Source organism: Amblyomma mixtum, chromosome 7 (assembly GCF_055824585.1).
Source record: "Amblyomma mixtum isolate Tamu chromosome 7, ASM5582458v1, whole genome shotgun sequence".
In the NCBI taxonomy this organism is placed as follows: Eukaryota; Metazoa; Arthropoda; class Arachnida; order Ixodida; family Ixodidae; genus Amblyomma; species Amblyomma mixtum.
In genome coordinates, this window is record NC_143018.1 from 748,660 (window position 1) to 820,748 (window position 72,089).

Here is a 72,089-nt window from a genome sequence, read left to right on the forward strand (position 1 = left end):
CTGCGTGAAATGCACTTCGAAAGACCACCCTTCTGAGAAATGTGACCCAGCACTACGCTGTGCAAACTGCGAAGGAGACCACGCTGCGTACTCTAGGGCGTGTCCGTCCTGGAAAAAGGAGAAACAAATTATTAAAGGGCAACTGACCACCCCAGCTCAGCAGACACTCTCTACCTCTCTTTCAGCGAGCCTCCTCTCCTTCCATTCCCTCCTCGAAATTCTTCTCTCCCGCTCCTCGTCGAGTAGGCTCGGCAAGGCAAAAACACCCCTTCCTTCTCCGACGTAAGCCGGAGGCGTGGTGTCTGTGGAGTGCGTCACGGGGTTACGTCATGGCCCCGCCTTCAATAGAATTCTTTTCTTGGTTTTTGCTGCTGGGGCTGAAACAGCGTCGTCGCATTTTCTCCGCACACTGAACGATCGAGAGGCGCGATCGGCTCGACCACCTAGACTTGTTAGCGAGCGCACCCTTTCATACATCTGTTTGTCATTCCCAGTTAGCGAGCCACCTTTTCATTTTTTTTTTTAGGCCTCCCCACCGTTTCACGAGCGGATGGGCGGAAGTCGTTTCTGTTCGAAACACACGGCGAAGTGCGGACCCGGCAACCGCCCGTTTGCTTTTCTTCATGTGTGTTTGTGTTCTGTGTGTTTGTGTCTTTTCTCCGCTCCGAAGCCCATGTCGTTCATTGGAGTCAGGGCGTACGCAAGATGCATGGAGGATAAGCGGTGTCTATGCGGAGCGCTCAAGTGGACGAGCGAGGGAAAGGCTCTGCTGCACTACTAATTAAAACCTTGTTTTGGGGGGCTCGCATAGAAGAAAAGAAACTGAGAAGGGAGCGCGCACGCAGAGCTTCTCGTGACGTGATCACGGCGGGGGGGGAGGGGGGGGGCGAACCAACTCCCTCAGTTTTACTATTTTTTACTTTTTATGGCAAGGGTTCAAGGCTGTCGCCGCACGCTCCCTCCGCTGTTTTTTTTTTTTTTCCTTCATGCGGGTTTGGAGGCATGAGCCAGAACAGAAGGCGCTGCGGAAAGCCTTGTGCAGACGACGCGACGCCAAGGCTACGCCCAACCTTCTCCCGTCAGTCAGAACGATGCACCAATGGAGTGCCTTTAGCCAAAGTAGCCACCCTTGACGTCAGCGGTGTGCAGAGTAGTGGGCGGGGCCCGTTTTTGAAGGAAGGAAAGAACGAACGGGCTTTGATTTGAATTTTCGCAGCTTTTCGGGGCGCGCATGGCTCTAGTATTTTGCAGAGGTTATCTTCGATGCCTCATCTATGCAGTGGGCTTGTTTTTCAAAAATGTCCGGACCCTGGTCAGTGGCCCTTTAAGGCGGAAGCCTTTAATGTCTCATCGTTGTAAGCAGGAGTTGTCGACAGAAATGTCACGATTTTCAATTAGTCGAAATGGTCGTGACGTCACAGCACGCGAATTTCAAACAGTGCTAATTGCACGTTGGCTAGTAACCGTGCAACCAATTAAAGGGATCGTTTAGTGATGCTCCAAGGAAGTGAGACTGACTTTAGTTAATTGCTTCATTAACCAATTAGCTTAATTAACTTTTCTAGTCAGGCCAGATAAATAAATAAATCCTAGTAGGAAATTGGTCGACTTGGGGAATCTAACCAGGGTCACCGGATTGCGAAACGAGCACGCAACCACTCCGCCATGCCAGCTCGACGCTTTGGAATGAAAAAAGGCGCGTCTACTGAACACGGTTTCTTCGTTCACTTCCATCTTCCTCCCTTCCCGTTACGGCGAGGTTCAGGTGTCCACCGAGATATGCTAGACACATTTCCTTTCCTCAAAAACCAGTTTACCGACGTGCAAGGCGTAGAGCCGAACGGGCGATGGCGTTCTGTAGACTCTGTGACAGCGTTGCAAGACGCTGTCGCGTTCCACTCTTAGAGGCGAAGCTTAACACCTTAACCACACATCATGGACACAGGCAGCAACACCAGCTTAAGGCTTTCGCCTGACCGCACTTTAGGCCAACAAAGTGGCCCCCTGAATTTTTACCACAGATACCAAAGAAAACATTTCATTCAGAGAAGCGTGGAGGCGTTTTGCGCTTACGAATACAATCTCCTTCACAGCCAAACCAAACTTAGCTGATGTGGTGCGCAGGGACGTAGCACCACACAGCACTCCGGCACCTGCTGAGGCCACTTGCATCAAGCCTGTGGCAGGGCCATCCACGCCCCAGGCAGGGACAGCGAAGGCTGCTCTGCCAACTCCAAAGCAGGGAGTGCCGGCCCATGGGTCGGCATCCCGCAGGACTTCCCCCCGTCGGGGGAGGCCTGACACCCGCACACCCGCGGGTTCTCCGCGGTCGTCCAGCATCTCTTGCGAGGTGATGGACGTAACCCGCAGCCCGCCTGCTTTACAGCGGCGGAACAGCTCTCTTGAGGGGAAAAAAGACAGGGCCGTCATAACAGCCCCAGAACATAAGTAAACCCCTTGTAGTTCCTACCCCAAAACATAAACATGGCTTTTCTAGTTCAGTGGAACTGTAAAGGAATATTGAGAAATTACAATGACATAAAAATATTTACGGTCAATGTCGCCCGTAGCCTTATGTCTTCAGGAGAACAATCTAGGTCCACAAGTCATGAATATCCTGAAACATTATAAAATTTTTGGACGCGGTCGTGAGCAGGCAAATAGACTCTCTGGAGGCGTCGCGATTGCCGTACAAAGCGGCGTCCCTGCTCAAGAATCAAACTTAGAACAACGCTTGAAGCCGTTGCGGTCAGTGTCGTCAGCTATAAAACAATTTCTATCTGTTCTGTATATATTCCTCCACATTTTACATTAAGAGTCCACGATCTACAAGAACTAATCAATGAACTTCCAGAACCATACCTAGTACTTGGGGATTTTAACGCTCACTCTCCTTTATGGGGAAGCGAGCGCTTTGACTCTAGGGGTCAAATAATCGAAGATTTTATCCTCACAAATACTGTATGCTTTTAAATACAGAAAAAGCCACATACTGTTCCCCTACCACAAGGAAAATGACCTGTTGAGATTTGTCCTTTAGTTCACATTCTGTTTTTAACGATTTTAAATGGGACGTCATTGACAACCCATATGACAGCGATCACCTCCCTGTACTAATCACTTTAACATCCCCACCGGAATTAATCCCCACAAGGCCACGGCGCTGGAAGCTCCACCTCGCTGACTGGTCACTTTTTAGAGCAAAGGCAACTTTAGAAAATATAGTTGTAGAAAATCTCAGCATCGACCAGATAAACGAAAAGTTCACTAATTGTATCATAACTGCCGCACTCTCAGCTATTCCTCAGTCGTCAGGAGTGGCGCGACAAAACCATAAATTATGGTGGACAAAAGACTGTAAAGAAGCTCAAAAACAACAAAATAGAGCTTGGGGTAAATTCCGCAGGTATCCGACACATGAAAATCTCTTGAATTTTAAAAAGGCAAAAGCTAAAGCTCGGTACGTCCGTTGGAGTGCCGAGAAATCATCATGGCAGAATTATGTTTCACCTACCAACAGTCAAATCCCATGTAAAAAAAATGTGGGAGCAAGTTCGGAAATTAAACGGCAACTATTCACGATTCACAATTCCTTTTTTCACAACACATGGCTCACAAACAAAGTTCATCACACTATACGCAGCCCTTTTTAAAATACAAAAACACGGCTGAAAAACAGAGGCTCCCAACAAATGGAGGTGCAAATGAAAAATACAATCGAGTAATTATCCTCCAAGGAATCAATAGAGTACTATCTGCCGGCAAGAAATCTGCTCCAGGATCGACGAAATACATTATGAAATGCTTGCCCATCTTTCCGAGCCTGCCTTAGAAGCACTTTAAAGATTCTTTAACCCAGTTTGGATATCTGGGAATATACCTGTAGCTTGGAAGAAAGCTATTATTGTACCGTTTTTTATACCTAGTAAACCCCCAACCTCTGCTAGCAGTTATAGACCCATAGCGTTAACCAGTTGTCTCATCAAATTCTTTGAAAGTGTCCTTAATATAAATTAAATTTTGTTCTTCAATCCTGTGAACTTCTTGATATCCATCAGTGTGGATTTAAAAAGGGATGGTCCACTACAGATCACCTAGTCCGCGTTTAGAATACTGTCAGAGAAGCTTTTATACACAAACAACACTGTCTTAGCGTCTTTTTTGATTTAGAAAAAGCATATGATACTACCTGGAGGTTCGGGATTCTTCAGCACTTAGCTGAGCTCGGCATCCGTGGCAGAATGCTGAACACCATTAAATACTTTTTGTCCAACCGTTCATTTAATGTATGCCTAGGCTCAATCCTTTGGATAGTACTATTGCTAGTACTATCGATTCACTGTCGAAAGTACTAACTATCGATAGTCTTTTTTTCCATCGATAGTTCGATAGTGACTCACCTATATCGATAGTACTATCGATAGTTTTGAATAGCTACTTCCATGATGACAAAATATATCCCCCACTTTGCGTTGTGCCCTGCGGAGAAGATTGAAAGGCGTCGCGATTTTAATCGGAGATTACATCACTATATCGAATGCTAGCCCAAAAAGACTCCGCATGTTTTACCTCCAAGTTTCACACATTCGTCTGGATTTCTGAAACCTACGCAGTTGCCTTTTGAAAAGGTTTATCTGTGTGTGGCATAGCGCACATACCGGATATGCGTGAGTGGGACTTAGTGCAATGAAATTTCTTGTTATTGCTCCTAGCTTCGAGGTGAGCTGATAACCGCATGATGCAACTTGATGGATGTAGCGGCATATCTTCACGTAAGTGACCTGAAGGAATTCAAACTCATAAATAAAAGGAAGAAAGCAAATTGTCGCCAGCAACTTGGAAATATGCTGGATGGTAACTGAAACATGGTGGTGGCCATTCAAATATGCACAGGAAGCTTCACAGAATGCGACGTAGTGCATGAAGTAGCTTTGGCGAATGCACTATCTTTTATGGACGGGCGTAATGGAAGCATTAGTGCGAATATAGTGAAAGATGGGAATTAAATGACTAGCAAGGGGTTAACCATGCAGCCTGGAAGGAGAACAAAAAAATTAGAACACATGGCCTGTTTTTCGCAATTTTTGCTGCGTCCGTCACTGTTGCAGCTATGAAAATGATCCAACCTAACTGTTTTTCGTTAACGTTTCCCTGTGGGTTTACGCCTAGAAGTGCCTAGTTCGAAGTGTATTATCGGCGTCGCCACTCCGCTCGGTGCATGCCAAAATAAATGAAATATTATGCCGCGAGCTGATGACTCTAATGAGTTTTTATGTAGCAAGAATTACAAGCCGCCTTAGAAGGCGATGAAACAGCCAGTTTTGAGAGGTTATGACAATGTGAGAACTGCAGGGCATCAGCGAATTTATACAATTGACGAAAATACGCAAACTACGTAAAGGCGCATTTACGCTTGACAAGCAAATATAATGCACCCAGTTTCTGTCCTCGCGGAGGCTTAGTGGATACAGTCTGTGTGTGCCTCGCTTAGAAGGAACAGTAACGGAGGGAACGAGCTTTTCTAAAGCGGCAGGCGCACAAGCACTTTAACTGTGTTCCTATCCGTCTGAAGGTGCTGTCGCTCGCTCAAAATATACGATATTGCTGCCTACGTTGCCTACAGTCAAGAAGATAGAAAATTCTTTATTTTTACACTGTGCCTCTTCGGCAAGTCCCTACGCGATTGATAGTGTCGCCGCTGCACTCTCCAAATGCGTCGATGGGTTCACAGTGACGATCCTGGTTAGTTCATAGTTAGAATCGGCGTGATCGGTTCGGTGGGTGCGTTGGCATGGGAACCACTAGGAATGTGGTCACAGTGTAAGGAGTTGTATATGACTTGAGCGGTGGAATGCATAACCGGTGGGTGGTTGCCCCGGAACGAGCCAGGGGGTGGTTACCCCAGAAGGAGGAGGGTATCGCCATAGCGGAAGAATCCCCAACTGGAGAATCGTTGCCATGAAAGGAGGAGGGTGTGGAGAGGGCGTAAAAAGGCACAATCGGTGGATGGTGGCCACGGGAACCAAACGGAGGACAGTTTACATGGATGTTGGAGGAGGCGGGTTAAGATGATTACCGTGGAGGGAGGAGGGTGTGGTGGGAATAGTGGAATCCCCAACCGGAAGACGGTTACCACCGAAGGAGCAGGCGTATGATGAGAGCATGTCACAAAGCTTAACCTTGTTATGGTCTCCATGGAAGGAGGAAGGTACGGCGAGAGCGTAAGGCGAAACGGGAGGGTGGTCGCCACTCATAATTACATGCTTCCCCATGAGTACGATGTAATATCTATGTATGGTGCGTTCGCTATGTAAAGCTTGTTTTGTTATTGTGCCTTTGACTCCGGCCCATTCTCTGTGTTGCGACCGGTGAAAGCTGGGCACCAGGCGACCGCCCTCTTGGTCACTAGGTTGCTTGACTCCGGCTAACATGTCACGACAAGCCGAGGGCAACTCTCAAGGACAGGGACAGCTAACCCCATGCATTCTAAGGGCGTATGAATGTGCACACTATTAGGATGCATGTGGCATATTGGGCTGGCCTATGTCCGCACATTCTCTTTGCCAATCCGCGCCAATACTCGGTGTGGAAACTTCGAGCGATTACATCTCGCAATTTCTGCAGCATGTGCAGCCTTTTGATCTGATCACCTGGTGCTTAGAATAAAAAAAATGTTAAGGTGCGTGTTATCACCTCTGTTTTGTCATTTGGCTCGAAGCCCATATGACGGATGCATGGTCTTTGCGAAAAGTAACCGTCGACAGGTGGTTTGTTTCTTAGCCGAGTAGCGGAGCACCCATGGCAGCCCTTAAGCTCTAATTTGGTGTAAAGTAAGGTGATTCCTTTTCTTCACGTTTTGACACCTTTCGGTCTTATAGGGGTGCCGCAACGTCTCTGTTATACGGCTGAGAAGCAAAAACCTGTTGCTCGTTTACTTTTTGCGATGGGGGTAGATACCGAAAAATTCTGGAAAAAAGAATTCTTGAGCGGGAATCCGTCTCTGGACGCAATTATTTCTTATAACCAACGATTTTACTATAACAATTAATATATCCACTGATCACTTGAAGCCAGTGTTATATTTTTTATGAACGTTTTGGCTATCGTCAAAAGCGTTTCCAATTGCTTTTGTATAGAAATCCTAACTGTTCGATGCGATCCGGCGCGTTGGCTAAGAGGTAATGGCGCTCGGCTTCTAACTCGGAATACGCAGGCTGGATCCCGGCCATGGCTGTCGAATTTCGATGGAGGCGAAACTCTAGGGGCCATGTGTACTATATGATGTCAGTGCACAGTAAAGAACCCCAGGAGGTCCGGATCCGTTCACTACGGCGTCCCTCGTAGCCTGAGTCGCTTTGGGACGTTAAACCCCCCCTAAACCACAACTGTTTGATGCAATCAATGGAAGCTGTATAAGAGATAGACTTTGCTGCATATAAAAAATAATGGACTACATTATTTACTTGAATATTTCCAGAAGTTTGTCTTACAATTTTCCAATTTGTAAAATTTTTGTTCGTGAATCTTGGACATGTAGAGGGAAGCCCCAGTGTTGTACCATACCATGGGCTGAAAAGGCAATATTCATACCTTGCGTGTTTTCCCGCGATCTTGGGTGGCAAGCCACGAAAGGAGGGCTGGTTCTTGCGACACTGAGGTTGCGGTTGTTGTATATTTGTCCACGCAGCGACGATGATGATGAGCGCCGTAAGGCTGGCCTTATCTTCGGGATCTGTTGCCTCCTTGTGGTGGCTGCTTTGGTCGCTGCGTCTGGCCTCCTTTCTAAAGAAGGTAAGGTACAAACAACTGATAAACCTACGCAGCTGATCCTTTTGTGCCAGGCGCTATCATTCTTGGCGGTGGCTTCAATACACCCAGCCAGATCTCGAATGCGTACTGCCAAGTTATCTCATTCATCCTTCTAAAGGCGCCCACCACTGCCCCAATTAAAGGGACACGAGGGGGAACGAAATCTGTTCTGTAACGATGGATTAAGACAATCTAACCAGAAAGTTATTTTCTCCGGAACCCGGCTATTTTAAACTAGAAGGGCCATATATTAAAATATATCTGTAGCCTTCACCGCGAGATAGCACGAATAAATTACGATTTGTACAGTAATTTTTCGGGCCGTTCGCATCACAATGGTGATCATGAAATATTTTTTGTCGTGGATCATAGAAGCATTAGCTGTCTAGATGTCAACAGTTAAATGAAGTTAAGGGGCGCTTTAGAATAAAATTTATTATGCAATAGTTGCTTTTATTTCTGTCATTTGTGGATGGACAATGTACGCATGTAGAGCCGTGAAGTTTCTACTCGGTTTAAATGCATTTTCTTATTACAAAGCACTTCTTCAGCTCCTATCGGTTGCCTTTTCAAGCACTGGAAGAGTAAATTGTGCCTAATGTCAACAGGCTTCTTACACTGCTTCCTTTTCTTCTATTCGTATTCTACTCGCGGAGGCTTATCAGTGCTAACTTTCTTGTACATTCCAAAGAGCGCACGGGTAACTGCGATCTATATGCGCATTCTGCTACGTATCTCCTCGAACGCTTCTGCTGTAGAAAATGTTGCCAATTTGTGAACACAAAAAAGTGTAAGATGTAACGCGGAGAAAATGAAGAAAAGCTAACCAGGAGCATAAAGGGAATGCTAATTACAGTGCCAGCTGATCGCTAATCCTAAGCGCAACTTTGATGCTACTAAAGAATGATGTGTTCAAATGCAAACCGGGCGTTAGTATCCGCCGCATCAGTGAGAGGCTATTGCAACTGATATATGCAAAACCGATTGGCTTGGCATTTAATTAATGGGCCAACACGCGTGTGGAACCATCTTATTCACCCCTTTCTTGAGACGTCTCCTGCTCAGAATTGCAGAGCCTGGCACCATTATCTCGTCTTATCGGCCTCGTCGACTCGGGCTGCAGAATCCTCTCTCTGTATTGGTGATATCGCTCCGCTTCCCGAGTGCAAAACTTTCGATGCAGGGGGGTTTGCGTTCGCACTGACTTAACGAAGTTTTCACGGCTATCCCTTGAAGCGAGTCATGTCCTCCGAATGGCCTCTATCGTTAGGTTACTGCAATACAACAAAAAATACTCTGTTTTCACTTTAAATGGAGCTTGAAATGTAGAAGGAGTCGGGAAAATAAAGAAGTGCTGGCTCCACCATCTGGTTTTTTGATGTAAAGTGTAATTCGTCGACACAGTTTTTTTACGCATATTCTGGAGGCTCGTCTAGACAGTTATCACGTCAAAAGGTTATTCATGCACTGATTTCTGGCGTAGATGTCCCGAATTTGAACCACGTGGCGGAAAGATATCTAAATCTATTTTTAAATAAATGCGTCGTTTACTGCTAGACAACAACAAGATACGTAGAAAGAGCGATAGAATAAATTCGCACTAGGAAAAAGTTACAGCTCATAGTCCAATTTAAAGGTACAAGGCTTGGGCACAATTCGCGTTTGCAAAAGGCTTCACAAACATGGCTGCATCGTTAGGAGGGCAAAACCAATTTCGAACACCGCCAGCCTGGAAAGGCGATTTGTGATTTTCCTGAGCAGTTCAACGGAGTTCCGAGACTTCGATGAATTTTAAACTGCTCGCAGTGCGTGAGTTTAGCAGATGATAATGAGTCGCAGTCCTTGAAGCGACTTTCGAGAGTTCGGAACTGCGTCCAAATGCGACAGAATTCGCGTTTTTCGTGTGACAAAAACGTTTTGCTGTCTTCCGATGACCGCAAGGGTCTGCAATACACACCAACGTACAGTCATAACTATGCCATATTGATCACTACGTTATGCTTTTTGCTTTCAAGAGTGAAAAAATTTTACCCTTTGGTGTTGGGAGAAAATATGTCGTCTCTATGTCATAGGGGTTGAAAAAAACTGTATTGTAATACTAATTAATCGTATTCTATTCGCAGAGGAAGCTAAAGAAACAGATGAAACTAGTCCACCTAACTACGCCAAAGGTAAGGCGCCAAGTGACGTCTCTTTATGATTTCAATTCAAAGGTTACGTGTACGTCCTCATAGTGTTATTGTGGGTGTGGCTGCAATGCTAGACAAGGCCTGCAAAGAAAGCTTAGTAGCACACAGTGTTCTTTAAAGACAGTCACGAGTTGCGTCGAAGAGTACATTCCACAGCAGTGAGAAATCGCGCACTCCATCCTGAGCCGTTGAAAGGAAATGATAATAAAGAATCAGACCTGAATTTTTATAATAATTCGGAAACAATAAAGCTGAACCACCTCTTCGCTCTAACTGGGCCTGCCAAACCCGTGCGCGCGGCCCGTGCGGCCGCCGAAACCGAGAGGGGTGGGTAAGGAGGGCTGCCCACGTGACGACGCGTAGTCGCGGGCGCCTCCCCTCCGCTCCCTCCGCTGCCGCGCCTAGTCGGGGCCCGGGGGCCGCCAGAGGAAGAGCCGCGGTAGGCCACGAGAGAGAGAACGGTGCATCCGGCGGGCGAGGGGCAACATGAATCCCCACACACGCTATCGATAGTACTATAGATAGTTAGTACTTTCGATAGTAGTATCGAAAGCACTATCAATAGGAGCTTCGATAGTTCTATTGATCAAACCCTCTTGCTCTTTATTTTTAACGCCATCTTGCTACGTTTCCCGCACTTGGTCAGAACTTTTGCGGAATTTCATATTTTAAGTTATATAAGTTACTGTGTATATCCTTCCTGCACCATCTCAGATGGTTGTATTCGGTTAACTACAGGTAATATTAGCTATTTTGATGAGCCTGTTACTTTATATTTTCGTCTTTTTCATTCGGTGCTGCTCTCAATGCACGCAGGGTTTATTACTTTGCCCTGTCAGCTTGCAATAGCCGAGTGTTTCCGACATTGCGATTGTCGGTGCCGCTGGAAGAAGCTTGGATCATGAACTTACCTGTCGAGCATGCGAGTTCCATCTGATGCTGCTAAAACCGGCGCCGTCGTAGACGTGATATTTATGATGCCGGTGCTTTAAAATAAGACATGACGTTTGGACGCTGTATGTTTATACAAGTTTTAGGAAGGCCAGAATCAGTGTAGTTAGGTCTGGTTGATGGGTGTTTAACGTCCCATAGCAACTCAGGCTATGATAAAGGCCGTTGTAAAGGACTCGGGAAATTTCGAAGACCTGGAGTTCTTTAACGTGCTCTGATTTCGCACAGTACATGGGTCACTAGAATTTCGTCTTCATCGAAATTCGACCGTTGCGGCCGGGATCGATTCCGCGCCTTTCGGGTCAGAAGCCGAATGCCATAACTGCTGAGCCACCGTGGCTGTGCCGCTATTTATAAAAGAGTATTATTTTCTGGCACTATTTGGTTTGTGAGCCTGCAGAAAAAATGGCCAAATTCTGTGCGTGTGTGTAGTCGAAGCATGGTTGACGAGTTTGCTGGACCGATTGTTCAGGGTCATTCAAATAACTATCTCGATATGACACACACAACGGAAGCGAACATACCGAAACCAAGGAGAATGCGGGATGTTTTTTTTTATTAATTTTGGTGTTTATTTACAAGTGATTATAAAGCAGCAGAAAATAATCACATGCCGCCGGTGAACCCACGACCTACGAATTTAGTGTCCGGTGCTTTACCAAGTGAGCTACTGCAAACGCTGTCCGATGTTCTGCCTCTCGGGGGCATTTACTTGTACTCTAACCGAACCTCGAGAGTGTTCTGCAGGGCCACCCTAGTTCGGTTCGGTTATACTACACGTACCGACGCGAAATTCGGAGATCATGGGTTCGGATCACACCGGCGGCATGTGGTTATTTTTTCCTCTGCTTCATAATCAGTTACCGTTAAAAAAAACCCCATGTGACTCCCATAAATGAACAGCACATATTAGAAAAAAAACAGCCCGGTTGCTCCTTGGTTTTGGTGACTGTTGGCTTCTGTCATGTACGTTACAAAGAGCCTCTCTTTTTCCTTCATTTTTCTGCCGAATAGATAACTTGCGCCTCCGTTCTCGCGTCTTGATCTGTGGGAATCATAAGAGGGTTCGCGCTCAGCTTCCGCTCTCACCGTTCGATGATGCCCGAACGTGGCACTCGCAGTAATAAAGGGCGTTCTACGTCCGCCGAGGGTAGCTCTGGTGAACACTCTCAAGGTTCGGTTCAACTATAGATGAATAACCTCAAAAAGCACCAGATTGCACAGCCGTCTACGTAGCTCGGATGGTAGAGAACCAGACGCGAGATTGGGAGAACATTGGTTGTTAAACTACGAATCACCATTTGAGAGATGGTGTACTTTGAAAACTTCGCAATACGTGTTCGTGGGAGTCAAAGGTAGGGAGTGGACCCTTACAAAAAGATGTAAGGAAAACTTTCCAACTTATTTTGATCATCTCGCAAAGTGCCTTTGGAGGCGCCTATTCATCGCAGTTGAATAATGTTTTCGAGAAGTGTGCGACAAGGTACGCGACCTCATTTAGAAGATATCGCTTTAAAATTCCACGATTACTGAGAATTGTGAAGCCTTACGTACCCTCAGGAGGTGCTCTTAAGGGGCACTCCGACAGGTGTCTCCCCGAATCTTGTATGCTTCTCGTGTAGTTAACCACGCTGTCGCGTGTGCTACGTTTCCTCACATATGCTTCGTTCAAATTAGACAGCCTAGGAAGCATTACATGGAAAGTCAGTTATAAAACGCCGCACTCTTAAAAAAACCCAAATGGGAGCAAATGCATCGCCCTCTAGTGCGCACCCAAAAAAGAGATTTTATTTACTCCGTATAAATGGAGTATATTATTTTTAACAAGGGGGGTATTTAGGTGTACAAGCAATTTTTACTACCCGCAGGAATGGAGCCGAAAATGGCGTCATGTTAATTTATCATCATTAAGGCTCATTCTTACAGCCGTGCCAGCTGCTAAAATGGGCAGTAGCTGCTGGGGCGGTGGGCAACCCAACTTACTAAACTGCGCTGCCCTATTGTGACTCCGCGTCACGCGTTGTTTTCTGCGTGTGTAAACCCAGCGGCGGCGTAGGCGAAGGCAACAGGAGTCGTCTGCTTTTGCTGTACGAGCTCGTTTGGTTGTCTATGTTCTTTGATAAAGGGATTTGACATTAGAATGAACGGCTAAAACTTGAAAAAGAGTCGCTTGTGGAGTAATTTTCACGGTCATGCATTACACAACACTTGACTTAAACCAGAGCAGACTACATAGGTTGAAAATGACAACACACTTGGAGGTATTTTGGAATGGCAATGTTTGCTTTCATATTCACTTTTTTAAGGCTTGGCTTTTCATTATGACTGAGGAAATACGTACCCTCATCAGCTCAACCAAAAGCTCAGCGTTGAAACTACGTTGTATAACAGTTTCATGTTCATGCAGCACATTATGATCCGCTGCAACACACCGCGAAAGCCACACTGAAAAAAGCTGTAAGAATTAGGCCTAAGCGTGGGCTCTAAAGGGTAGGCGACAGTCATTAAGGGAGTTCAGGTATGGTTAGAATACTGGAGGCTTCACAAGAGTGGTTCAGCTGTGTAGCTTACTGTAGTGGAGAACCGCGACAGCCCGATATCTTGTACCGTGGGAGGCGCCCGTGAAGGAGCAGAAGTGAGCAGATATCAAACGATGATGATAAGCAAGAGATCGTCACTCACCGCCATTATCAGGCGACTGACCAGAAGCAGAGGCGACGCTAGGTAGCGGGCGTATGGCGCAAAATGATGTTTTTACTCTACTGGGGACTTAGGGTGAATTGAAACCAAGAAACTCCTTTAAAGATGGGATTTATAAGGAGGAGAATCCTCCTTTATACGCCGTTTTTGAGTGAAGGGAGTAAAATATGTCATTTATCACATTTTTACTTTATATGGATGGAGTAAATATTTCGCCATATGGAGTTTAAAGGGTGACGCAAACCATTTATACTCCCAATTGGGTTTATACTTGTTTACAGTGTACTTTACACCCGAAATCGACTCGGCCGGCGACAGCAGCGCTTTCGCATCCTACGTCACGGCTCGGTGTTGGTCTATACTGAAAGCAGCCAGCAGAAATGAATAAAACGGCGCTTTATGGTCGAAGAGGGGAATTGACACACATGCCACAGAAATCAGCATCTTACTATACCGGACATAGCAAAAGGACAGAAAGAAGTCAGCGCCGCTGTCTGTGTCTTCTGCTATGCCCCATCTACTGCGCTGCTAATTTGGTGACCTATTGTGTTGTTGTGTGGATTCGCTTTATTATGTTGTAGCATTAGAGCATTGCAAGAGAAAATAGCAGAGCACTACTTTTCCGAACTTAACGAGGCTTCTTTCGCAGGTGGGCCAAGCCTTTCAGGCAAAAGTGATCCGAAGGTGACGACAGGTGAGTTGTCTCTCATATCAGATGTGTGCACTACAATGGTGGGCCAAGAAAAAGAGCTACCTGTTGATTAACTTACTTTTACTCTGCAGGAAATACTACTTTGACTACAAAATAAAAGATGCTAGCCTTGCGCAAGGGGCATTCAGTAAATGCTCACATTGCATCATCTTTGCACCTAACGGTTACATGTCGAGGAGCTTTCTCCCGGGGTTCGATATCGCTTCGCGCTGTGTAAAGAAAGTGGGTAGGTAGCATCGCTTGGTACAGAATACTACGTTGAGCATTTTGCCGTAATTATTCTTTTATAAGATCGGAATCAGCGTTGACAAGTGTTCATAAGGGGATCAAGAATATGCGCGGCGGACGTGCGCCATATATCCTCATCTCGGCACATCCCGTTCTTTGCGAGACAGACCGTGGGCAGGTCGCCGAGCTGGAGTGATTACTGTGGACGTGTGCAGCAAATTGGAAGACACGGGTGTCGTAAACAAGAGTGTGCTAGTTCTTCAGGTTGCGACAGGTTGCTACGTGCAAGTTCTTCAGGTTGCATCAGGTTGCTACGAGTGACACGCAAACATCCACTCTTGTTCTTGTTAGGTTTCATATTCCACCGTTGACACCATTCGGAGATGCTACTAATATCTGACTGTAAGATAGAGATGTCGCAGTAGTTGTTTATTTTACGACAAACGTAACAATCATCCTCAAAGACACAAACGGATGAACTAATGTTTTCCGCCGAGCCATTTATGCATGCGAGGAAAGGCAGGAGTCCAGAGAATAAACCCTGACGCAAACCGGAATCAACTGGGGAAAACTGAGAGCCAATATTAGCGCAAAGCTTTGTAATTGGTATATGTTTTTTCTTCGAAGCTGCTGGCACGCAGCTTCACCGCTTTACTTGTGATGCAAAACGCGACCAGATTTGTCTCGAATGATCACTCACGGGCAGAACTGATTCCACGTTGCTCCATTGTTATAAACTGTTGTAGTTATTTTGCACGCCGCATCTGTTGTCAGCTTTTTTTAACATGGCCACTATTAAAGATCAGGTAGCATGGTCGTGCCGGAGAGGGGATGAGGAAGGTCGGAGACGAGGTTTAAGGGAAAGACAAGAAGAAGAACTTTATACAAGGGAATTTACATATATACAAACAGCATCTGGGAGAACGTCTCAGTAAGAGAGTCTCAAAACAAGGAGCAAAGCTACAAGACGATGAGCTCAGATGGTCAGGAGCTACTCGGCCGTCCAAGGCGCCGAGTTTTATATCCTTCCTTGTCCCTGGGCTCCCTAGATGGGGGCGGGCTTGTCGGGAAAGGAGGGTCCTGAAAGTTCACTGTGGCACCCACACACACACACACTCAATAGGGAACACGTCCCCGTCACGTGTTGGGAGAGAAGGATGCACTCTGCGTCGCGCAGATTCTGGAATGCTCTCGAACAGCATTCCTGCGCCTTTCATGTGGTCGCACGTGCTCGGGGTAGGGGAAACGGTCGATGACCACTTCTCCCTGGAAGACGGTTGCTGCTGTCAACTTGATGTGCCCCTTGGAATGTCCAGTACTGCCGAACGTGGTAGCTAGCTTCTTTCTGTACTGCAGAGCTGGCTGGCCAGATGCGGGGTGGATGACCGACGCCGCCTCCGTGGCTAATTCAGGCGTTTACCCCGCATGCCTTTCGCGACTCATCGGCATTCCGCTGCTACCACGCCGATTTTTTTCTCACGAAGGAGGCGAAACGTAACAGACTGCCCCGCCGGGAGAAGGAGATCCCGATGGACAGGGGACTGCATCCGCTGTCTGGAGGGATGTCGCTCGAGGCTGCTTTTAACTGGAGTCGGTCATCTCTCGTTGCTTCTTGAGCCCAGCGCACGTTCAGGTTCACAAAGGGCACTGCAACGTGACTTCAAAATGACCGGTTCCCTGCTAGCGTTAGAACTACGCCGAAAACCCAACCGGTCAGTCAGCAAGCACGACACAATCCACACTAAGCAATGCCAGCCTCTTTCCCTCTTATTCAGTCATTTAATCCTTTAATCCCTGGGAGTAGTCCAGCAGCACTCAGTGTCCACAAATCCGAACATTACACTGCAAAACCCGTCTCACTTTGAAACAAAAAAGCAAAAACAATATGTTCAGAATCCTACGTCAGGAAAAAAAACACCAGTAAGCAGCAACTTTGATGCTTATTCTTGCGTTAGAGACCCCGAATTAAGCCATCGGCATTACCTTGGAGACTCCCCTTTTTGTAACGTAGGTCCGTTCGTAATGATCACGACAATTACGAACACGCTTGTTTCCCTTTCATTCTACATGGCAGCATAGTACCCTAACCTTGCATAACCCTGCAAAGATTAACTCAACGCCGCAGCCAAAGTCACATTAATTCCCCTAATGTCATAAAAACAAAGCGACTCCAGGCGCTTATGCTATTGACCCACAATGGCCCATCTTACTAGTACTTCCGCGTGTCAGCGGACGCTACCACAAGTGCATGGTGCAAAACCCATTGCATCAAAGAAACACTATACCGCTGCTGCGAAAACTAACAAAGAGCATTTCAAAACTATATGTGCTCGAAACTTTTTCCTTCTGCAGGAAAAAAAGAAAAAGCAAACAGCATCGACTCATTCTTAGACTATGCTGCTAACTACCCACTTCGCTACTCGAAGGGGTTGCCCATTCTTCAGCCGCGCCCTGCGCGGTCGCAGACGGACAGTGGCTTTAGCTGCCGACAACCGACAAAAATCGAGGGGCCTAACTGCGCGTTGACACCTGAGAGGTCCACACTCCCTGCAACAACGATTAGTTCCGCACCCCGCCCGCGCGTCTCCAACGTCCGAGCAGCGAGGGGGTGACGGTCGTGTATAAAAGAAATGCCTGCGTGTTCTGTCTCGATTTCGGAAACTCCCTCGTTTCTTTTTTTCACTGGAGCGCGTTCTGCTGCGTTCCCTCGTGAGGTAGCAATGCGTGCTTCTCTCTGGCCCGCTGCAAGTTTTACTCGTTCCGCAACAACTTCTGCAGTGTCTCCACAATCGGGCAGGTGGCTTTCGTTTTGTATTAACTCGCCTAGGCAACCTGGCCTTCGTACGGTGCCTATCGCATCTAGAGTGTCGCGGTGGCAGTTTCCGACGATTACGTTTTTGACCGGCCTTAACCCTTACAATGTTTTGGGCCCGTCCTTCGTCCTTTTTCTGCGGTCTACCCCTTGGCTTGGCTCTCCTTGAGCGCGGCCGCTTTCCAGAAACTGCCCTGACTGTTTTCTCCTGCGCGCCTCCCTTTCCTGCAGTGACCTCACCCTTCGCCTCTGCTCTTCGACGCAGCACCGAGCCGCATTTCTCTCTTGAATTCCAACTATCGGCTCGTGCTTTCGGTGAGGCACTGCGCATCGCAGCATCCAACTGTTCTGACGGCACCTTACTTTCGTCTGAGCATAACTTGCTCTCCTGAGGCTTACTAATCGACCCTGCGACCCTAACTCCCTGGCCTGCAACTTGATCTAAACCACACTCGATGGCTAACGTTGCGATCTGCCCTTGGGTTTCAGCGGTGCACTCGGGTGATTCGCAGTCGCTCTCCTTACAGCAAAGCGCTGTGTCCAATACTTGGCTACTACTGTTCGCCAGCCGCATCGAAGGAGGGTCTCCCTTGATTCCCTGACTGCTCTGGCCCGCAAGCTCACTAGTCTCTTCCTGAGCAGAAGCATCAACCTCACTTGTCAAAGCAGCTTTTGCCCCAGGGCTAGAGACGGTCGCTTCTCCCGTATTAGCGTTGTCTGTGCTCGCTAACGAAGCAGATTGCTCGGCTTTGTCGTTGACGGGATTGCTGCGACTCACAGCTTGCTCTTGAATCCTATTAGACACGGCCTTCACTAAATTCCCGTGAGGACCTTCCTCACGTGACCCAAGGACTACATTTCCCTGATCACTGAGACCTTCGGCGTTTTTCTCCATGCACTTTCCGGGATGGAGGCGGATTTCTGCGGTAAAGGGGTTAGTACCCTGGAGAAAAACGCCGAAGGTCTCAGTGATCAGGGAAATGTAGTCCTTGGGTCACGTGAGGAAGGTCCTCACGGGAATTTAGTGAAGGCCGTGTCTAATAGGATTCAAGAGCAAGCTGTGAGTCGCAGCAATCCCGTCAACGACAAAGCCGAGCAATCTGCTTCGTTAGCGAGCACAGACAACGCTAATACGGGAGAAGCGACCGTCTCTAGCCCTGGGGCAAAAGCTGCTTTGACAAGTGAGGTTGATGCTTCTGCTCAGGAAGAGACTAGTGAGCTTGCGGGCCAGAGCAGTCAGGGAATCAAGGGAGACCCTCCTTCGATGCGGCTGGCGAACAGTAGTAGCCAAGTATTGGACACAGCGCTTTGCTGTAAGGAGAGCGACTGCGAATCACCCGAGTGCACCGCTGAAACCCAAGGGCAGATCGCAACGTTAGCCATCGAGTGTGGTTTAGATCAAGTTGCAGGCCAGGGAGTTAGGGTCGCAGGGTCGATTAGTAAGCCTCAGGAGAGCAAGTTATGCTCAGACGAAAGTAAGGTGCCGTCAGAACAGTTGGATGCTGCGATGCGCAGTGCCTCACCGAAAGCACGAGCCGATAGTTGGAATTCAAGAGAGAAATGCGGCTCGGTGCTGCGTCGAAGAGCAGAGGCGAAGGGTGAGGTCACTGCAGGAAAGGGAGGCGCGCAGGAGAAAACAGTCAGGGCAGTTTCTGGAAAGCGGCCGCGCTCAAGGAGAGCCAAGCCAAGGGGTAGACCGCAGAAAAAGGACGAAGGACGGGCCCAAAACATTGTAAGGGTTAAGGCCGGTCAAAAACGTAATCGTCGGAAACTGCCACCGCGACACTCTAGATGCGATAGGCACCGTACGAAGGCCAGGTTGCCTAGGCGAGTTAATACAAAACGAAAGCCACCTGCCCGATTGTGGAGACACTGCAGAAGTTGTTGCGGAACGAGTAAAACTTGCAGCGGGCCAGAGAGAAGCACGCATTGCTACCTCACGAGGGAACGCAGCAGAACGCGCTCCAGTGAAAAAAAGAAACGAGGGAGTTTCCGAAATCGAGACAGAACACGCAGGCATTTCTTTTATACACGACCGTCACCCCCTCGCTGCTCGGACTTTGGAGACGCGCCGATTTTTTTCTCACGAAGGAGGCGAAACGTAACACCACCAATGGCAGCCGCTCTGTTCGGCAACCGCCGAGCACGCTTGTAGCTACGCCGCCGCCAAATCATCCAGATCTTTGTGGGTGCTAGTCAGCCCAATAAAGAGTTTCTAATACCCGAGATTAGAAGCATCTTTTCTGTAGACTACATCACGAAATAGTTTTACGTTGATTATCAGCATCGAAGGTAGAGTGGGGTTAAAAAATGAGTCTTCAGGATTTTGAAACGCTATGTCGTTCGCTGGCGATACACAAAATACGCCTGCCATCGAAATACGCCCCCCAGAGAATTTCGTCGATTAGGCGAACGAAGGATAGACCTTTTCTTGCTAGAAGTCTTTATGAACTGGCTAACCAGCGGTCATTGGCTTATTAGTCGTCACCGTTATTAGCGGCATGAATGTGTTAGTGAGCAAAGAAACCAATTCTTTAAAGAGATTCTAGCTCGCGTCGAGCCAGTGTTGAGACAACCCTAGCAAGTAGTTATTAAAGAAGGCAAAGCTCTTGATTAATAGTGATAAAATCTGTTATAATCCTTGAGGGGTATTAATTGTCTATCGCTAATAGGGGCAAAAATATTCAGTTCCAAATGAAACAATGAACGATCGCTTAACGCCGGAAGGTATGCAAGACAAATGATGAGGCCTTGGGACATGGTTAATACTAGACCTAACACACTTGATGACGATGACGCAGTTTTGTTTGGTTCAGTGAAAAGTTGTGATAGGCTAAAATTGGCACACATTTGAAGAAAGTTGTTGCATTCCGTCGAGAAAAGTCTAGGATAGCAGATGAATGTGACCGCATTATTAGTTGAACTATTGAACTAATAAGCTGAAGCTGTTCCTTATAAAACTTCTATGTTCGTAAGTTGACCCGTTGTAACAGAGATGAGCACCATAGAGTTTTTCAGACCGCTTGACGGCGGTTAACTTCGATATCCCCGCGGAGCAAAAGCATTTGACAGCGCGAAAATACTGAGCGGACAAAGAGAATAACACTCCTCTGGGACAGCAATAGGCAAACATTAATGAAACTTTTTGCATGGAAGGTTTGAAGGCTACTAACCGGAATGAACAAACGCACGCTGTAAGCAAGCCGCACAACGATGCTGTTCCCACGACGACTCATACCTTCGGCTTCTCGTAAGCCGCTTTTATCTAGGCACATTCCGGACATCATTGTCGATGCCGTGACCTTGAACGAAGGAGCGGTTGTCCCGGTCGGATGCCAGTTGAGCGCTAAGGTCAGGGTCGTGAACATTTTTCGCAGAAATCCCCTTCCTTCAGAACTATGGTAAAGGCTGGCACCAGTTATAGCGCAGATCGAGTGAGGTACAACAATAATTAGTAAAAATACGAAGTAAAGCAGTGATAAGACAGGACTAGTTCAAATGAAATACATTTCCGGAAAAGCCATTCCAGCAGTTAACTGCTGTCCATAATCTTCAGGCAGCGATAGTGAGGCGATGATGTGAAACAATGACCTTATTGTTCAACCATATTGATTTTTCGTCGATAAAGTTGCCACAGATCACAGATCGCCTTTTACCAGGTTGACAGGGTGGTCTCAGGCAGAAATGAAGGAAATGCTTAGGCACAAGGAACGGAAACTTAATAGGTAGCGCCGGTTGAATCGGACGCCTGCTCACAACTGAGATACTGACACCAGGACGACACCACAATGCAGGTATCACCATCTACGAGGTATCACCATCTCGAATATACCAATTTGTAAGGCGTTATGCCCTTCCAGAGATGCATTTCATGTTAATTCACGACTGACCGCAAAATTTAATATTTGTGCCATTACATGCACCATTCCCTGACGCCGCTGCCCCGACGGCACCACCCTTTCCATTGGAAGGATACTACGTCCCCGTACTTGCATCGGCAACTGCTGTATGATTGTGCGTCGATGGGCTCCACAAGCGCGGGGGTATCGTCTACTGATTATGGCAGAGGTACTAGAATGAATACGGCTACCTTCGAAGAGAGCTGGTATTTCCGCGAATGTTTGTAGTGCTTGTTTGTTCATTCTTCAAAGCTGTGTTTCTGCTTGTGGTGCAAGACGCGACGAGATTTATCTCGACTTATCGCATCCAGGCGGAATCGCATCCAGGCGGAGTCGATTCTACGTTGTTCCAGAACGTTCTAGTAACTTCAGCTATCAGCTTTAAAATGAGCATGGCCGAGAGCGGCGGGAATTCTTTTCGACGACCGCTTCACTAGCGTCGTGCAAAAAGAAAGAAAGAGGGGAGGCCCTGCTGCAGTCACGAATTCAACACCCAAACGAGGCTGTGGCTACGATTGTGGTAGAAGTGAAACGCCTTTTCAGGCGCGTCAAGCCTGACATGAATGAAGAAAAGAACCTCACCTTACTGATGCGTGCGTAAAGGAGCAACTGTTGGCTGGCCTGATTCGGTATCTTCCAAAAACCGTCGCAGAGTCCGTAGTCGAAGCTTCGACCATCGAAAGGAACCTTGACGCCCGGTAGGGGAAGCTGAAACAACCTGGGTCGCTGGAGGTAAGGATGAATATCCTTCAACGACCTTGTCCTATGAAGATGCCGCACCCACTGCGCCTATGCCACATACAAACAGGAGCTCAGCCATGACGCTATCTGACTTGACAGTGACGCCGCCGCCGAGTAAAGCATCCATGAGACGCCCTACCCATGGTTCTCATGCCCGACGAAGACGTGACCAGACGCCAAGGGCGACGTGCAACGCAACAGTTAGGACATCGGACTTGAAAGTGTGGCTATCGATGGCCGTACAGTTGCCGCTCTAGTTGACACGGGAGCCGATTATACAGCGATGAGCGCAACATTCGCTGCTCAGCTGAAAAAGGCCACTACCGCTTGGGACGGCCCAAAGTCCGCACCACTGGAGGCCACCTCATCACTCCATTGGGACGATGCACAGCGCGAGCGAACGTCAAAAGACATACTAATCCCGTGAAATTCGTTGTGCCACAGCAATGTTCCCGCGAATTGATCTTGGGTGTAAATTTTCGTAAGGAGCAGCAGGCGATCATCAACCTGCGATTCAAGTTAATCACGCTTTTGACGAATGAGGTCGTCCCTTCAAAGACAACCATGGAGAAGCATGTTGCCCTGAGTATCAGGGATGAACAAGTGGACGTCGCACCCCGATGAAGCGTTATAGTCACCTTAGGTGCCACTGATGCAAGAAACAGAAGATCTCACCGAGGGGAACATGGAGTTGTCCCTGAGCGAGGGATCGGCATCGCTAGAGGCATTGCTCATTTTCGGAATGGACAAGCTGAAGTACTGCTGACGAACTTCATTGATCAATACCGGCACGTTAACAAGGGAACGACGATTGCTTTCTTGGACGAACTATCCGATCTTCACGACGCTTTTGCCCTCTCCGAACGAGTTCCAGAAAATTCACCTAATGAGGTTCACAAGCACATGTGCGACATCAAACCAGCCCAGTCCCGGAACACACAAGACCAAATCCGCAATCTGCTTCGAAGCTACAGCGAGTGTTTCTCGTCATCGCCGAAAGTCCGACAAACTCTGATTGCCAAGCATCGCATTGTAACTGACCTGTACGCCGGACCTTTCCGCCAAAGCACTTTCCCTGTGTTGCCGCGAGAACGACAAAGCCATCCGGGACCAAGTGCATGAAATGCTTCGCGAGGACGTCATACAGCCACCAAACAGCCCCTGGGCAGCGCCGGTTGTTCTAGTGAACAAGAAAGACGGCGCGCTCCGATTCTTCGTCGATTACCGCCGCATGAAAGCATAACGAAGAAGGACGTCTACCCTCGCCCCCGCATCGTCTACTCAGCGCATAATATCAATGATTTGTAAAGAACTTTCCGGGCATTTCTGAGCCTTTGACCCAACTGACAAGGGCATACGTGTCATATAATTGAGAAGCGCCGCAAGCGGAATCCTTCAAGGAACTTCTGCGCCATTTACAGTTCCAACCCACCCTCGGGCACTTTGATGGAAACGCCGAGACTCAAATTTATACCGAAGCAAGCAGTGTGGTCCTCGGCGCCGTCCTCGTTCAAAAAACCGACGGACTGGAGAAATTAATTGCATACGCTAGCCGTTCACTGTCCAAGGCTGAGGCGAACTATTCAACAACTCAGAAAAAGTGCCTTGCCATCATCTGGGCTACGTCGAAATTCCGCCCCTACCTGTACGGACGACCGTGATAGGTGGTCACCGATCACCAGGCACTGTGATTGCTCGGAAGTATGAAGAACCCCTCCGGCCGCCTCGCTGGATGGAGCCTGCGACTCCAGGAGTTTGACGTCACCGTCCTTTACAAGTCCGGACGCAAGCACTCTGACGCCGACTGCCTGTTACGAGCCCCTGTAGATGCCCCACCGCCGGACGACGATGAGGACGCCTTCCTGGGACCCATCAGCTACAGCTCTTTTGCATAGCAGCAACGCTCAGACCCCTACCTAAAACGCCTCATCAAGTACTTGGAAGGCAAGGTTTCTTCACCTCCCGCTTCGTTCAAGCGAGGATTGCTTTCGTTCTGTGTGCAGAATGTTGTCCTCACGAAGAAGAACGTCGCCGTCACGGATTCAGTGAAAAGCTTTTGCGCTACTATTTCGGTCCATACAAAAGTTTTCGCCGGCTATGTGAACTGGACGATGAAGTTTTTCCTGAAGAAGTGACTGCATCCTAGCGACGCCGCTTTGGACCAGAAGTTGTCCCTGTCATCCATCTAAAGCCCTGTTATACGCGCTAAAGTACGCTGTGTTTCCTCACTCAGTGTTTATTTTTTCACAATCCGTTTTATTTGTTTGTAGTTGCCTTATGTTTTAAAGCATCGGGTCGATGCTTTTTTGAGAGGGGAGTACTGCCGGGAATTCTTGTAGTGCTTGTTCATTCTTCAAAGCTGCCGGCACGCCGCTTTATCGATTTGTTTGTGATGCAAGATGTGATCAGACTTATCTCTATTGGTCGCATCCGTGTGGAGCCGATTCAACTGTTGTCCCAGAGTGTTCTAGTAACTTTGCACGCTTTATATATAAAGTTCGCTATCAGCTTTGAACTGAGCGCAACCGAGAGCGGCGGGAATTCGTTTCGACGACCGCCAAGCACGCCTGTTCCTACACTGCCGCCGAGTCATTCAGTTGTTTGCGGGCGGAAGTCCACTCAAATTCAATAGTTTCGTTTGGAACCCATTCTCGCTATTTTCCTTCTCGCCGGACTGCAGTCACCACTACGTGACGGTATGGTATATGGGCTTTAACGTCTGAAACTGACATGTGGTATGATGTAACACCGCAGTGGACGGCTGCGGATTAATGTCTACCATCCATAGCGTTCCTTACCATGCACTGTACACGGGTGCCTAGCCTTTCGCCTCCAGGAAGACGAGGCTGCCGCAGCCGGGATACTGCGTGCTCGGCCTAAACAGCCGAGTACGCTAATCCCTGGGCCTTCGCTGCGGAATCGAAGACAGATAGTCCCGCGCATTAACTGAGGCGTCGCCATTGTTTACTCGGAAAGTTTTCTACAGTGAACTGTTGGCTATCTAGGATCGCGTAGAGTTATGCTTTTCGCTGTCAGGAGTCCACTTTAATCCCCGCTGGCCACTTGTTAGAGAGGCATTTGCGCCGATTTTGTGAAGCAACAGTTCTGTGGTATTTTTCACTCAGCTGCATTGTAAGAAGCGCAGTATAGTCAACCGTGCGTCTCCAACTGTTTCAGGCACGTGTTCGCCGCAATCCAGACACGGGAAATACGAAACGGACATGATTTCGAGAAGGTTAGAGGACACTCTGCCACAAACACTGTCGAAACAACGCTCCTCTGTGGCTCTTGATATCGATCGAGAAAAATGACAGCTTTGGAAATATATTTTGCAGCGGACTGAAACCATGCAGGAATCGCCGGACTGCGTAACAGGGATCCTAAATGATCATTCTTAGAGAACGACCGCATTGGTCATTTCAGTGATTACATTCAAAATGATCGTCCTGATCGTGTTGAGAGGAAGAAAAAAACTTGAAAAAAAAAGTGTGCGCAAAGACAGGTTACTCGTGTGACGTTTCTACAGGAGTTTTTGTTTTTATTTTGTTCTCTCTAGCACTGTACCTTTTCTCTAGCCCGAATTTTCGCCCTTTAGGGAACACCCCAAGCTGCCGGCTCCGTTGAGTTAACTTTTTCTTGTTCGTCGTTAGAAATGTTCTGGGCGATTTGTGATTAGTATCTCTTCCTGATAGGGTGAAGGGTGGGGCCGCTCGCGATGGCACTTGGCCAAGTTGCGTTATCAATGTGCGATCACTTGACGAAGAAGGAGCGCAAAGAATGCCTGCGCAATAACCAAGAATTTTGTGTCTTGATCGATTTGTGGCTACAGACTGCTGCTAGCGGACATTCAGAAAGCTGCTGCAATGAACGCGACAGTAACAAACCTTTTGCAGCCTCTGGCGCAGTCGCCGGAGGCTCGCTATGTTCATCAACTAGTCGTGAATTCCATGCGCCACATGTTGCATGGAGACGACGAAAGCGCTTTCAGTGCTGGTGTAATTGAAGTGCATTGAAACAAGCAAGAAACCTTATGCTCGCAGCTTTCTCCGCGGCGACCGAAGCACACCAGAAAAAAATGCAATGCGATAAACGCAAAACAAGCACCAACAAATCTCAGAAGCGGGTTCTTTTGTTATTAAGACGTTCAAAGAGCAGCTCTTCGTCTGAGTGAAACATGCAAGGTCTCTCTATTTGGGCGCGCTTAACCCTTTTACCTCTGATGTATGGTAGGCAGGCGGACTAAATGCGAGATTGTCAACTCTTCCCGTGTACAACTAATGTACGTGGGACTGTCGATAGGTGTTGCCCGGCAACTCGTTAATGGCGCATGATGTTTCTGCACTGTGATGCCCAGAGTAATCTGCGCAGGATTTACGAAGGCTGCTGGCGGATATATACTCGCCGTTTGAACGCACACACCGCATGTTTTGCTACTGCACAGCTCACGCTTAGGTCTTTTCTACCAGATATGTACGATACAGGTGGGGAAGATGTTGGAATCGCAATTCTGGCCATGCCTAGCCCATATATTTTCTATGCAGGACCCATGTAGGCTACAGGCGGGAATACTGAAGTTAGCCCACACACAGCCCAATTGGCACCGTCAGGGTGCTGCTCGTTTGGGTGTGCCCGCACTTCACCGTCATGTAGCCCCATCTTTTATGCACACGAACTGCACGCAGCCCACGCGGGACCTTCGCCGGTGTTGCTAAGACAGCCCAAACTGCATGCCAGAAACGCTTCGCCACTGTGAAGCCCATAGTTTAGCCCGTGTATTCCCTCTGTGGGACCCATGTTTGCTGAAGACGGGATTACTAGCTCTTTGCCCACACAAAAACACTGGGACTCCCTCACGGTGGGGTACGGGCAGCCGGTTTTGGGGTTGCCCGCGCTTCACCAAAATAGAGCCCGCATCCTGGCCCGCGTGTATCTGCGGTGGCACCAAGGTGGGCTGCCGAGTCTGTTTAAGACCATGCCTAGCCGACGAGGGTCCCATTCGTGCACGAAGTGGGCAGCCCCAGCGTTTTGTGCCATCACTGCACCCACGGGGGACCCATGTGGATTTATTGCGGGCAGCCACCAGCCCTCATTGCCGATGTCGGACCCGCATGGGCCCACCACCTTGTGCTACTGGGGGTCGGTTATCCAGGCGACGTGACAAGCGCCCGTCCTGGCCTACTGAAAATGTTTACCAGCGTGCGGCCGGGGTACTACTGGCAGGCATGTACAGTTTCGTCCGCCAGTTCGTACGGCCGCTGTTGTCTCGAAATTCAGCGCCCAACGAACCAACCACCGCACGCTCCTTCTGCTATGCAGCCATTACTTTTTCTAGCCCTGCCATTCAACAGCGTTGGAGTCGCTCTTTATGGTTCACTTCCCAGCACTTCTGGACAGAACAGCTGCACCATTGCCACCACCGATAATCTGACGCGCTTTGCGGGATATCTACGTTAACAGCCTCGACGTCGTCGCTGACGTCGCTGGTTTCATAGTCCAGAATATAATTCTACGTAATAGGAGCTCCCCAAGAATTGCTTAGCGGTTGGGGTCGCGTCTTCTTCTCCGATGCCTTGGAAGACTTTCTGCAGAGCGTCATATCGTTCGCTACACAACGCTTTCGTACTATCTACAGACGTACGGCATGAAAGAGCGCTTTAATGAGACCCTCGGCAACATAATGGAAAGTATTTTCAACCCGTCACTCAAACTGGGACTTTTACCATACGCAACATCAACTTAAAACTCTTTGACGTAAGCATATGCCGTTTTTCCACGGTATTTTCTGCTGTAGAGCCATGGGGCTTCGTACATAAGGAGCACCATGCTCTCTGATCGACCTGATGCATCCGGATTTCCAATCCTCTCCCAAGCCGCAACGTATGCCGAAGAATTCCGTCAAATCGCCCGTAAATTTGCAGCTCACGACCAGCTCACAGTCTGAAAAGAAGCCTGCCACTTCTGCCCGTCTACAGCCTTCTTATCGTCCCGACTGCTTAGTTTGGCATTGGGTGCCCTTCTCTACCTCAGGCGTGTGACCACATACCAGGTTCCCTATCGCGTCCTTGAGCAAACCTACGGAGTCACCTCGTCGAAGCCCCTCATGTCCTCATCAGATCCCCGTCGCCGTGGCCAAGAAATTGTCCAGTCTGGCCGCTTGAAACCCTACTACGGCACAGCTATAGTCTCATGTCTTTATGCCACCAAGATGACGCCTTTTAATCCCGGGCAATTTTAAGAATGATAGATGGAGCTTTAAGCACCCGAGGCCAACGCCAATGAAAGGCATATTCACGAAGGTGAAGCTGACAAAGCTCAATCTTGCTCTCAGAAACGCTGATCTACGGAGCAGAACATTCAAATAACGACTGTGGAAGTTCACATGAGTTGCCTCTCTTGTCTCTTTGCTTACGGATAGAAGACTGTGAAATGCTCAGGACGATGGCGACGCTGTACCGCGTGCTTTGAGCTGTACGGCTGTCCCAGTCGGCTTTTCGTTGCAAAGAATATTGAATCTTCGCTCTGGTTGCCGCTTCGGCATCGTCATCATGTCTCCCAAATTCACACTATCCACATCACCAACGCCACATAGGCCTGTTCCACTGTAGCGAATGGGGGTGACGTGTCCCTGACTGCTGAGTGGGAACGCTTTCACGTGCAGGTTCGACGAAGAAAACAAACGAATCAAACAGAACAAAACGAAACCCTGTTTATACTTTAAAGGAAAAGAGCCAATAAAAGAAACGAAAACACGAGGAAAACACACACTAGAAACGCGTACAGCACTACGGATAAAAAGGAGAGAGTTCACCGGATACAAAGCGTCCCAGGTGGAGCGGGAATGCCTTTCAGGCAGCGAGACGCGCGTTGTCGACTTGCGATGCGTCGCTGGCGTTGCGTCCTGGGAAGCGGTGGTAGAGCACCAGGAGGTGACGAACGGAGATGGAGACAGGAGACGCTGACGAACTCCTGTCAGCCGCCCCCAAGAACTGGGCAGCTGCAGCAGGAAAACCGTAGCCAGGTCCTGTCGACGGCGTTCTAAAACAACGTAGGCTTGTGCAACCTATCGAAGGAAGCCTTGGCAGCAAAGTGGCGATCGCAGTAGGCGTGCGTCGTTGATTCAAGGGAAGTACGCGGCAGCACAGACAGTCACTGGCAGCTCGAACGCAAAGTCCGACAGCTGCCACTTCCACGCTTGAATGACCAAACTTGTACTGCGTTGTGTTCCTCAACACCTCGGTGTGCTGACACGTCAGCCTTCCGCTCCTCGTGCCTGCCTCGCGTACACCATAGGCACGCGCACACGCGCAACGCGGGGCTGGCAGGCACGGCGCTCCGCTGTCCGAAGCATCACTGCCGACACGCCGCGTTCCAAAAATCCCTCGACAGTGTGGTGTGCACATCACACCCACCCAGGCGAACCAGGAACATTTTGCGGGACCAAAGACACTGATGCGTACGATAGGTTCGTACTTTATGAAGTAACAGCACGTGTGACATTCCCATCTGTCGTGGGTCAGTCACAAAGCAACCTAATTTGTTGCTGTCTGCCGGTCCTGCTGAAGCGAGAACTGAGCCAACACACACCACCTCCGGGCCAACCTTTTTTATTGACGCTCTGCGTGAAGTCGGAACTGGGGGTGCCGCTCACCGCTGACTTGTGTGAGTAGTCGGTCTAGTTCATCAAACAGGTGCCTTGCTCCTGGCTGCTCAGGCGGGGTGGTGCTCAGCATTGTGACGGTCCAGCAGTCCGGCGACCGCTGACTTGGGGCTTCGATCTTGACACGATCGGTTCTTGTAGTCGTCGTGGCTGGCATTGCTAAGACAGGTCGAGAGCTCAGCTTCTTAGGCGTCTCGGCTGGCGATGAGTTGGCTATGGTCCCCTGAGCTCCGGCTTCGTCGACTATAGACTAGCGCGATCATGCCTCTGCTCACTTCACCCGTCTCTGCTTGTTTTGTTTCTGTTGTCTTTTCTGCCGCCGCTGTGTCTCTCTGGCGATTTCTTTTCTCTGGGCCGAGGTCGTCCTCGCCCAACGGTTTTTCGCCGTCGCTGCTCATGCAGCCGACCTAGAGTGCCCATGAAATTTTCAAGAAGCCGCGACCGTTACGACATGACGGCCGATGGCCTTGTTGGGATGCGTCGAAGGGGATAAGGTGTCCCTCAGAGGGCAACGCTTCCCCGAAGCCAGTGTCCCGCCTCCTCTGCTGGGAGCCTGCCAACCGCCAGCCGCCGGCTGCCGCGCCACCTCGAGCCGTTACGCAGTCTGTCGTGTCCGCTGCTAGTAAGGCCGCCTGCTGGCGCGCACGCGCGCGCTCACAAGCGCACAAACAGGCTTGTCTGCGCTCCAGGGGAGGAGAGGGGGCCCCGCACAACACGCCGCAGGGAAGTCTGTGGTTGGTTTGGGCTCCCCGCACGGCCTGTCATATTTAACCCTCTGGCTGCTTTGCACGTCTGTCCTCTTTTTCGCCCGCTTTCCACACAATGACCTTCGCACACGTGTGCAGGGCGGTAATTTTGAAGACAGGCACAATGCATGTGACATTATTTGGCAGAGTGAGTTGTTTTGCGCAATGCCTATAGGCCTCCCGTGTACAGCCCTTCACAAAAACAACCCATGGGATGCGACGCTGATGCTCGCCAATGTGATCTTTTCTCTGACCGACACCGCGCGGGTGGGGTTTGAAACGCACGAAGATGATTTGAAATCTTTGAACGGCAACACCCAGAGACTCCGCGGCCTGTTCGGCAAACCTACCGGAGGTCCAGCCGCCGCCAAGATGGGTGTCTCGTCGCGGGATTAAAATCTTCCAGCCTTACATTGACTTTAACCAAGGCGTCCTTGCCATGTGCAGGAAGGTTGATAAATATGTTGAAGCGTGATAAAGTTGGCCACTTAAAGATATTGCCGACGACGCCTTTATGCACCTGCTCTATAAAGACTGTTGTACTTTCTCGTCTGTTCTCGATGTGCGCGTGCGCTTCGAGCAGGGAAAACACGGGCGCATTTGCTAACATTGCGATCGGCTGCCAAAAACGGTTGCCAGCTCCCCGTGCGATGACCTATCGATTCTGCGGCAGCCTTCCCACCAGGCTACCTTGACCCGCATTGCGCGTCGTGAACTGAGGGCAATGATCACCGCTGTCTCCACTTTGCACGCCTTGGCCCAGGATGTACTGAACGCCTAACAGAAAGGATGTTCGAATAAAAATGTCACACCACCACCACTTTGCAACTTCCAGCAACATCCTGGCCCTTATCCACGCTGTCGTCTGCCAGGAGGTTGCGAACATCGCCGTGCCTGCTAGCCACGTCGCGGATTATATTTCCTCCAGCCCAGACCCCCCATGGATCGTGATCGCGGCTTTCATTTGCAGTACCAGCTTCTTTCCTCGGTGCCGGTACCGCAATCACACTGAATGCCGTTGGCCGCATGGTCGGCCTATCTGTATTACAAGCTCACGTTTCGGGCACATGTCCCTTCATTACCGGAGATTTTGGTACCCGCAACCCCATTCCCAGTCCTTCGGCGGCCGCCACAGCCACTACACCCGGTGTCGTTACTCACCTCGTACACATGCGCCTCTTGGCGAGCGCACTTTGCCATCTCGTGTGTGCAGCCGCTCTCCGTTCACGCAAGTTCGCGGATCCCATTTTCCTTTGAAAAGCGGCAACTTATCTCCATCCAGCAGCGGTCACCTATCAGGAAACTAGGTCATTCACCTCCAAAGGTGACGCTGCATCATTCACCCGTACTGAATTTTTTTTGTACTATTACCACCTAAATTAATGTCGTGAATGTTCCTGTGGATTGTGTCTCGGTTCATACCGTCGCTGTTACTGGCGCCCAAGTATCTGTAATAATGTCATCGTTGCGCGGACGCCTCAAGAAGGTTTTAGCGCCACCCGCCACGGGCACAATTCTCGTTGCTTATGGCTGTAACAAGAATGTGCAATGCAGAAATGGGCATTACCGGTCGTCATATCGCAGTTCCTTTCATCGACCTAACCAGGTGCCCTCTGGATGTGTTTGTTGGGGTTCACTTTCACTTCGTTGGGCAAAAAGGGCTGCTTAACTGCTGCCCTTTCTGACTCTTGCACTGGCCTGCCATTGGAACAGCACCTCTGCTATAAAGACTCCACAAGCCAATCCTGCCTTCCACTCACCGAGTTTGCTCATCTACCACCGGAAGCTGCCGTCCGCATCCCTTTTTCGCCTTCTTCCCCAGTCCTTGAAGGCACCTACGCCACATAACCTATCACCGCTGTGATTATGTGCATAATGTCGTCTTTCAGCACCGGTCTGTATATCCCCCAGAACCGCACCTACACCATCTCCTCAACTTGACCCCGTCTGCAGTTCTCCCCGGTGGCATTTCACTTGCTGGGCTGTCCCCACGGACCGATAGCCCAGTTTATGCCCTAGTTTCTAACTACCTTCTGACATCCCCAACGCCTACGCATAACCGCGCTCGCGTACGGTTCCTATTTCCAGCAGGTTTGTGGACGCTCTGAGGTATGTGGACTCCACGGCCCTTCTCAACCTCCGGTCCTTATAAAGGAACATTTTCGGCTTTGATGACCGTTTCTTGGATAAAACCTCAGTTGTCGTTCAACGAATTTATACCCACGATGCCCATCCTACCCACAGACGGCCTCTCTTTCTCTGAGCGCCGTGGCATCCAGGCAGAGGTAAACAAGGTGTTTGCCAGAAACATTGTCGAGCCTTCAAGTAGTCCTTGCATTGCTTGTCAAAATAAAGATCAGATCTGGATGTTCTGCGTTCATTACCGCCTCCTGAACACCATCACAAATAAAGTCGTCTACCCATTTGCCGAACTGGCGACGCTATCAACTGCTTGCACAGTGTCAGCTACTTTCCTTCCATAGATCTCTTTTCAGGACGCCACCTCTTGACTAACGGGACGGCAGAAAATCACCGTTTTTTCCAGGGCGGAATGTATCAATTTAGTCACGCCTTTCGGTCTCTGCAACGGCCTGGAGAACTTCGAACACATCATGCACTTGCTCCTGCGCGGCTAATGAATGACGTGCGTCTGTTGCTTGGATGATGTCATTGTTTTTCGTCCACATTCCGAACCTATCTGCGCCGCCTTTCTACCATCTTTGCCCTCTTAACTTGTGCTCCTCTTCAGTTTAACTCGAAGAATTGTACCTTCGGCGACCCACTCACAAGCTGCATGCCGCAACTACCTAAACGGCAGAATCAGCCACTCAAGTGGCAAAACCGCTCAAGTGGCAAAACCGAAAACTACCAGGCCAAACACACGATAGTTTGGGTGTCGGGGCATATCGACATTACGGGAAATCAGGAGGCGGATAGGACAGCTCGAGGGTACGCAACACACCGAGCATCCAACATTCCCGACCCCGCTGAGGAACCCGAGCCGGTAGCCCAAAGCTATACAGATATTCTTAACTACTACAAAGGGATCACACGAAAATACCCGCCCCCACACAAACAACTCAATAGAGGAGACGCGGTAGCATGGCGACAGTTACAAACGGGAACATTCCCGTGCCTAAACATCCTAAGTAAAATCTACCCCACACAGTACAAGAGCGAGTGCCCGTGGTGTGGAGACAAACCAGCATTATACCATACCACATGGGCATGCCAGAAAATTGACAAGCTACCCATAATTCAAAACCCGAGTGAGGAACAGTGGGAGAGGGTGCTACCCAGCGACATCCTGAAAGTCGAACAAGGACTAGTAAGGCGTGCACGCAGGGCAGCTACCCTCAGCGGAGCCCTGGACTAGGGGAACCGACCCTGATGATAAGATGGAAGACTCCATCTGAAGCCGCAAAAAAAAAACTATTGTAAAATAGAGCAAATAACCGTTTTCCACCAGCACCACCACGCCGTTAGCTCAAGGTCTTCGGTCACATGGTCGGTTTTGCCGGTGTCCAGCGAGAAGCCGATAGAGTCCGCGCCATGAGTTCCTTTCCTACACCGCCTTCTCGTGGTGACTTGCGCAGCTTCCTGATTATACTCGTATTTGCATACGTTCATCCAGAACTTTGCGGCAATTACTCGCCCTCTTACCACGCTCCTCAAGAAGGACATCCTTCTTGGGGGGCGGACATAGCTCACTCCTTCAGCCCACTTATATGTCCCCCCCCCCACTACGCATGTTTTAGCGAATTTAAATCCTTTAGCCCTCTCGGATTTTCGGACCCACGTGAGTGGCCATTGTATCGGTGCTATAGTTGCCCTTCGCCAACGCGACCAGAATCGCGTGATTACGTACGGCGGCCGCCTCCTTTTCATGCCTGATCGTAAGTACTTTATCATTTAGCGGAAATGCATCATTCTAGTTTTGGCAACTATGTTATTTTGTGCTTATTTGTCCCCCCCCCCCCCTCCTTGCCGGTTGTAACGGGTCATCGCGTGTTGTGCTGGCCATCTTCGCTCAAAGACGCTACTGATACAAGACTACAGGCGAAATTCTAGAGGTCTGTGTGCTGTGCGATATCGGTGCACGGTAAACAAGCCCAGCTGGCCGAAATTATCCGGACCCTTACGCTGTGGCGTCCCTCATAGCCTGAGTCGCATTCAAACGTGAAACCCCATAAACCTTAGCCAACTGGCCAGCTCGGGCGCTTGCACCAAGATGCAGATGGCTTCGCTAGTCATTGTCGATCCACTCCCTTCCAGCAAAGGAAAGGCTAACGCTTGAGTTTTGTCCATATGGGGCTCCCGCAAGATTGATCAAGAGCTGTGTTCATAAACTTCGTTATACTCGGTCACTGACCGCCTCACTGCCAACCACACTGATGCTTCCTTCGCCACATTCGAGCTCCACGAAAACACCATATACCACGGCAATATGCAGCCTGAAGGCACTGATCTCTTGCTGGTGGTCCCCCAACGGCTGCGTTCAAGAGTCCTTGAATAGTTATGTTAAGTTCGCAGAACTTTCTGCGGCGCCATCCAGCCTCCAGCACAGTGCGCGGAGCGAGACTTTGACCTGTGCACCTGTCCCCGGTCGAAGAGTTACCGCATTCATGGACCCGCGGACGCGCGCCGGGCGCACCGCGGACGCACGAGGCGACGCATGTCGGTGGCTGGTCTGTTGTTGCTGGCGGCGCCGTCGCCGGAACGCTCGTTCTGTCTCCGGTTTGCCTCCCCACCACAGATACTTTCTAGCGCGCAGCGTTCTACAGTGCACTGCTTGGATGCCTGCAGTCGTCGTGTTTGTGGCCAGTGCATGTTTTTTTTAGAGCGCAGCTCTTTGGCGTCCGTTCCTGGGTTTCGCGTCGGCGTCGGCGTTGTCGTCGGCGTCGGCCTCGTAACCAGCTCCGCCCCCCTTTCATCCGCAGCTGGGGTTGACTCACTATCGGCGTCAGCGGCATCAGTCAGTCGCTGCTATCTCTTCCCTCCTCCCTTTATCGTGTTGTCCGCTTGCTGCGCGCGCTTCTGCCCCCATCGTTTGCCGCTGGGTGTACACGCCGCCCCCCTCCCCCCTCTTCCTGCGAGTCTCCGGTTGTCAAAGCGCCGGCTCGAACTTAATTCCTTTCTTCGCTCCTCCTCCAATGCAACCCCTGTGCGGTGGCAATCAGAGAGCCAGATCGGTGGCGGCGGATCTGTATATGTGCACCGCCCGAGCCGAAATTGCCGCTGCCGTTCGCCCTGTGCGGTGGCAATCAGAGAGCCAGATCGGTGGCGGCGGATCTGTATGTGTGCACCGCCCGAGCCGAAATTGCCGCTGCCGTTCGCCACTGCGAAATTATCTGCCAGTTCTTTCTGAGCCGTGAGCGAGACGACCGATGGAAGTCCTCCGTCTGCTAAAAAAAAAAATTCTGTGATAGCGCATACATGTGTTGCTCGATTTCTTTGCCTCAATCTATCGAAAAGGTGAAACAGCTTATTTGCTGCGCTCAAATTTCGCATTAGGAAGTAATGTAATCGTCGGTAATTTTTTAATCTTCTCGCGTCCCTGCGGATCACGGTGAGGATACGGGTCTACGGTGGACGATCGGTGCGCGTTGCGGCGCCGATGGTCCTGTGAGCGTCCGATGCTCGGAACCTCTCCTTTCCCAAGTGCTTGATTGGCTGGTGTCCTTACCCCAGTTTTTGATTGGCTGACGGAATCTTTATTGTCCATTTCCTTGGGCATTGATTGGTCAGAAGTGTCACCTGTTTTATTATTTGTTGCTATCCCCGCCAAGGGCGGAGACAGAAGGCTTAAAACGGAACGCTCTGGGTTAAGTGGAGCTGATTTCGTGTAATCAACGGTTCGGTCATGTTGTAAATACTTTCCTCCTTGCTTGTTTCTTCACATTTATTCATGTGTTAATATATAGTTAACCTTCTTGTCCCGCCATCGAGTAACGTGATTGTTCGCGAGTCCGAACCTTCTATTCATCATCATCAAGTGTTTCCTCACATCTCCACCTGAAGAGGAAACCCAACTAGCTCCGTGATGCTTCCACGGCAGGTCATCTTGAACTATCCGGGACGTACGACTTCGTGCGTCGCCGCTTGTTTTGGCGAGGTCTCTGCCGCTGTGTCCGGCGCTGTGTTGCCGCGTGCGAGCTCTGCCAGCGCTAGAAGATGCCTTGTGTTCTTCCTCGCGTCGACTCAAAGCTGATTGGCGTTTCGAGAGACCCGTTTTTCTGGTGTAAGTGCCGGCCTGCTAGGCCCTTTACCGGTGTCTACCATGGGCAACAAATGGATCGTCTCCGCAACAGACTGCACGACACGCTAAGCTATCTCGCAAGCGATTCCAACCAGCTGCACAACTAATGTCGCTGGCTTCGTTCTGCTCAACCTTAGATAGCGGGCGCCGCTTCTTCTCCGAAAAGGTCGCCGAAATACTTAGCACCAGTTCTATCCGTCATAAATTAGTCGCGGTCTACCACCGAAAGGCGAAAGGCCTGACCGAACGTCATAACGAGAGTAAAATGATTTATACGTAGACTGCAACCATCTCTGTCACTGGGATATTAGCCCCCAGTTTTGCTGGCATTCGCCTACAACTCCACTTGTTATGATAAAGCGCGTTGCTCTCCTTATTACTTTCAGTTTAGCTGCGGCACATTATTGCCTCTCAACAGTGTTCTTCCCGCCGTCGCCTCCACGAGTAGTTAAGCTCGAGATGGCATCGCCGATGCCGCCGCCGCCCGTATCGTGTAGCTCGACACAGGTTCTCCGCTTCCCAAGATTCTCAAAAGTGCCTTCACAACTGTCGCCATCGCGATGATACCTACCCTCCGACATCCCTTACCTTGTGGTGTCTCGTCCGGCCCTGTGGCCCTCTCTGAAAACCTGGCGCACTATACCGTCCCTTATCAAAGTGTACATCCTGTCACTGCCACGGCGTACGACATCGCATCGTTGTGTTCGCTGTCCGCGCACGCTACACCCTGCATTGAGATCGTCCATGTCTCTAGTCTCAAGCCCCATTATTCTAGGTGTACTTTGCTTGTTTAGTACGCTCCAAAATGTGCTTTTGGTGAGGGGGTAGTGCTATGTATCATTAGAGGACGGAGAAGTTCTCAGCACGACGACGACACTGGCGTGAGTTTTTGTAAGCTGTTCTGCTGACTCAGGCCATCGGCCTTTGATCTCTTCCGATACCTCTGCCTGCAAATAACCATTTTGTAACCACTTTTCACAAAGGAGCGCCATTGCATAACGTGCATCTAAAACGGTTTTCTAACCGCCAGAACCGACTACACCGATCACCTGAAGTGTCACACACTGAACATCGTTGGTCCTGTTGTTGCTCAGCGGCGCACACAATTCCGCTGTCAAAGGATACAAATTAAATGATCTGAAAAAATCACTAGCAGGTATGATGCGGAAATGTTGAGAAAATTTTAGAACAGCATTACCTGTCTGAAATGGCTAGGAAAGTATTAACGAATTCACGTGATCAACAAGACGAATTCAGAGTTGAGTGTAATGCGACAAACGTATTTTAAGGTTTTTTTCAAGTGTTGAAACGGCGGATTTGCCTCAATTGGCTCATTAGAACTACCTTTTTATGTGTCCTATTCTAATCAATCTCAATTCATGGGTGAAATTACTTACAACCTTGGGACATCCTCTACCACTGTCGTTTATTGCATTAATGTGAAAATTCATAAAAGTATTAAAATATGTCCTTCTTTTGTCTTAAGTGAAATATTTTAGTGGGCATTGCACAGCTGTAAACTACCAGCTGATAGGTCAATTATTTCCTGGGCATGAAACTAGTGATAAACACCAGTGTTTCCGCGCCGCCGAAATCGATTAACAGACATTTAGTAAAATTTTGCCGCAGGTACTGCTTCCAAAGGCTGTCTGGTTCCTTGAATGTAGCTCCTTTTTTCCTTCCCTCTCTACACAATTTATGAAGGGTTATTCATGCGAAACAGAGTAGGTAATATTCATACACAAACTTCATGGAATTCGACGTCGTTGCTGGACCGCCTAGTATATTTTCCTGATTTTCGCGAAGGCGTTTGATAAGTTTTCTCAATGCTTTTATTTGTTAATGTGTTGATAAGCTTCCTCAATGCCTTACGTTTGCAAATGTGCAATTGACTGGATTAGGCGCAAATATTCCGTAATGGCTTTAATTCTTCTGTTTTTTACGCTTCGTGAGGATTTTGTTACAGTCAGTGACGATGATTCCAAAGTCCACCGTCTTCTCTCCAATGTTCCCCAAGGCAGAGTTTTGGGACCCCTGCTGTTACAGCGACAGTGGTTAAGTGCCCGTTCCTGAGTTTCGCGTAGAAGTAGCTGTCGCTGTGTGTGTTTGTCGGCGGCGTAACCAGTGGGGGCGTTTCAATGGAAACCACTCGAAGAGTGCTTGTACCGTGCAAAGGAAGAAGGTATCACGTGATCGGAGAACTGCGTAACCGATGGGAGATTGCCTTAGGAACCATCTCGAAGGTGATTACCGTGGAAGGACAATGGTATCGAGAGAGCGGAGCAATCCTTGAAGGGATGATGGTTACCCTGAAAGCAGGAGGGTATAGCGAGAGCGTAAGAAGGCTCAATCGGTTGGCGTTGTCGACGAACCACCGGGAGGGTAGTTAACCTGGAAGAACGAGGGAGGTAACCATGAAGGAGGCTTTATGGCGAGAGCCTAAGAAGGCATAACCAGGGTACGGTTACCACGATAACCGTCCGGAAGGGGTTACTGTGGAATGAGGATAGTGTGGCAAGAGTGAAGTCTCCAACCGGAGGATTATTACCAAATAAAGAAGAGGGAATGTTGACAGAGTGCCAAGGCATACGTGATACGTGGTTGCCATAGGAACCAACCTGAGGGTAGTTACTCCAGAGGAGGTTATGGCGAGACTAAGAAGGCGTACCATTGTAACCATCCGGAACGTGGTCACCATGAAAGGAGGGTGAAGGGCATGGCGAGAGGAGTCTGCCTCACTAGGCTGACAGCCTCTTCTTTTGACATGATATCTTGTTGCCGGTAGTGCTGGAGTCTCCCTAGACTCGTTCTATCAAGTCGGTCTGAGAGACACATGTTCTGCCCAGGTTCTTTAAGAAATCCCAGATAAGGAGCTCAGTCTTGTGCATAGCCTACCACGTCCGAGGAAGTCTTTCTAATGGTAAATAATGCTTCATTATTATGGGATAATGACAGAAGTTGTGCGCTCCTTCTTAGACGTGGTGGTCTGGCTGTTCTGTAGTTTCAGGATCAGAATCAGTTTATTGCAGTAAAAAAAAAACATAAGGTGGGCAAGATAGATAAAGAAAACTCTTTAATGAAAAACATATTTTAGCTGGCATGAATATTCGCTTACTCGCTACTCTGCATAGGGGAGGAAATAAGGAAGATGGACAAATTTATACCGAAGGAGGTCCCGTAGTCAGTAACCCTACTGGTACCTCCTTAGCGCACAGCTACAGCTTAATTTTTGCTGAAGTTATTTTGCTTAGGAAACTCCCGCACCCGGGTGTTGCAAAGTAATTTGGCTGTTAATAAAACTAGTGCAGTCTTTTATTCATTTCAACAGGACCAAAAAGAATCAGATGGTTACTATTGTGGGTAATGCGAGATTTGAGCGCAGGTCATGACACGCCACCTGCCACCGCTGGCACAGGTGGCGTGCTACGCTGCTAGCCACCTTCCAAGTGGCGTTTCCCTCTGCAACTTGGATAACCGGTTACGTCAACAGCGCCCACGCCGAGGACGATGTGGGATGCAGGAATGCGCGCCTATGGCTTGTGGTATAGAAATGTCGCGCGTTTTGTTTTTCTAATGTTTTCCAGGGAGTTTGAGATGTAATTCAAGGTTGTCCTATCAGGATACATTGATAAGACAGACTTTTGATCTCATTTTATCCATCTCAGTGGCTGGAGCATCAACGACGGAAGTGGCGGCACCTAATACGAAAGGGACACCTAAGACGGAAGTGGTGCCAACTGCGACCGAAGGGGGGACACCCAAGACGGAAGTGGTGCCAACTATGACCAAAGTGGGGACAACTAAGACGAAAGTGGTGTCAACTACGACAAAAGTGGTACAAACAACGACACGGAAACCCCGTAAGAGACTGTATTTTTAGGAGTGTACAACTTTCCGCCTTGTGAGAACTAGGAATACTAAACCAAACAAAAAAATTAAAGCATGGAATGCGATATTCAGGGATAATTAGAACGAAGCTGAAATATAGTGAGGGCGATAGACGGAAACGCGTTTTCTATCGGAGCGTGGTAAGCTGATGATAATGTTACAAGGTTATTGCGGAACTGCACTAACGTACCGATAAGCTGTAAACAAAACACCCGTAATCACATGAAAAACGCCTTGACTACACTCTAAGAACTGCTACTCCTCCATTAAGAGTAAAAGAGCCTCTCTACTCCTGCAGGTCTCAATCTACTCTCTCTACAAACGAGAAAGAGTGAAAGGTCCTGTTCACTCCTCTTGACAAAAGAGTAAAATGGCATTTCCACTCCTGCGTACTTCAAGGGAGTTCAGTGCTTGTTTTACTCCTCCGCCCTTACGGCCATACATTCGTAAGGGCGCGCTAGCTTCTCGGGGCCGGCCTGCCAGCCTGGATGCCGGCGTCAGAAAAATGCACTGGTACTGTTTGTTCACGACCAAAGCTCTGGGACAGAGTATCATTAGCCAATGTCGAGTTGTTGGTAGAAGCGATAACAGCCATACAAATTTCCTCCCATAGCCGCTTTGCTGCTGCTCTGGAGTTCGCCTGGCCTCTGCTATAGCTCCGCTCCTGAAGGGGTCGCGGAAACCGAGCATATATTTATTTACCTATGACGCGGGGTTCAGAGTAAAACGGTGCCGAGGGTAGCACCTAAGTGCTGGCCAGTTTCGAAGCGCATTCAGCTACAGCATCTATGTGAAATCGGCTAGGTTTAGCGACGACAAGGGCAGCCAGCGAGCAGCGCACAGTTCGTCGCCCGGCGCGACCGCGGGCGGCGTCGTTGCCGAAAGCTCGGCTCGCTCAATGATTCGCTCCGTAGCTTGCGAATCGCGCACGCAAGGCTGGAAAATCGAGCAGCGACTGGCCTGCGATTGAGCGAGCCTTTATGCCCACGTTTGCAGCACAGGTGAACAAATGTAGCACACATGTATGCATGGAATATCGGCTGCGTTGCGGCGATTCTTAAGCTCGTCCTCGACGCCATCATCGCCGTTCGGGTCGACCCGAGCATATCTTTATTTCACTACGAGACATAGTTCACAATAAAACGTACTTACAATGCAAAGAGTAGCACCTCAGCGCTAGCCAGTTTCGAAGCGCTCTCAGCTCTGGCATCGAAGTGAAACCTCCTAGGCTTAGCTACGAATACGGCAGCCAGGGAGCAGGCCGAAGCTCGTCGCGCGGCGCGCTCGCGAGCAGCTGGCGTCAATGCTGAAAGCTCGGCTCGCTCACAGATTGGCTCAGAAACTTGCGAATTGTACTCGCAAGGCTGGTAAATCGAGCAGCTAGCGGCTGGCCTGCGACTGAGCGCACGTTCGCAGTACAGGTGAACAACAATTAGCGCACGAATGCTTGGGATACCGGCTGCGTTGCGGCCACGTTAAGGCGATTCTTAAGCTCGTCCTCGACGCCATCGTCACCGTACGTGACACACAGGCTGAGAACTTGAATTCGAGTACGTGCTAAAGTAAGCTGCTCGTATTTCTCGGAACAATCTGAACTCGAAAAGACAGTTGCTTCTGTCGGCTTCCATGCATGTGGGCTCTTGCTAGTGAAAGTACACTCGAACAGGATGCGGCGAGTGCGGGCCGCTGTTGCATATAAGCTAAAGTGTGAAGCAAGTATCGTCGTAGTTCCGTAACGCAGTTGATATCACAGTAATCCGCTTGTACGGGTCACATTTAAGCTCTGTTTCATGTAGATCTCCGTCGAGCATGCCAGTGTCGCGTTGAGTAATGCATCGCAGCAGCTCTTTGTCCTACCGCTCGCGTCGAACATATCCTTGATATGGACCAGTTTGCGATACGGTGCGTTTCTTTGCGTTTTTTGTCGCATTTAAGGGATTTTCGCTGCCGTCAATCGAAATTGCATTCCGTCAACAGCGTCGTCTGCGCCGTCGTCTGCTAGGACACCCGGGGATGGGATCACAGGATCGCAGCTTCTACAAACGACATGTCAGCAAAAGTATCTAAAAGCGCTTTGGTATTCGCATTTAATAAAGAAATAAAATGAAAAAATATAATTTGTTTTTGTTGCGAACACAATTCAAATATTAGTAATAAAAAAAGCGCATTTGTAGGTTTTTTCAACGAAGCAAAACTGCAGCCGTCGTCACGTTTTGTGTTATTTGGGTTTTCGTAGCATTGTTTGAGTGCTCGTGCGGTGGACGTGTATGAAGAACACAAGTGTGTTTTGGAAACCAACGACGAGAATTACGCCCTGTCAACACTGGTGATTTTGAACGGGTAAAGCCGTGAAGAAAGGTAGCGCTACGACTTCTTGTCATCTGGAGAGGCAACGAAGAAGAATGTGCGGTTTTGCTAAGCCTTGATGAGCCGTCTGAACGGTGAGTCCCGTGTACATGTACGTTTCTTTACTTCTGATCTCTATTCGCACGCGTTATTAGTGTGCGCCTATATAGGGATGGCAGTGCAGGCAGTCTGCGTGCGGTTGCCTCAGCTATAATGCGTTAAGGCCGATTCACACGACGGTCCGTTCGCCCGCGGCCCGCGCACTACGTATTCAGGCGCGCTGTCGGCCGCGGCCACCAGTTATCACAACAGAGTTATGCGGTCGCTTGCTAGCGCTGCGAAAAACAACAGACAATGTTTACTACATTCCAATAGCATAGATTTGTGCTACGTAGGAGAGGATGATGAGCGTGCAGTGCCACGTTAGAGAGCGCTCTTGCTAGGCCAGCTGCGGACAGACAAGGGAACTGACAACGGTCGAGTTGCCTCGCGGCTGGTGACCGTCGGATTGATTTGTGCTACTTAGAAGATGACGATGAGCGGCAGTGCCGCGCGACAGAGCACTCGCGCTAGGCCAGCTGCCAACAGACAGTGCTCAGTGTGTGTACTCGTCGGATTAGTGCTTACGCCTTAATATTTGTCATACAATTTTTTCGGGGACAATGATCGCGTGTAAAAGGCTGGGGCATATCCCTTGCCTAGTCATTTGTAAATTTTTATCTGTGCTTCCCCATGGAACAGAATTTGACACAGTATTATGTCAAAGTTAGATCGTTCTTGCGTCTGCCCTGAGGTGTAGGTGTCGATGCTTCCTCGCCTTCAGATTTTGAGAACTGTTTGGGATGCAACTGCGCACTTATTTAGGATTTCAAGCTTTTTGCTATATCCCTCGTATGTGCGGCCCGCTTTCAAGTCGTTCGCTATATCGGTGATGGTTTGTTATTGATTTTCACTTTCTCTTATTTATTCTTGGTTGACTGCCACCAGCTGTGCTGCCGGCGATTCTCCGCGCTCGGAACTATTCCCAAGCACGAGACCCTACCCACAGACCTCCTTGCACCACACTCACCAGTTTTCTTCGGTATTTTTTTCCCTTGCTCTTACTTGCATTGCCACTAGGCAGTTTTTATTTCTGTGCAGATTTGTTAAATGCAATACCAATTTTCGTTTCATGCTGTGAAGTGAGATATCGTGCTTCTTGCTAATGAATGTATGCCTTTTCCATCCTCTCATCATTTGTGCAAAGCAGACGGGTCTACTGGTCGCTACGTTCAATTTAAAAATACCTTCGGTGCTGCTCCAAAGCACCCTAGTAGTAATAATTAAATCCTGTGCATGCTATATTCGAATAGTTACGCTCTTTTCATCATGCATAAAAATAGTGGTATTCCAGCCTGCTCATCTTTCTATGCGGTTGTGACAGTCATGTAAATCTACTGAAAAAATGTATATCGGTGCATCACATACAATCTGTTCATTTGTTTTGTCATGGGCCATCTCATTGCTTTTTGTGTTCCTATGTGAATACCTTATTCTAATTTATGAAGCAGTAGACAATTTCTTCTCTTGTCATTCATGACATTGTTACGGCCACTGACAACAGTTGCTCTGACATATTTATTTGCAGTTGCCAGCTGCCAGTATCTACTGGGCCATTCGTGCTTCCAGCTTTTGGCTGTGCTATCTCTCCTCAGCTGTTTGTGGTAGGTATTGTTTTCCAGTGATGCATACCTTACCTGCCTATTTAGAAAAATTTCGTAGACATAGGCTCACAGCCGGGTTTAGAAATGCATGCAGAGCTCTACGTGTACTTAGCAGCAGTACCTCCCTGTATAATCACATGAATCTGATCCTGAATTACATGAATGTAATTGCATGATCTGTATGAAATAGTCGCTCATGAAGCTTTTGACTGCTGCTGTTAACATAATGGAGTTTACACTGCTTCAGGTGCAGTGACTATTTCACACATGTTGCCTCTTATGCATATGTGCCCTCTGAAAGGGCGAACATATTCCTTTATCCCTTTAAAAAACATTGTGTTCTATCATGATGCTTTACCGGTATTTCTGGTGTATAGACCAAAATGTCACTCAGTATTGTAACATGAAGCGGGAACTCAGTTTGTCCAATGTTTTAGAGGTAACATGAAGCGGGAACTGAGTTTGTCCAATGTTTAGGGGTCCTAAAACATTGGACCAACACAGTTCCCACTCGAGTTATTGATCACTTCGCTCTCGCCCTACCATAAGCATGCCGTCCAGGTTGGACAAATTGGTAGAGCGAATGCTCCAGTGAAGTGGTGGTTCTGAGCTCGAACACCGGACCAGGACGAATCTTTCTTTAACTACGAAGTTTCTGTGAAAGCTGTATAGCTTTCCTTTGTAGCCATTTGGCTGTGCTCGAGTGGATGTCAATGAGTAATTACTCCTTATTACAGATCTTTTGTCAACGCCAAACTGATTCAGTAGCAACAAATAGTAGAAGGGTAAAAGCATGCTGCTCCCAAAAATTCGTTAAGCATGTTATAAAATGTATGCTGTATTGTTTTAACTGCTGCAAAGAAATAACGGTGATGTTAGATGCCCAGCCCCTATTAGGTAAACATAGCTCGCAATTAACACAGTGGATCGAAAAGAAATATGTACTTCAACCCTCACGACGACCCTTACCCCAGTAAAACAAAAAGTGCCAGTGTTGCCATACTTGAGAGCTTTGCTCTTTAAAAGTGCAGTAGATTGCTACTCAAAGTTGACAAAAAAATGCGTCTCGTTTTCTGCATGTGCATTCCACAGTGCTGGTGCCATTTTCACTGGCCATTGACATTCAGTCGCATGATGTGCACCCCGCTCCTCGAGTTGATTTTGTTTGTCTTGTGAACCTGCCGTCAAAATCAGTGCAGGATAATGCTTCCCCAGTTGATCTGCAGTTAACCTTGTCCTTTGCCAGCTGCTGTCACCCTTTCTCCACAGACAAGGGCGGTGGGAGTCCAAGCCAGGTGGAGTTGAAATATTTGACTACTAGTGGACAGGGATCCTGCGGTTTGTTGAGGACACAGGCAAATTGGAGACTTATGGAAGAATTTTTTTACCAGCCAAAAAAGACGCATACACAAGAGAGAACCGCACAGGACAAGGGCTGGTAAAAGCCGTAGTCCTCTGTGGTTCTCTTGTGTATGCGTGTTCCTTGGCGGGTAAAAAAATTCCTCCGTAAGTCTCCAATTTGCCGGCTTCCTCCACAGATTGGAGGATCCCTGTCTGTTACTAGTCAAATTTCACTACTCCACCTAGATTGGACTCCCACTGCCCTTCTCAAACTTTTGAAATCCTGTTGCCCTAGCAGATCATCAGCTGTCGGTTGTATTACTTTCGCTTCAGTGAAATTTGACATGTAGCGGACAGGGATCCTAGAATTTGTGGAGTACACAGGCAAACTGGAGACTTATAGAAGAATTTTTTTACCAGCCAAGGAAGACGCATACACAAGATTCGTTGTCTGTGTTTCACTACTGAAAGTTCTAAATGCGTGCAAAAGTGTATCGTGCATTCGCACGTATTTTGAAAACTCAATTTTTGCAGCGTTAGGTTTTCGGAATTGGAGCTGTAGCATTGTCGCCACAGAATCCCGCTCGTTAACAAAGCGCACACTTATTTGCTAGGTATATATTCGGTATACCGCAACCAGTACACGTCACTGTTTGGAAGGTTCTGTCGCGAAATTTCTGATTGTGCAAGGTAGCTTTTCTTTTAAATTCAAGCGCTCTCTATTTGCTTTTTCCTGTGCATATTCATCGGTCGTTTCAATTCGGAAGCGTTGGTGCTGCAAGACGTGCATACGGAAGCTACGTTTGTGCACAAAGCTCCTGAATTTTTGAAAGCGCAGCTCTGACAGTTCTCGTTGTCATAAATAAGTACAAAGCAGCCTAATATTTTTGGACACACCATTTCATGCTCTTAGCTGTTTCTGAGAAACAGGCTGCCTTTTTTTCTGTTTTTGGTGTGAAACATTCCTAACAACTTCTTTCTTTCTCCATGCACAGATAGCCTATGCATACACGGACAGCTTGATTGCAATATTTAGGGCAATATTTATAACAGGTGCAGTGAGCCTTGGTGCATGTGGACAGAAATTAAGCTAGGGTGGGGTGGGGTATTTTCGCACAGGGTAGTGTTATGCGGAGGGTCTGGCGTATTGAAACCGAGTCTTTCTGAGCTCTTATTAGACGTCCCAGCACCAGGACAGTAGTTGAGGCTTTTCTTCTTTGTTGTCCAGTCAATGGTTCCATCACATAAAATAGCCTTAATTCTAGCTATCCCGTGGCCGTCTAACAGAATGATGCAGATATACTGAAGTGATCAGTGTTGCATAAAAGTAGTGAGAACATTGCAAATGCGAGACAACTTCATTGGTTTGCAGTGCACTAACGAGGCAGTCATAGAGAATTACACATTACATTTGCAAATCTAAATTGTGCATAATAGTATGGACTGGCATGTAATGTGCGAAGTAATCAGTTTTCTCGTTCATGCCAAATGCTAGTGTCAAACATTGTCAGTATTGCATATTTATAAAGAGCAGACATGCTGCGCCTAACTTGTCGTTGGATAGATTTTATTACTATGAAAGCAAAAAGTTTACACATGGCTGTCGTGTTCTTGCGTGGGAAGTAGTATTATCTTAAATGAGTATAAACACCAAATTTTTGGTTATGTGTGTTCTTTGTAGCGACGTGCTGGGCATTCGTATACATAGAATTGTTGCATAGTATTCGTCTCCAATCGCTAAATAATTACAACCAGATTTCTTTTCTTCCCTGTTTCAATAGTTAAGCAATTGCTATGACATCAATGTTCAGTATAGGTTATGGAAGGCACAAAAAAGCTATGATATCGCTACTTCATCATTTTAATTAGTCCAGCTAAAGCCAGCCTGCCTTAAGAGTCGGAATCACAATGAATGACGAAGCCGCAATTATATTGCAGTTTTCCTCATGCCTCCCCTGGCTTATACTGACCTTTGATGCCATTGCCATTGCTCAGTTTTTAAAAGTGAAGCAGGAGAGAGAAGATATTTAATTACAAATTATTTAGCAGTCATAGGCGAATACTGTGTGGTTATCCGTGCATAGTAATGCCTTATGCATCATTAAAAACAAAAAAAAAATGTGCAACTGAAATTTGCTCGGCTGCTGACCCAAAAGACGCGGGTTCGATCCCGGCCGCGGCGGCTGGAATTTCTTTGGAGGAGAAATTCTAGAGGCCCGTGTACTGTGCGATGTCAGTGCACGTTAAAGAACCCCAGGTGGTCGAAATTTCCGGAGCCCTTCACTACGGCGTCTCTCATAGCCTGGGTCGCTTTGGGACGTTAAACCCCATAAACCAACCCAAACCAAACTGAAATTTGTTGTCTGCCTCTTTGAGATGAAAAATTTTGAATTTTTCCTTCACTATTTTAGAGCATGAAATTCAGTTAATGGTATCTGAGAAACAGGAATTGCAACAGCCATTTCTCTTCAGCAAGAAAACTGTCATTGGTTTAGGTGTTTTCCCGATTCAAGGTTACCTTATATTTTAAACTGCACAATGTATTATGTGACAAGAAACCGTCGAGCACAATAGGTGTGGTTTTAGAAATGACTGGAAGTGATAAGGGAATACATTTACTTAGAGCAGGTAGTGACCGCTGATCCGGATCATGAAGGGTAATAACTAGAGGAATATGAATGGGGTGGAGTGCATATGGCAGGTTCTCTCAGATCATGAATGGCAGTTTTTCAATACCCCTCAAGAGAAAAGTATACAACAGCTGTATCCTACCGGTATCCATTTATGGGGCAGAAACGTGGAGGCTAACGAAGAGGGTTCAGCTTAAGTTAAGGACAACGCAACGAGCTATGGAAATAAAAATGATAGGCGTAACGTTAAGAGAAGAAGCGGGCGGAGTGGGTGAGGAAACAAACGCGGGTTGAAGACATCCTAGTCGAAATCAGGAGAAAAAAAGGTTCTTGGGCAGGGCATGTAAGACGAAGGCAAGATAATCGCTGGTCCTTAAGGGTAACGGAGTGGATTCCAAGAGAAGGCAAGCGTAGCAGGAAGCAGCAAAAAGTTCCATGGGTGGAGGTTTGCAGGAACACGGTGGACATAGCTGGCGAAGGGCAGGGTTAATTGGAGAACATGGGAGAGGCCTTTGCCTTGCAGTGGGCGTAGTCAGGCTGATCATGATACTCGCAGAAGAGCTTGCTCATGTTAAAATTTTCATTTGGTAAATATGTGCTTGTTTTACATGCACACAGCTTTTGAAAGGACTAGGATAGTGATAATTGTATTGGGCTTCATAAAATTGTAGCTCTGAATGAAGGTTTGCAATGAAAGGTGTCTGCACTTGGTCACAATATAGGTACACACTAGTGGCGACATGACACACACGATCAGTACATTCTAGTTGTATTCTTTCTTTTTTTCCATGGGGTTATATGCAGGATAGTATGAAAAGGGCATTGAATTGACTCTTACTTGCATTATTTTCATTCATGTTTGCAGGCACCCGGAGAAATGCACGCATAGCCAAAGCTCCTTCACTCAGCCGAGCAAGCTACGGCATCATCCAGCATCTTAGTTTCTTTTGAGCGCTTACAGCTCACTGCGGTGGATTTGGTAGATGTGTTTACTTTGCTTTTGGCAGTGTTCTTGGCATTTAATGTCAAGTACACCCCAAAAACAAAGCGGGTTTGTCTGCTGCTTGAGACACTAATGGGGCTTGATCCTAGCGAGCGCCTCCCGAGCGTGTTTTGGGCAGCCACAGCAATCACAGCAATGACTTGAGAAATAAAAGTTATCAGTGTTGTACATTTGTGTCATTATTTCTTGAACCATTGTTATTCCCAACGCAGACAGAGCACCATACTAATGTGCAAACTGTAGTGTAGCCATAAAGTAGTTGTATGAGCAAAAATTATTCTACTCAAAGATTATAATCCCTTTTGCTCATTACTCTTTTGTAGATGTAGCGCAGGTGGATCCTGCAAAACATATGACCAACTTGCTCTGAAGAATATGTGAAATAAGAAAATTAGTAGGATACATTGAAAACACGTGAAACTCCTTTTGAAGGAGTAAAATAAGATCTGGGCTGATACTCCTTGAAGGAGTATAGTCACTCTAACAAACGGAGTCCTGGAACTCTACCTGAAAGAGTAGTAGGATGCTGTTTCAATGTGGTAGCTTTACTCCCTCGGAGGAGTGCCTGTACTCTATTGCAGGAGTAGTACAGTACTCCTTGAGTAGGTGTTGGATCACTCTTTGTCCAGAGGGAGTAATTTTATTCTGGAAAAAGGAGTGGAATATGGGACAAGCGAATACTCCTTCAAAGTGTGTTCGGGGCACTCCTCTGCACTCCTTTAGTTCTAAGAGTGTACAGTTCCTTATTGTTTATATTGTATGATGCAACTGAAGGTAGCAAGGTTTAAATTAAGCTTCAATAGACACCTTAAATACGCATCCATGGACACGTGGGCGCACTTTTCGCTATTTTTGCATGTGCTGAAAGCTGCAATGGAACTAAACGAAAGAGTGAAGGGAAATCAGAGTTCTTATGGTGGCGTGCACCACACCTAAGACGCATAGAAAAATCATTCGCATTAGCCTGTGTCGCAGAACTGCAGCAGAAGAGTGTCTGGAATTGAAGGCTTGTACCCGAGTAGGAAGTTTCAGAAAATTCGCCGAATTAAACGCTTGTGCCCGAGTAGGAAATTTCAAGAAATTCATCGAATTGAAGGCTCGAAGGCCGGAATCGAAGGCTTGTATTCGAGTAGAAAGTTTTGAGAAACTCGTCGAATGCATTTACTGGAACACTGTATTGCACGGAAGTTTTCTTGTTGTTCGAGAATAATTTTTTTTTGGCTAAACTGAGACGCACACTTGCGTGAAGTAAAAACAAAATAATTACAGAAACCGTCATCCATATATCCTAGTTTAGACATGTATTTTAGCTCCAGCCGCTTATTCGGAAAGTTGAGGAGCAGCAGGGAAGACAACAGTAGGACTGAAGACGATCAAAGCCGCGACCGACGAGCGGATTTTAGATGTTGCGAACCGAAGCGTAACGAAATGATCCTCCTCCAATTGTAGCGATATGGGGCAGCTTCCGAGAGGACACAAGGCAGGGAAATCTAGTTGCGATAGCTTCGTCCATCAAATGAATATTCAAGCACCGTGTTTTCGAGTGCAAGATTTTATGATGAGCCCAGCCCGTTTGACCAATCACGTCTCTCGGTAATGATTTCGGATAGCTTGCGGCACAACAGGCGGTCAGTGCATCGGCAGCAGCTGGTTCGCGCGCTGCACTCGATGTGGCACTGCTATAGCATGTGACTTTGCGCTCTGTACAGGGAAAGGTGCAAGGATGAGAGTGACGTCACACTTGGGAAGTACCAAGTGTCGCCGTCAGTTTCAAGCCGCTGCTGGGCGTGAGCGTCAAAATCTGCAGTGGATGGTTTCGTTGAAGGCGTTAGGCTTAGGGTTTGAAGGACTAAACGCAAGCAAGGAAAGCTGGAGGGCACACTTAAGCTCCATCCGTAAATATATGATGCGTTGGAGTTAATGGGTAAATGCGCATGCATGCAGAATTGGTTACTGTCTGCTTAACCTTCACAAATCTTTGGGAGTCCTCCAACCACGCCTGGCGCAGTGGGGGAGGATTAAGCAATGCGCAATTGCCACCGGTGGCGCTTGTGCGACCCAGGATGCTCTTCGCGAGCAACCTCTCGCGTGCAGCCATTATCTGAACTGCAACCTGACACGGTGCAAAGTTTGCTGACATTCAGGAGGGCAAGTTGTGTGAGACTACAAGGTTACGTGCCCCAGATGGCTCACCTGCTTCCTAGCTTGCTTCACTCAGAATTTTTCGCTGACGGTCAACGACACCAACGAGGCAATCTACGACGTAGGGTTTACTGCGATACGATCTGCTTAATTGAAGCTACCGCGTTAAAAAAACTCCTGTGGAGCGCAGTGATTCCTTTAGGTTCCTTTATCGCGTGGCTCAGCACATTTTAATCGCGGCAAATGTTTGAAACGAAAGCTAATTATGAACTTCATTCTGCAGAGCAGTAAGGTGCAAAGAAGCGAATGTTTCCGGAATGCGCTTTCGGCACTGAGACAGCGATATCGCCCGAAAGAGTTTCTTTTAGGAATAGGAACATGTTAATTTTTATAGACGGGATTTTCAAGTATTCAGTGAAGAAGCTGTGTCTTGTATATTATTCATGCAACACTGGTATTTTAAAATTGATTTCTTAATTTTTCTCGTCAGTGTAGTTTGTGAAACTGGCACATGGTGAATTTGCGACACTGGGAATTTATTCTATATAGCGCAAATAGAGCGATCCATAAGTTACGATCAAAAGGAAAACAGCCATCATGATCCTTGAAAAAGTACCTTTTGTCGTTATACTCACAGTTGTGGAAGTGCTTTAAAGGTTGCTAGCCTCATTTCAGGAAAAAAATGTTCATAAGTACGGGGATGTGTGTATCGAAAATCAGTCGGTGACTGCTTCCACAGGAAGAGGCATTTTTTGATAAATGACAATGTGAAAGCATGGGCACGTCATCAGACACTCTTAGACACCTGCCAGGGTTTTTTGTTTGTTTCTAGCTTACTTGATGCGTGTTTCTTCATATCCATATGCTCTATTTACTTTATTTATGCTGCCAAGCCTATGCCAATAGATCACTCGGGCGCTTCTTACAGCGGTCGCCTGCCGTCTGCTCTGTTTTATCGCATCTTTCGCGGTGCTTCCCACCTGTGAACTTTAGATAGAAACGCAGGATGGGTGCAGCAGAAGTTAAAAAAAAATTAGCTGCTAGATTGAGACAGAATAGGAAGAAGCACAACTGGATAGTATGAACTTTAAAAAGTTTGCAACATTGCCAAATGAGGCAGATGAACCAGAACAGAACTAAATAAGGAAAGTGTGGGTCATGGGGCAATTTTGGTTGGCTCAAAATGAAGGAAGCCAAAGTCCACCTCGATACCATCCTGAATAGCGAGCATGTTGGCCCAAAGGTTTTAAAGGATGACAAACTCTTAAAGCAACACTTTTTACCACAAATCTGAAACGCACCTATCCCTGTAAGAGACACACACACACACATTTCATTTCCCTACGCTCTTTCAATAAATATGAGGTGCAATATGAGGTGAACTGCAATGGCTGTGTCACATATAGTGTAAGCATTGTGCGCGAACCTCATCTTCATTTGTCTATATTCATCATCCTCTCCCATCATCGTCTTCGTGGCGTACGCCATCCCTGCTGGTGGCAATAAAGCCTGCTCCGGCCGTTCCGAGCTTCTCAATACCAGTAATTCTCCTGTCCCATACAAGCGCAACACTCTACCTACGTGTCTGCATGTGTAAGAGTATTGTAAGAGTATTGTAAGAGTCCGACCTCTATAAAGAGACAATGGATACATTTCGTCTTTGTTACCGTCTTATCCTGGGCGGATTCAGTGGCATGGCTATATTATGCGCGTCAACAAACACTGCTGTTTCTGCTATTTTTGTTGTTTTCATTTAGTTTTCACTCTAAGCACATTGTATCTATGGCTCGTTATTACGCGTCGCGTTGGCTCGGTGTCTTTGGCGTTCGGCTACTGCTAGCAACGGCGTGGGATTGAATCCTGATCACGGCGGCCACGCTTTGAGGAAGGAGAGATGCAGATACGCCCATGAGTTATGCGGTACCAGCGGACGTTAAACAACATCAGGTGGTGAAGATATTGGCACTCGTTTACGCTTTGCTGTGTCACTGGCTGAACTCAAGGGAAGCCGTCGCGGTGCTATTAGCTGTATGGTTTTAGCTTTATTTTTGTTTTGTTGTTAGTTGCCCGGCGCTGACACGGTGCTTTATCTTTTTTTCTGCCGCTTCCTCAAGATGGTGCCTAGTTTTTCTAAAACGATCGTAATCACGCGCAACTTCCCACGACATTCGCGATTGCTGTCACTGCTTTCAGCGCCTTATCAAAAAAGTCCGTTGTAACCTTTAAACTGAACACTGCTAAGACCAGCAGTAATTGACCTTACACGCCGCCCATTGAGTACGATTCATATCGGTGCCGTGGAGTTGTTGAATTATTTGTGGGGACGAGGAAAGAAAAGAAGGGCAGGCTTTGTAATTCGAATGGTGGAATGACACCGGCCTCCCTTATATCACAAACCTTGCCGTGACTGCAGGCTGACGACTACCAGCGAATATAAACTTCTTCGGCATGTCTCTTTTCATATGGTAAGCTTTCGGTACGTATTAGTGCGAAAGCACTATTCTTTTGGGTAAACCATTAGCAAGATCTTGAGGTGTCTGCGGTTTTGTCCCAAGCGGAAGAGAGAAATAAGACTAAATCAAATAAATATCCGAAACTGGGGTTCGCACCCGCGGTGGAGTGAACAGATCAGCTTAGCTGGCCATTGCGCGAGTGCATTAGGCTACCACCGCATTCGAACACGCCTCGTGTCAAAGTGCAACACTCTCTCCGGCTGTGCATTGCACATCTTCGTCTGTATCTACTAATAGTGCTACCAAAATAGTATTCGCGCTTTGAGCGGTGTGGCGGTAGTGACAAAGAGGTCTGCGCTGAATGCGTTGGCGTGCACCACGTTTTGGCAGAAGCGCGGCACTTGAGTATCGGCCGCCGGCGTCCACTGGGTACACTGGCATTAACGATAAAAATATGATTACGTTCATAACTGGTACCCTTGGTAAGTGGACACCTGAATTGCGCTTTCAGGTTTGTTGCGATGGTGTCCACCTGCAAAACTGTGCTTCCGCACAATATTTTGTGCTCAGCGATGTTTTTTTTATACGAACCATGCATGCGGGTATGAAGTCGGAAAAAAATCTATGATGTAAAAAAATAGCGCGGAGACGCAAAAGGGAAAGAGGAGGACGTAGACAAGCGCTAAAACTTGGGTTTATTGTTAAATGTACATAAATTATACAGGGCGTGATGCAAAACACGTAAAAGCATGCAGCAACTAGGTTCCCCTCGGGAGCCAGGTCGAAGGTTAAAACGGAACAAATGCAGCACTTGCCGCTCACCGCTTTGTGAAAGGAAATTAGTGCAAAAACACTTTAACAATCTCCTTGCAAGGTGGAGGCAAAAAAAACTGTATTCACAATCATGTATGGTTGGCCGATACTCGGGTCTGCACAGATACGTATGGGCTAAGCTTCCATAATTTCACAGACTAGCTGGGCGCTGTTTCTAAAACAGGATGGTTGTTCTATCAGACACAGGCCCTGTCCGTCCTGTCGTTCATCCGTCTTTCGTGTTTCCTTCACGCTTTTTTTTCACATCATGAATCTTCACAAACTCGCCCATCTTTCGGCTTTACTGAGGAAAGAATCCGTACCTTCCGCACCATGCCCTTCGTATCCACTGTAAAAGCTCCATATAGTCCATTATGACGTCCGTCACGATCATATGTAATTTGTTTATTGCCTGTATGCGTGATATAGAAAGCGTGCAGAATATACATGTTTTCCATATAGATTTACTTTGATTCATTGCAATATTGGTAGTTGCGACTGAACCGAACTTTCAAACAGCAGTATAGAAGGCTTCTACAGGTGGAAGTTGTGCAATCGACCTGTCGATTATATCTTTCGCGTTATCTCTTTTTCTCGCTCTGTTTGAGAATTGCATTAACTTAAGCGGCAAAAATGGCCTTTGATTTAAAATTTGCGCGAGGAAACTTAAAACTACCTTTGGAAAGGCATATATGTGGTGAACTACGCCCCTAAATAAATTCAAAAGAGCTCCCGCAACGACCTATCTCGAGAATCCTCGCGAAGACCGATGCTGGCCAACACAAAAATATGGTGGTGGTTAAAAAATCACGTTTGTCGATCTGGCGTTTGTTCCGAGCTGTGCTCAGGGTCTGGCATCGGCCATTCTCGGGAACTTTGAGCACCGCTAGTGGCCCATGCATAGGTCATTGTGCCATTTTTTTGTGAGCGGTAGTAAGGAGGCCTCGCAGCTGAGTTTGGTCTCTTTAGTCTAATTTAGCACTGGAGGACGTTGATATCAAGATACTGTGTGGCGATCCGAACGAGAAAAAGGCCGGACCTCCTCCTGCAAGTGCAGTATAACGAAATGAAAAGAAGAAACCGCGCAATGACAAGTAGCTATTTTGTTCAGATATGTGATACGATATTCTTGTCGTTACAGTAAGCCTGAAAATCAGTACTCAAACTTACGTTGTGAGTGCATGAATACGGAGCGGCAAAACATTCCTTCATATTTCAACTAAACTAAGTGTTACGGACTCTGTACCGGGCTGTAAAAGAGGGCAACAGGCTGTGCGACCAGACAGACATTCCTGCGATCATGCCCCAGGTAGCACATGACAGCGGGCCATTGTTAGAATACCGCTGGCAAAGCATGGCCCTAAGTAGGCCCATAGTTCCCAATGGGTTTCTGATATTGGCTGAACCACTCATTACCGCATCCAAAGATGGCCCTGGTTGTGCATCGCTTTCCCAGTACTGGCTGTGCCATCACAAAATCCTGGCTACCATGGGCCAGGTTAGCCAGAATTTTCGTATTTTTTGCCATTGTCGGTTGTGCCATCACAAAATCCTTGCTTGCATGGGCAGGTTAGCCAAAATTTTCCCGCTGTTTGCCATGGTCGGTGGTTCCATCTTAAAATCTTGGCTATCACGGGCCATATAAGCTAGAGTTCCCCCACTGTTTGTCAGAATTGGCTGTGGCATTTAAGAAAGCTGTCTATATTGGCCTAGCGTTGCCGTCACTCATCGAGTGTTAACTGTATGCTGGCAAACGGCGGTCAACCTGGTGCCATCTGATAAACCGACATGGCAACGTTCAGTATTGCTAGAACAGAGAGCGACAGTTCCTATAATTTTTCGAACTTGTAAAAAGTCATTCTAGCTCTCGATAAGAGGTATGAGACCTGTATAAATGTGTCTCATCTCAGTTTAACTATAATTGGCATGTTGAAGTTGCGAAAGTACATGTTTTACGTTGATCCTTGAGATCAAAGCTCATGTTCCTGGAGCACATTATACCATACGAGCAGTATAAGATTAGTAGCGCATTGCTATTGCTCGACTACTACCACTGCAATTCTGCCACAACACCTGTGTTACCCGCACTTTTAAGTGGCATTTGAGTCGATTTTTATTCGACACTTCTAATGGCATTCGGTCCGAACGGAGTTGTGCTTCACAACAATTTCTAAATTCATTCGGAAGCATTCAAAACGCATTCGCTCGGTGTATAGCTGCTGCCAATGAGGTTTGTTTTTGTTTCATCGCTGTTTTGAAGTGGAACAAAGACGTCACGACTACTTGGGTGGTGGTCAGTGGACTGTGCTTATCCGTCCACAGAGGAAGCGGTGTGTCGCATAAGATCGACGACGACACCAATCAGACCAACGACCACAGATGTAAATAATTATTAATACTAGGTAACAGGAGCGGCTGCACAAATCACTAAAATTTGTTTTAAAAGGCCCCGTAAATTGAGTAATTAAACAATGCGTGCTGGCTTTACCCAGTGGTAATGATTCGTGTAATAATATATGGCCTAGCCAAGCCGCTAATTAACGAAATGTTTTCTTTGTTCGAGAAAAGCAAGGACAGAGCTCACGCTGTTGAGTTTGTCGGATTTGTGGGCATAATGACCCGCCTATTTGTCATGGAACATAATGAATTTGAAAGCGTTTTTTGATGATCTGCTCGAGCGAGTGTCTGGAAACCAGCCAAAAGGCTTCTACAAAAATCAAATAAGTTTCATTTCATTAATTTTTTTAATTAAAGAACAAAATTTTTATTCGCTCTAGGAATTCAGTGCCGCAGTGCGCAGCGGGCGCTGCTTTACGGAGATCGCGATTCAAACGTGATACCTGTATTCGCTAGTGTATTCGCTAAACCGACTTTGCGCGCAGTTTTATCAACGTTCAGAAACGAAGCAGTCGCCTCGTAATTTAGAATTGTGCGTTGCGCAACGTGAAATATTAGGCCGGTGCTTCATAAACGCGCGCGGACACGCGCTAAGAGATTCCTACGCTTCCCTACGTCGGGCCCTGTCATCGCGACTTTCCCGTGTTGCCTTATTTGCTATTTCCTTCCTTTTCTGCAAAGCGCAATGTTGGAAATTGCTGCTTTTGTGCATTTTATTCTTCTGTTGCGTAATTTGCATTTTTATTCGCAAGTTTTTTTTTGCTTTCGAACATCACCTTCATCGATGAAAACCATCGGAAGTAGTTGCGAACCACAATTCTGAGCATGCTTTTGTTTGTTTTTGCTTTTTTGCGCCAAACTTCCACAGCAACTAAGAATGTGAGGATTCATCACATCACATCACATCACATCACTTTATTTTCCTTAAAGACCCCTTGCGGGGTGTTACATAAGGGGTGGGTTTTTAAGAAGTACAGGTGTTCAATGCAGTCATGAATGTTCCAGGGCAGGCGATGGCAGCGATATCGTGGGGAAGGCCGTTCCAGTCAGCTGCTACTCGGCAAAAAAATGAATTAGAGAAAACAGTAGTACAGGCACGTGGGCGCAAAACTTGAAGAGGATGACTGATGCGATGGGATCTGCGTGGCGGGGGTGCGCAGATGTAGGGTTCTTGTCTGAGTGGCGAATAAAAAAACTTGTGGAATAAGACGAGACTGGCAGAGCGACGGCGAGCAGAAAGATTAGATAGACCTGATTGCAATTTTAGAGATGATATGCTAACGTCGTATGAATACGAGGAATGAATGAATCTTGTGGCCCTGTTCTGCACAGCTTCGAGGGCCTTTGTTAGATATGCTTGGTGAGGGCTCCAGATGGCCGATGCGAATTCCAGTTTAGTTCTGATGAGTGAAATGTATGCTTGTAGTCTTACATGTTGAGGGGCATCCCGCAGGTGACGTTTCAAGAAGCCAAGTGTTTTATTAGCTGATGATATCAGGTTAGTCACATGCAGACGCCAGGATAAATCATTAGAAATGGTGATACCTAAGTATTTGTACGACTGGACGAGGTCGACAGAGGAGTTAGAAATTGTGTACTGGAAAACAAAAGGATTTCGGCGGCGGTGAAAAGACATATACTTACATTTGTTAGGGTTGAGTGTCATCAGCCACTGCAAACACCAATTTTGCACGTGGTTTAGGTCAGCCTGTAGGGATTCTTGGTCAGAAGGGTTAGTTACTGAACGATAAATAACGCAGTCATCAGCGAACAGACGGATATGACAAGATACATGCTGGGGTAGGTCGTTAATGTAAATAAGGAATAACAAAGGACCGAGGACGGAGCCCTGCGGGACGCCGGAGGTTACTGGAAGCGGGTGGGAGGGCTGATTATTAATGAAGACAGACTGAGAACGATGCGTGAGGAATTCTTTAATCCACGCGATGATGTTTGGATCTAGGTTCAGCTGAGAGAGTTTGAGAAGCAAGCGTTGATGAGGTACTTTGTCGAAAGCCTTAGCAAAGTCTAGGAATATGGCATCAGTTTGTAGGTTAGTGTCAAGGTTGGCGTGAATGTCATGAAGAAAAATAGCTAGTTGAGTTTCGCAGGAAAATCCTTTTCGAAATCCATGCTGGGACGGATGGAAGAAGTGATTGGAATCTAGGAATTGTATGATTTGGCTGTAAATGACATGTTCCATTAATTGGCAGGGTACACTTGTTAATGAAATAGGGCGATAATTAAGAGGTTAATCAGTAGTACCTGTTTTGTGGACGGGAACGACCTTCCCCACTTTCCAGTCGTCAGGTATGGTTCTTTCTGACAATGATTGCGTAAACAGTGCACAAAAAATACTGGAGCAAGCTAGTTTAGCGTTATTTAAAATTTTTGAGTTTATATCATCTATGCCGGTAGCGGATGAGTTCTTTATTTTATCAATTATGCATGAAATTCCGCTACTGTTGAAAGTTATGGGTTCCATGGCTGTGGTGATAACAAGTGGTAATGTAGAACAGGGCAATTCGGATTCGTCAGTAAAAACAGACGAAAAAGCAGTGTTAAATGCGTTTGCACATTCGGTATCAGTCATTGTAACACCGGCATTGTTAGTGAGGGTGATAGTGCGTTTCTTTTGGGTTTATCACTTTCCAGAATTTTTTTGGGTTATCGACTATCATTTTTGGTAGGTCGACTTCGTAGAAGGAGCGCTTAGCTTTTACCATCGCGGCCAAGTACAATTGTGCAACTTCATGGTATTTTACCCACGCATTTGGGCTTCCGTTTCGCTTCGCTGTACGAAATGCGCGTTTTTTCTTATTTTCGAGTCTTTTTAGTGTTTTGGTGAACCACGGCTTCTGATTACGCTTCCTAAAACTGCACTTCGGGATATATTTTATGGTTACGTCAGCTATTTTATGTTTGAAGAGTGTCCAGTTTTCATTTACACTTCTGCTATGAAAGGAGGTTTCAAACATTGACAAGAAGTTATTTAAATCATTGCTGATTGCTTCGTAGTTTCCCTTGTCGTAGAGCATAATAGTTTTCCGGGAAGGTTCTTTTAACATAGGTGTAAAGCTGAAAGTGGCATCAATTACTTTATGGTCGCTGATTTCGCGAAGGTACGTAAGGGATTCTAAGCTATCTGGATGAGTGGTCAGAATGAGGTCTAGAGTGTTAGGTGCTTCTCCTGCGACACGTGTTGGTTCAGATACTAATTGGGTCAAATTAAAATTAAGACAGACATCAAGGAATTCTCTCGACTCTTCCTGACTGACCATGGGCTGAAGTTGACTATTCCAGTCGATATTGGGGTAGTTGAAATCCTCGAATAGGAGGATATGTGCGTTAGGGTGCTTTGAAACCAGTTGATTCAGGATGTTGTGAAGCTTGCGAGGGAAGTCGGGACTACTTCGAGGTGGTCTATAGCACACCCCAATTAGAAGTGTCAGGGGTGAAGCACGGCACACGAGCCATAGTATTTCCAAGTCCGAGCAGACATTGATGACGGAGCATGATAACTGTTCGTTGACAGCAATTAGAACTCCCCCTCCGCGGGCTTCTTTCCTATCGGCGCGAAAAAGACGAAAATTTGGCAATTCAAACAGGATCTCTGAGTCATTTATGTCGCTGTTTAGCCACGTTTCGGTTAATACAAGTAGATCGCTGCCTGATGGTGAAATAAGGTTTGACACGATATCGCGTTTCGGCAAGAAGCTGCGGATGTTAGTAAAGATAACCGATAGGGAAAAGTTGGCACGAGGAGTAGGTGGGGAATAATGCGGTGGCCGGCAGGGCTGAGTTGATTGTTAAGATATTTCTTTAACAGTTTCAGAAGTTCCGTCAAAAATGTAACGCTTTGGGCCAATATGCAGCGTTTTAAACCGCAGGGAATAAGACACAGACTTTGCCTTAGCGAAAGCTTTAAGCTGTTTTTGGCAATTCTGGACGCGGCGCTAAAAATCTTCACCTACGCTGTAGCCTGTATCTTTGAACTTTGGACCTTTGGAAAGAACTGATTCTTTTGTTTTGAAGGATGTAAATTTGACAATAATCGGGCGTTGCCGATCCTGAGAGTGTCTTCCGAGGCGGTGAGCACGTTCAATTTCGATTGGGCTTAACTGGATATCAAGGTATTGAGAGAAGTGGCGAGTTATTATTTCTTCCGATTGCGAATAGGTTTCAGAGGGGTTGGTATCAGGTAAACCATAGAAAATTAGGTTGTTTCGCCGGGAGCGGTTTTCAGCGTCTTCCAGGCGAGCCTCTAGCACACTAACTAGGCGAGTCGTTTCGGTCGTAGTGGTTTGGATTGCTTCTAGGTCAGTGCGCATTGTAGACAGATTTCCGCAGTGAGTTTCTAAAGTGTTGAGACGGGTGGTGAAATCTGCCATTTTTTGGTCCATTGAGAGAAGTTGGCTCTTAAGCTGCTGCACTTCAGTTACTAATTTGGTCTGGCCAGAAGACATCTCTTTTAGTTCGTCAAGAATAATGTCTAGCTTGTCAGGACCGGGGTTGCTCTCAATATCGCCACACGACAGTAACAAAGAATGAACAACGTGAAGGCACTCAACACTGATAACAAAGCAGCACTGAGGGCTCGGGAGCTGCACCAGAAAATAGTTTCTCGTTTTCTTTGAAAAGAGACTGTAATGGCCACCAACCTGCATGGCGAAGACGAGCGGATTTGAGAATTGTTTTGTGGCACAGCCACCGAGCCCAGACTACCGAATAAAGAAGACCACCGAAGACTACCGAATAAATTGACTGACAACTGGTGTCAGACGCATGTTAATCTAGCTTGTTTGACACCTGTACGGTACATCAAACTATGAAAGAGCGCCCATTCTGCTTGCATAATATTTTATTGCTTTATATTTTTGTTATTTTATGTTAACAGTCTAAGCCAAATTGAACTAGCAGAAGCCACATCCCATGGCCCCACAAAATACGCGAGTGTCTGAAGTCCTTTCGGCGAAATTCATCTTGAAGCTGCACGTTTTTCGCATCAAAGTTTTCGGGCGCCGAACATGATGCTTTTGCTGCGGCTTTTTAAGAATACTTTGACGCTTCCGTGTTTTCCACCATCTTTTCTCTTATAGACCTCCCCCATGTTTGCAAACAAGCGAGGGGGCGCTGAAGTCGCTAGCGGGCTCGCGGTAGGCAAGGGGCCAGTGAGTGGCGGCGAGTTGAGGTGGTGCAGCGCCGGTTTTCAAGGGCGCGTTTTGAGTTTCTGAGAATCATAACAATGGTTGATGCCTTACACTTAGTATTCCTCGAAGTACGCGGGCTCGCGTGGGCCATGTACGGCGTATTTCGCAACAGTGTGTGTTGTATTCTGACTAGAAAGCATTTCTGCAGTTGGTTTCAACCCCAGGCATTGAATAAAATAATAAGTTTTTGGCACTCTGCACTAGCCAGAATGATTTTACCTCGGCACAGTAGTGAGGGAAGCACTGGCGTTTTTTCGGCAGAGCCTACATGCGCTCACCGTCTGTTGACACACGTGTCGCGCAGTGCGAAAAGTGGGGACAGCGTCGATTGTGTCCCGATCTCATCTCTCGCGTAACCGCTGTTTTTAGCCGTCAGATCAGGCACCAGCCAGGACGACTTGTCCCATTCTTAAACTGATCGATTTGGTGAAAAGTTTGGATTCCTTCAATTATATTTTTTCCTAGCCCTGGGTCTTCTGTTTGGTGACGAAAAATTACAGCAAAATATTCAGTAGAAGTTCATAAAGTTACGGTTTTCAGATCTGTGGTCGTCAAAAACTGTGAGGTAATGGAGTTTCTGATGGTCCTGGGATGTCGCGAACTCTGCGGGTTTCCGACGACAGAGCACCACAATGATAGCATCCCTTCGAAGAAGAGGGATCAGCGGTTTCGTTGATTTCAGTGCCGCATTTCTTTGACCAAAGCGAAAGCGAAAAGGCCATAAATGAGGGAACAAACTTAGTTTTTTTTTGTGATCTACCACATTTTCTGCGATTGGCATCACTCACCCCTTCGTAAATTTGTCACGAATGGAAATATAATGATTCTATTTGTCGCGAACGATTCCAGAGACGTTGAGGAGTGCAATAAATCTCTCGATTTTTTTTCCCTAAAGGAGCAGTAGTATGTTAGTTATTTTTATAAGCAAAATTTCCTTGCGACTATGTATGCATAAGTACTGAGAATCTAAAAAAAAAGTAATAACACCAACATAGAGAACAGGGCTTTGGGAAGATGCTGGCATAAACAATTTCCGCACTTTCTACTTAATTAATCGAGACACGGGGTGACTCGACGAGGGTGTTAATTATTAGCCATGAACTGTAACAGGTATAGCTGAAAATAAAGCTCATTACTGAACTTAGAAGAGGAATTTCATATTTGAACCAAATTTGGTTACATATCTCATGCTTCAATAAAGAAAACACTTTTCATTGCCTGATCCCCTGTCAATCTGCAACGTGCCTCTGTTGGTAGCCGCCTGCGGTTGCTTCTTTCCAAACAGACTTCGCGATCATGTACTACTTCATCAAACAGCTTAGGACACATGCGTGATGAAATGAAAAGCATGTGGATTTCAGCTCACTTAAAGTACGCTGTTCGAAGCATGCCAACGTGACCTCGCAAGATTGTCACAACTTACCTGACTTCTTTCTACTAGAATCAAATATATGTATCGGCCAGGTTAAGAAATATTTCCAAGTATATACGTATTAAAGGCCCCACAACGCGCCAATATACGTTCGTATAACTTCTACACACGTTAAAATATGCTGTGCTATCGACAAAATAACGCACTCCTTTGTGGTGAGTGACCCTGCTGGCGCCCGTGTACACCAGCTCGGGGTGATAAATGCGTGCGCAGCTACATACGTCCTTTTATTTCCTTGCGCAATTTTAAGCGTACCATGCTGTTGTTCAGGTGAATGAGAGCGGCAATTTCCCTGCTATGAAGTACGTTGACTGGCAGCGCCGGTCGACACCCAGACACCGCGCTTTTACTACCGCGGCCCAGACTTCCTAACGCGGTATTTATTTGTGAGAAACCTATTAAGGCTAATCTAATTTATCGTTTTATGATACCACGCGGATCCAACAGTGACGCTGCTGGTCAGTACCACGGCCGCTTGATGCTCGCTTTGCGCTTTGTATCTTGCGGCCGTGTCAGTACATGCTGCTTCTACATAGCGCAGGGATGATGCAGCCGCCGGTAGCTGCTTTAGCTGCGGTAGGCACGGGCAGGCGGAACCTGTTTTGCCTACCGCGCAAAAGTCGCTACTGACATCAGCGCCACCGCATCTTCGTGACCTCGCGGGGTACTGCCTGTGACGCATTCTCCAAAAATTGCAAATCCTTTTCACATGTTTTGGCCCCGTCCCCTCTCTCTTTCAAGTCCAATATCTCCCCAACTGTTCTCCTGGCCGCGCTCTTTTCTAGGTAGCGTGCTAACCCCCCACGGCGCGAGAGCAATATTTTCTGTCTGATTTTAGTCACTTTTTGGAAACTGTTTTCCCTCGCGCGCAGCTACGCGTTTCGCCTTTCGTGCATTCTCCCGCGATATTCCTTCCTCCACCTTTCAGCTGGAGGCTTTTTCTCGTGACCACAAAACCTGTTTAAAGGAGAATGACTCTCCCCCCCTCCAGCTACCCCTCCCCCACCGTCGTCTCCCCTGCCACTCGTCTTGGAACAGCGCGATGCATCACCGTGACACATCCTTGACTCGACGGGTCTTGCCTTGGCTGGCACGGCGGCGCACAACCAGACAACCAGCGCGACGAAAAAGCAAGCATACTCGAGCTGGCACCATTCATAGTCTATGCCGGCGAAAAACGACATGTCTCATATGTTAGGAGAGCTCCGACGTGGTTCGTACCCTGGAATGCAAGACCATATTTGTAAGTACTAAGATTCGTTTTTCTTGATATACATCTGGAATTTAATGCGGGTTTCATAGTAAATCTGGCTTTGACTACATGCGGCTTTATTTTTCCGGCACAAAAAGAGGATGATTCAAAACACGAGGACGACTTCTGTGTACCTACTCTCATTGCGAAACGTCTGGCTTGACGTCGTGCGCAGTGCGCCCGAATCGTACGAACTTCATATTTCATCTTTCGAAAGATGAATTCACCAAAAATTCACTACTTCGTCTAGCAGCGGGTTTGAATTCAAGTTACCTAGAGATTGGATGCATTCGGAATACGCTTGTCATTTACCGGTTATTCACGACGGGAGTCAGAACCGCTTAATTAATTTTCCACTGCAGACCTGTCCGTAAGAATATGTGTAATACTTCCGTACTGTTGCTTTTTGGCTTCCACACTTGCAAGAGAAATACTTTAGTTTAGTTTATGGGGTTTAACGTCCCAAAGCGACTGAGGCTATGAGAGACGCCGAAGTGAAGGGCTCCGGAAATTTCGACCACCTGGGGTTCTTTAACGTGCACTGACATCGCACAGTACACGGTCCTCTAGAATTTCTCCTCTAAAGAAATTCTAGCCGCCGCGGCCGGGATCGAACCCGCGTCTTTTGGGTCAGCAGTCGAGCACCATAACCACTGAGCCACCACGGCGGCTTGCAAGAGAAATAGAAAATCCGCAATTTCTGGTTAAAGCTTTTGCCCAAGTCGTCTCTCAATGAAAAAAGGGCATTTCACTGGACTATCAGACGAGTGTTTTTGAGTGGTATTGAAGCCGCATTTTCGAATCCCATATAGCATGCATGCGAAGCGATTAAGATAAATTATTTTTTAAAAACATATCTGCCCTGAGTTTTGTTGTGTTCAGCGTATTTCGCAAGAAACCGCAATCCGTATTTTTAACCTCATTAAAAAAAACTGATCAAGACTGTTGTTTTGACGTCCATGTGGAAGAGATGCTACAACCTGTGCATCTCTACTTGAATAAAAAATTAGCTCGCAGTTTAGAGAAAGGAGTTATGATCTTAAAACAAAATAACAAATTAATCTGTTTTCAACATTATATTAATTTGCTCTTGTCGAATTGAATATGTTTACTGGGGATGCAACACGGCGCATTAAACTAAAAATGAACCATTTGGTACAAGGCAAGTTAAGTAAATTAAGGTTCACTCTGTGCAACTAGTATGGTGTTAGTTCTTTAGCATAAATTAAAAATTATCCTCCAAAATATGTTGCTAGTGTCTTCATGCAGACTGTCTCACAAAATTCAGTGTTATTTAATAATTTTTCTTTTGTCCTGTGATGGCCATAATTAAGCTTATGATGACATCATTCATCTCTTTGCGGGCTCGGGGCTTCGTGAGGCCATGGTGCAAGAGCTGGACGAGGAAATTGTTTGACTGCGGTGCAACATTCCTCTTGCAAGAGGAGTGCAACGATTACTTCGGATATGACTGATCAGTTCACTGGAGGACAGCTCCGTTAAGAAATTTATGGACGCCTTAGCCGTGCCACAGCAGCTTGCCGAGCTGCATCTTTCTCTCCCCCGTCCATTTAGCACTAATGCACGCATGGCTGTTCTTGCCAGAGTGTACCGCATGTGGAGCACCAAGAGCTGATTTCCATCACATACTCTACATACGCTCTGAGTTCCAGCCGCCACCAGAGTGGTAACTCACTGCCCTCGAGTGATGGGAGGTCGCGGTGTCCAGCTACGACCCAGCTGTCCAAAAGCAGCTGGTGGGCTGGGCTTTGGAAGTCTGCGGACGTCGCCGACGGCCGGCCACTTAGAGACCATGAGCCAACCCAAGAATAGCCTAAGATATGGCTCAATATTTATCAAAGTTTACCACCACCATCTGCGTTGTCCAACCTGAATGATCGGCACGCAGCAAACCTGAAAAAAAATATTACTGAAGACACTGGAAATTCCAAAGTGTGCTTGGCGAAAGCCTTGTGGTGAACCCACTGCCCCTTCCCCGAATCGCTTGGCGCGGAATCACTGGGCCGCTTCGAGCCATGCGTCTCACTTACTCGACTGCAGGGAGACGTCTGGCGAAGGAGCGGCAGTGCCGCTGCCACCGCCGACGCGCGCGCGCTCCTTCTACCGCTACTGTGGGACGTCACGGTCGCTATGCACAGCGGCGCCCACTACCGGCGCGCCCGTAGTTAAGGCGGGTAGGAGGCTGCGCCGCTGTGTGGAGGAGAGGCCACAGTTGGCACGATTCCAGAAGCGGTACACCTCTGCCAACTTTCTGTGGATAGCCATGAGTCATTAAAGGCTTTCGCCTTAATAAACGATTTTCCCACAGCCTTTGCCACTATGCTCTTGGGCGCCCCTTTCTTTACTCCCCATGTGGCTGGCGGTATCGCAAGCCATCCTGCGTGCGCTAGAAGTGTGATTCTTGTAACTCGATGCAATAAACGGGTCTTTTTTCACGAATTCTTGGGCACTCTCATTTACGAATATTGGCTGGGTAGAATGGTACATCCACAGGGCCGATCATTTGCGAATGGGTTATTTTGCATGTGCCAATTTTTTGAAGCAATATACCAATGCTTGAAAGCTGGATACCATTATTCGAAGCCTGGATACCACAGTTTGAAAGTTCGATGCCAGTATGAGACCTGTATTGGTCCGTGATGCAGAACGAACGCCGGGCCTGCGTTGGCCGCTCGATCGGCCGAACGTTGGCCCTAAACTGGCATGAAAGTAGGGCCAATGTGTCAAAATGGTAGCGCTTGGCCGAAATGCCAGTGTAGGACCGATGCATGTGCTAATCTGTTTCAACAATTCCCAACGTTCGACCGATAGTGTTGTGCTGCCTGCGGCATTACTACTTCACTACTAGACAAGAAAGCACTTCTACGGCTCGCGTTTAAAATATAAATGTGCTTCATCATATCCCACACTGAGCTAATCTGTTTGATTGGAATTTAAGGCTTCCTGATTCGTAATTCGCAGCGGCATGGTTTTATTTACACAGGCAACTCTTACCAGCAGCGGGGTCACGCTGGAATTTCACTGTAACCATGCATCTGAACTCTGCCACTTGAATTTCCTCGGCGCCTGCGCGGGCAAGCAGACATCTATGGACGCAAGGAACGCCGATAAGAAAACTTTCCCAACTTCGACAGTGTTGCCTGAACTAATAGCTCATCCTTCACCTTGACGTCGCTGCCAGCAGCACCTTGGCCAATTTGCTGTCTAGAAAAAGTACCGAAGGAAGCCTTTAGTAGCCGCTCTTGGCAGCAGCGGGGTCACGCTGGCATTTCGCTGTAACCATACATCTGAACTCTGCCACTTGAATTGCCTCGGCGCCTGCGCGGGCAAGCAGACATCTATGGACGCAAGGAACGCCGATAAGAAAACTTTCCCAACTTCGACAGTGTTGCCCGAACTAATAGCTTATCCTGCACCTTGACGTCGCTGCCAGCAGAACCTTGGCGAATTTGCTGTCTAAAAATGTACCGAAGGAAGCCTTTAGTAGGCGCTCTTGGCAGCAGTGGGGTCACACTGGCGTCTCGCTGTAGCGATGCATTTAAACTCTGCGACTTGAATTGCTTCGGCGCCTGCGCGGGCAAGCAGACATCTATGGAAGTCAGCAACGCGGATAAGAAAACTTTCACAACTTCGTCAGCGTCGCATGAACTACCAGCTCAACCTGTGCCTTGGCGTCGCTGCCAGCAGCATTCTGGCGGAATGGCTGTCAAATAAAAGTACCGATGGAAACCTTCAGTAGGCGCTCTTGGCAGCAGCGGGGTCACACTGGCAGCATCTCGCTGTAGCGATGTATTTAAACTCTGCCACTTAAATTGCCTCGGCGCCTGCGCGGGCAAGCAGACTTCTATGGACGCAAGGAACGCCGATAAGAAAACTTTCCCAACTTCGACAGTGTTGCATGAACTACCAGCTTATCCTGCACCTTGACGTCGCTGCCAGCAGAACCTTGGCGAATTTGCTGTCTAGAAAAAGTACCGAAGGAAGCCTTTAGTAGGCGCTCTTGGCAGCAGCGGGGTCACGCTGGCATTTCGCTGTATCCATACATCTGAACTCTGCCACTTGAATTGCCTCGGCGCCTGCGCGGGCAAGCAGACATCTATGGAAGTCAGCAACGCCGATAAGAAAACTTTCCCAACTTCGACAGTGTTGCATGAACTACCAGCTTATCCTGCACCTTGACGTCGCTGCCAGCAGAACCTTGGCGAATTTGCTGTCTAGAAAAAGTACCGAAGGAAGCCTTTAGTTGGCGCTCTTGGCAGCAGCGGGGTCACGTTTGCATTTCGCTGTATCCGTACATCTGAACTCAGCCACTTGAATTGCCTCGGCGCCTGCGCGGGCAAGCAGACATCTATGGAAGTCAGCAACGCGGATAAGAAAACTTTCACAACTTCGTCAGCGTCGCATGAACTACCAGCTCAACCTGACCCTTGACGTCGCTGCCAGCAGCACTTTGGCGGCATGGCTGTCTAATAAAAGTACCGATGGAAACCTTCATTAGGCGCTCTTGGCAGCAGCGGGGTCACACTGGCATCTCGCTGTAGCGATACATCTAAACTCTGCCACTTGAATTGCCTCGGTGCCTGCGCGGGCAAGCAGACGTCCATGGACGTCATCAACACCGATAAGAAACTTTCACAACTTCGGCACCGTCGTATGAACGACCAGCGCATCCTGTATCTTGGCGTTGCTGCCAGCAGCACTTTGGTGGAACCGCCGCCTAATGTATCGAAGGAGACCTTTAGCAGGCACTCTTGGCAGTAGCCGCGTCTCGATGTAATCGCCCATCTGAACTTTTGCAGGTTGGTCTTGTTCATTGACTGTATTCAATATTTAGCGGTTCCAATCCTTGCTGCTGCCAAATAACTTAGTCCTGTGAACATGAAAGAAAATTGGTCACAGTGCTTGTTATGTCGTTCCGATATTGATGCTCGCTTTAGGAGATGTAATGAATTTAAATTAGTTTGTCATATGGCAAATGTTCGCGTGTCCTAGAAGGTCAATTCCTCACATTGAAGGACAGAAGAAAAACTGATGGCGATGCCAAACATGCTTCATGGGCAAATCCCTCAGTTTGGTGAAAGACGAGTCCCAGCGAGACTCTTCTGCTTCTGAAATTGATATGCCTGAGAAAGCTCATGACGGTATGTCTATATTGCCCTCATTTTGTCGGACATTCCCGCATGCTCTCATTTCATTGCCCGGATGAGTGGAATTCAGTGCCCGGATGTTGGCTCTCGATCTCGGCGTGACGTCACCACACTGCCGACAACGAGATCTAAAAGCATTTCATGCTGTTCCTAATGAACAGTTAATTGATATGGAATGAAGACACCATAATCAAAACAAACAGTTGGTTTGGTTTATATTGTTTAACGTTCCAAAGTGACTCAGGGGCTCCGGAAGTGAAGGACTCCGGAAATTTCGACCACCTGTGGTTTTTTGACGTGCACTAACATCGCACAGCGCACGGGCCTCTAGAATTTCGCCTCCATCGAAATTCGACGGCCGCGGCCGGCATCGCGCCCGCGTCTTTGAGAGGTGCCGTAGTGGAGGACTCCGGGCGCCTTTGCGTTTCGCCTCCATCGAAGGACGCGCGCCGAGCGTTCAGCAGGTGCGCATCGGCTCTGCCGATTTTCGGCTGGAGCCGCGGATTTTTTCCACCCCGGGCCAACAAGACCTGCGCCACCGTGCTCCGGGAGTCACAGGGGATCGACGGATATCTTTTTTTCCGAGGTGAGATCCTCTTTTACAAATCCTGGCAAAGCGAAATTTTGAGCACGCTGGGCGGCGCCGCTAGGCCTGACAGTGGCGCCAACGCCCGGCGCGGCGGAGCCCCTGCTCTGCGATAATATGGCCTTCCAACAAGCCACCAGCCAGGGATATGACCCGGAGGCGATGGCGTGGACCACCGTTCATCCCCAGAACGTGGGTGAGACAACAGCAGCAAGCTTCAAGAGCGCCGCGCTCGCTGCCGCGGTAGCTCGCCGAGCGCAGGGCCGTGCCCTAAAAGCGGCGTCCGTCGACGCGGCCTCCCCTGCCGCTCCCGCCGCCGGCGCCAGCTCCGACAACTCCGCTCAACGCACAGCGGGCCGGCCTCTTACGACCTGGAGGCCGCAGCCATTACCAAAACCGACACCCGAAGACTTCGTGGTAGTCCTCAAGCCGCGAGCTCGAGTATCATTACAATATTTCACAGTTTTTCCGGTACGCGACCAAAACTTAATTCTAATTTACACTTCAAAAGCCGAAATTGCAGATAAAATTATCGGGGACTTCGAGATAAATCTGCAAAATAAGAAAGTCCCACTTACAGGCCACCTAAGGCAAGTCGGTGGTAACGTCTTTTACGGCGTGGTAACAATACGCAATACAGATACAGCGGAATCCCTCCGCTCAAGTCTCGAGTGGCGCCATGGCGAGATTCTGGAGAAACGCAAATTCGGCACGTCAAACAAGGCGCGAATAACATTTTCCAGGAAGCTGAAGCCGCGCTACGTAGATTACGAGTGCATGCTCATCCAAGTCCGTGAATACCAGCGCACCATCCCGGCCTGCGGTCACTGCGGTGTTGTCGGTCACCGTATGGACGCCTGCCCCGGCCCAAGACCGGACAAATGTGGTGTGTGCGGCCAACAAGCCGAGCTCGTTGAGGGGGTACGGGCCTCTCACGAGTTCGTTCCAAAATGCTCTCTGTATGGCGGAGCCCATACCACGGGGGCCCGCGCGTGCGTTGCAAAGTATCTAACCCCCCAGGC

General features: G+C 47.8%; 1 long non-coding RNA gene across 1 annotated transcript; it reads left to right on the forward strand.

Annotated features, from left to right (window-relative positions):
• Positions 1-7,711: 7,711 nt before the first annotated feature.
• On the forward strand, positions 7,712-40,412 carry LOC149334783 (uncharacterized). Its single transcript, XR_016284452.1, has 4 exons — positions 7,712-7,791; positions 9,933-9,980; positions 14,299-14,343; positions 40,369-40,412. It is a non-coding gene; the product is annotated as an uncharacterized LOC149334783 (long non-coding RNA).
• Positions 40,413-72,089: the final 31,677 nt, after the last annotated feature.